This window comes from Ovis canadensis, chromosome 10 (genome assembly GCF_042477335.2).
Source record: "Ovis canadensis isolate MfBH-ARS-UI-01 breed Bighorn chromosome 10, ARS-UI_OviCan_v2, whole genome shotgun sequence".
NCBI lineage: Eukaryota > Metazoa > Chordata > Mammalia > Artiodactyla > Bovidae > Ovis > Ovis canadensis.
The window spans coordinates 39,135,853-39,207,941 of record NC_091254.1 but is presented as its reverse complement, the minus strand read 5'-3'; the positions used below and the strand labels follow the sequence as shown (position 1 = coordinate 39,207,941).

Below are 72,089 nucleotides of genomic sequence, written 5' to 3'. Positions count from 1 at the left end.
ATGAACTGGAAGCAGCCTGGGTGCCTGAGGACTTCAAGGACCAGCTCTGGACTTTCTACTCTGGAATCCCTACGTGAAACTGAAACAAGCTTCTGTTTTGTGGGTCTTTATCACTCACTGTCAAACACAGTGCTAGCAGCTACAAGCTCAGGTAATAACAAAAACAACAGCTAATATTTATTGACCTCTGACTTTGTTGGATAGTGTGCTGGGCACTTTATTTGTGTTAGCACCTTCAACCTTCACAACAACCCGATGAGGCACATACTATTTTACAGAGGAGAAAACTAGAACTTGAGAAAGATAATTAACTGACCAAGGTGATGCAGCCAGTGAGTGGTGGAAATGGGACTCAAGCCCAGGCATTTGACTCCAGCATCCATGCTTAGGGCATTAACCATGGTGGAGGCCATCTTTATAAGTATGACTCTATTTCCTCTACATAGCACATCTATCTCATTTTGAGTAATATTTATGTTTGCCTTAGTTTTTGGAACTCCCCTACTTCCAAACCCCCTACTTGTTCAACAAAAGCTTACTTTAATAGGTTACAATACTCTGTGTTATCCCAAGGTTAAGGAAGACAAGTGAAATTTATTCTGATGGAATAAATATCGGAATTTATGCACGTAACTGTCTTGTGCTCTGTAGCAAAAGACATAATTTCATTCTTCTAAATGCTCCACAATAGCGAAAAAAGAAGTGAAGGATAGAGACAATATCTTGAAGAATGATTCAGTAAGGAAGGAAGTGGTCAGAGAACAACCTGAATTCAGTACTCTTTCAGTGCAATGTTCCACAACGACGTATTTAAAGTACTTTACAGATCAGCAGCTTAAATTATTTTTTAAAAAGCAACTGTCATTATCCACAAGAGGAAAATATATTTACTCCATACTTAGGGTGGCTGGTACTTAATGTCATTTTATGCAAATGATGTTTTTGTTGATAAAGTCAAGGACAAGGAAACCCAGTTTCTATGTAAGTACTAGACTTCTTTTTCTGGACCCTGGGCTTTTAAATGTAATTATGATATTGGAATGTCCAAAGAGAAGTATACATGAAGGATGAAGGAGATTGGAATTAACCCTTTAACCTTATTCCACATGACTAGAACCTCATATCAAATGCTAGTTTCACAATTTAAGACTCAGAATTTTGAGATAGAAGGAAGTCAAGAGGCCACAGTCCAGTGCCTTAAATTACAGAGGGAAAGAGGTCCAGTAAGCACCTGGTCAAGACCACACAGGAGGAAGAATGACAAGTAGAAGTCAGAATCCTGAATCCCTAATTGAAGCTCCATCCTTTAGGCCATATGGCTCAAGAGAGACACAGAAAGCTTGGAGAACCTCGGGAAAGGCTGGAAAACAGTGTAATGAAAGGTCAGACGATCTGGGATTATTTAACTTGAAAGGAAGAGACCAAAGAAATGATTTAATAATTACTCAGTGCAAAAAAAAAAAAAAAAAGCCAAAAACAGAACAAACAAAAAACAACCAACAATCATTTTTTCTCTCCTAGTGAGACAGATAATAAAGTCTTCTTCACAGTGTTGCCCATGCCTGTCTTTCTGTTTTAAATATCGTCCTCCTTTACTCTCCACCTACCCAAATGCTGGGCACCCTTGCTGGCTCAGCAGTAAAGAATCCACCTGCAATGCAGGAGACACAGGTTCAGGCCCTGGGTCTGGAATATTCCCTGGAGAAGAAAGTGGCAACCCACTGCAGTATTCTTGCCTGGGAAACCCTGTGGGCAGAAGAGCCTGGAGGGCTACAGTCCATGGGGCCGCACAAGAGTCAGACATGACCTAACGATTAAATAGCAGTCTAAATACAACTTCATTTCAGCGTCATTAGACAAGGCCTGCTGCTGCTGCTGCTAAGTCACTTCAGTCGTCTTTCTAAACCGTCCCCAGATGAGTCCATTAACACCGAAACTTATTTTCTCAGGTTTCCTCCTTTAGCACTTATGGTTAGGACCACAGAGATTGACACATGCATTGTCATCATGACTAAATGTTTCACTGGGGTGTTTCTCCTTTGGAGAAATCTATTCTAATCCTTCAACTCATAATCTGCCTGTTGTGTAAACCTCCATGGAACTTCTATCGTGGTTAGGGTTGAGCTTAGAATAGAAACTCAATACTTAATAGAATTTAATCAATCCAGGGCACTGTAATTTATGTTAAATATAAGATATATTTTTCTAATGATGAATTAAGTAGTATTTAAGTAATCATTAAGTAATATACTAATTATACTGTAAACTTTCTTAAAACCAGATATATTATCTATCTGCAAAATTTAAGGCCTGAAGGTTCAAGGATGGACAGATGAACCACAATCCTTTCTCAAGTCTGAGCCTTATGATTCTGTCATTATCTACATTGATTTAAATAATACGCACTCTAGACCTCAAGGTTTCAGTTATCTCCAACATTGACTCAAACCACTTCAAAGTCAAACTGATGAATTAATCTATGAGATATTTGTAATAAGTTTTCTGTGGCACAAAAATAAATAGCTGATTCAATAATCATGTGATTAGAATGTCCCAATTCTATCCATATAACGAGAACCACATGCTAGAAGCCATATATACTGCTCTGATGTTACAAAAGATGAAGGATTATGGATGCACTTACCTTTTATGGATCTATTACCTCTAGTAGTTATAGAATATGATGGTTTCATAAATTTTTCTGGAGACTATTTTTTCAATTTTCTTATTTGTACTCATGCATTTAGTAAAGTAACTGATATACTAGAGAAGAGATCACTAAATAACCTTGGCAGATGAAGCGAAGAAAATCCCTTACAAGAGACCAATTTGCTGCATATTTTAAAAGATCACTTTTACAGATCTCTATGGCTGTTTTAACTGACATCACTCTAATCTCATGCTTCTGAGGGTTTTACCTTCACTATAAAACATATGCATGGGGATTTGCCCTTTTATTAGCATGTCAATCTATTAATATAATAAAAATGATATTTGAGATAACGAACTACCTGATCTCCAGTGGAGATCATTAAAATGTTGCCTCTCAAATTGCCTTCCTAAGGGGCAGACCTCTTTAAAAAATTGATGGGAGTCATGAATTGAATTTGTGAAATTTGTAGAATCTCCTTTCAGTAACAGCTATAAGTTTCCTATAGACAAAGATGGTATTTGGCTCACTCTGAGAGGCTTCCTTGTCTAATAATGTGAAATATAATACAATTTTAGAATAAGCAGGCCTTCAAAATGTCATTTTAGAATGACATTTTAAATGCTTAATGAAAAGCAAGAACCTAAGTGTCTTTGTCACTGCAATTTATTTCAAGATTCTACTTCGCCTGATTTAGGGTCACTTGAAAAACAGCCAGTGTGACAGCAGGATTTGAAAAGTGGCAGTGTCTGGAATAGACAGTCCTTCCAATGCCAGGTGGATCCACAGTGAAGTTAACAAGGCTGACCCTTTGGGGCTCTCGCTTGCCCAGGTCTATGAAGGCAAGAAGCTATGAATGTCCCAGTGTCCTAGGAGGGGCCAGCAAGCCAGGTGCTAATCAGGAAGCATTCCTATGTGTTCATTTCTGGTAAGTTGGCCTAAAGAGATCTCTGAATCTTCAAGCCTTCCATAATTTGTTGTGATTTACTTTTTTTTTTCATTTTAACTAAGATCTCTTTTATAACTATGTATTTGTTTTTTTCTTAGAGGGATCCCAAAGTCATGTGAATTTCAGGCCCTATAAAACCTAGATTGTGCTCCTGCCCAATAGCAAGAAGGATTTCATTACAAATGAAATTTGTTGCAAAGAATCTTCTTAACTGACATTTTCTAACAGAGTTCGATTAGTTACACTGAGGCCCTCAAAGTAATTTGTGTGAACGTAGCCAAATGGTCTGCATAAATCATCATTTGGATACTGGGAGTTAATGATGTGACACGGAGCCTCAGAGATAAATGAGAGCCCTAATTTAGACGTAACACCACGGACTCTTAAAACAATAGGTGGATCAGTGCAATAGAAAGGACCAAGCAGATGCTAATTCCCAACTTATTACCAAGTAGTAAACTCCTACAGAGATTGCATGAAGTTCTGACACACCTCGGGTAAAAGTTAGGGGCAAAGGCATAATCTATCCTGTATCAAACAATAATCAGTACTGAGGCTGAAAAGAAGAGCTTCATTTGGGGTCTTAAGAATTGCAATTCAGGAGACACAGATGGGTAAAACTGTTTAGAGTGGTCCCGGAGAATACAAAGTGCCTGGGGCTTATCAAGGGCTTCCCTTGTAGTTCAGTTGGTAATCAAGGCAAAAACCACAAGGTTGTTTAAAAACTATGACTGACCCTGATGCAAGAAAGGAAATATTTGTCTTTAAGGGCTAAGCTGTCACAAATTATTTTAGAGTAAGTAAGGGCTTCCCTGGTGACTCCTTTGGTAAAGAATCTGCCTGCAATGCAGGAGACCCAGCCAGGTTCAATCCCTGGGTCAGGAAGATCCCCTGGAGAAGGGAAGCAGTGAGAAAGCTATCCTTGCCTGGAGAATTCCACGGACAAAGGAAACTGGTGGGTTACAGTCCATGAGGTCACAAAGAGTCAGACACAACTGAGCAACGAACACTTTCACTTTCAAGAGTCGGATACATATCTTGAGTTTTTGGGCTGCTGTTCTGGATGCCTATGTTAAGATAAGAAGTGGTCCAAGTTCAGATTTCATCTGGGGTGAGCAGTGCTTGAGTCACACTTCTTCAGTGGCCTCTCAGCTCTATTTCAGACGGCTCTCTTGTCAGTGCTGACTGCATTTTGATTCTCCTTTTATACCTGAAACCTCTCTGCAAAAACTGAGTTCAGACAAACTGAAAAAAATTCAGCGGTCAGTGTATACCATGACAAATAATATGGTGCAGAGACTCAAGTCAGTGTGACAAAAGAAAAAAAAAGGTATCAAAGAATCACTAGTCCCCCTGAATATCATGCATTGTGCTCACAACTTGAACATGGATCCACTTCTGAGTCACTGATACTTGTCACTTATCCTGCAAGAGGTGGGCTGCTGCTGCTACTGCTGCTAAGTTGCTTCAGTCGTATCCGACTCTGTGCGACCCCATAGATGGCAGCCCATCAGGCTCCCCCGTCCCTGGGATTCTCCAGGCAAGAACACTGGAGCGGGTTGCCATTTCCTTCTCCAATGCATGAAAGTGAAAAGTGAAAGTGAAGTCGCTCTGTCGTGTCTGATTCTTCAGGACCCCATGGACTGCAGCCTACCAGGCTCCTCTATCCATGGGATTTTCCAGGCAAGAGTACTGGAGTGGGTGCCATTGCCTTCTCCTAAGAGCACGTAAATTGTCAGCACTCAATTAGGAAAAGAATATTTATCTCACTTTTAGCTTCATGTCTTACTAACATGTCCTATACTTTAGAAAATTAACCAACGTTAATAGCAAGGATATGACAGTCCTCCACTGGAGTTAAGATGGTTGTTTTAAAAATAAATTATTTTAAGGTAACTTGCATCATCTGAATGAGATAAACTTTTAATATTTAAGGCAAATCTTTTTAAAATATTCCCCACAAAACTTAGCAAGTCAGAAGACAGTCTCTCCCAAGAAAACAAGTACAGCTTCTGGGCCTAATGGGTAAAGGCAATGTTGGTGGGAGATGGCCACTGGGGAGGGGTGGAGACAGGAAGACAGAAGATCAAGATTAAAGCTTGTGAGAAGATTCACACAAGACACAAGACTTTCTCAGGAGAAATTAGTCTTTAGCCAATGCCTTAGGACAGCAGTACCCCAAATATGGGCTATCAGCCTCTGAGGGTCATTGACGTTACTTTCGAGTATAAACTTACAACTATTTTAATAATAATACTGGGACATTGTTTGTCTCTTTCATTTCGCTGTTTTGCATAGTGAAGTCGCTCAGTCATGTCTGATTCTTTGCGACCCCATGGACTGTAGACTACCGAGCTCCTCTGTCCATGGGATTTTCAGCCAATAGCACTGGAGTGGATCGCCATTTCTTTCTCCAGGGGATCTTCCCGACCCAGGGATTGAACCTGGTTCTCCTGCATTGTAGACAGATGCTTTACCATCTGAGCCACCAGGGAAGTTTTGCATAGATGGTACAAAAGCAATGATGGGTAAAGTTGTTGGTGGCGAAACCCAAATCGAGGCAATGGCTCCTAAGTGTACTGGCGTCATGTGCTGGCTTCCTGTGAAATCAGTGTGCTACCCTAATGCACATTGTACTTCACTGCCACTCACTGGCAGGAGGGGAAAAAAACCAGAGAACAGTTTCACCTTACAATGACTGTTACAAAGCAACACAAATTATTTACTTTATTAAATATCAGTCCTTAGATGTACTTGATTTTTTAGAATCTGATGAAACAGGAAGTGTTCAAAAAGTGCCCCTGCTATACACTGAAGTATGATGGTTGTCTCAAAATCAACAGTTGGACAGTTGCTTGACTTGTGAGCTGAATGAGCAACTTTTTTCAGGGACTGCCATTTTCACTTGATTCAGTGAAGAATCATGTTTATTTAGACATGAGTATTTGGCAGAAACTTTCTCAACAATGAACCAATGAGACTGTTACTTCAAGGAAAATAACTGACAGTTTTGTTGCCAAGGATAAGATTCAAGATTTGCAGTGAAAATCAGAATTTTAGAAAAATTGTATCTACCAGTGTAAGCCTGGCAGTTTTTCAATGCTCAAAGACTTTTCTGATGATTAGCAACATTAACAGATAAAATATTTTACACTGTATAATGAAATATGCCAACATTTGAGAGAGCTGAATAATTCAAAAAATCAATATTCCAAATGACCAATGCATCATGTTACAAAATATATGGGTAAAATATCGATTCAAAGCACAAAATAAACCAATAAATTTTAATGTAACAGAATTTGAAAAGTTCATGGATATGGTTTCAGAGTCTATGATGGAATTCATCTTTAAGAAACTAGCATTTGGTGTTGCATCTAAGAATAGCCACAAACTATTTAAGAAAGTTATTAAAATGCTCCCTTTTCCAAGTATTGAACTGAGATTTCTTAAAACATATCAACCAAAACAAGACATCACAACAGCTTCGTAGTGTCTTTAAAATATGTCCACAGACCCTCTGACAATCCTGTTCTCAAAAGGTATATTCTGAGGGTAAGACCTTTTTGTTATTGAAGGATAGTTGACTTACAATATTATTTTAGTTTCAGGTAGACAGCTGAACTGAGACAGCAAAGTGATTCAGTTATACATGTATGTATATCTACTCTTTTTCAAATTCATTTCCGTTATAGGTTATTACAAAATATTGAGTGTAGTTCTCTGCACTATGCAGTTAAGTCCTTGTTGGTTATCTGTTTTACATATAGTAGTGTATATATGTTGATCCCCAAAATACATGAAAATGAAAGTGTTGCTTAGTCGTATCTGACTCTTTGATCCCACAGACTGTAGTCCACCAGGCTCCTCTGTCTGGAATTCTCCAGGCAAGAACACCGGAGTAGGTTGCCATTTCCTTCTCCAGGGGATCTTCCTGACCTGAACCTAGGTCTCCTGCATTGTAGGCAGATTATTTACCATCTGAGCCACCAGGGAAGCCCATGTTAATCCCAAACTCTTATTATCTGTAGACTTTTTATGATGGCCACTCTGATTGATGTGAGGTGATACCTCCCTGTAGTTTTGATTTGCATTTCTCTAACAATTAGCGATGCTGAATGTCTCTTCATGTGCCGTTTGGCCATCTGTATTTCTTTTTTTCTGAGGGTCAGACTTAATGATTCATTTCTAGCAAACAGAATGTGACAAAAGTGACATTGTGTGACTTATAACAGTTCAGAAATGCATCGTGGTTTCCTCCTTGCTCTCTCTCAGAAAACCTGGGAGACGCCAGCTACCACTTTGTGAGGACACCAAAAGATCTGAGAATCTTGGCCCTTCAGTGACAGGAAAAAGATCAAGCCGGATGTCTGCATCTTGACTATGTGAGGCAAATATTCCCTTTAGGTAACTTCAAGACTCAACTACTGCCCAGGCTTCTTGTGGGTCATGGATAATGTATTATACTATGAGTTGGCTAAATTCAGCTCACTGTCTGCTTTTACAAATAAAGATTTATTGGAACACAGCCAGGTCTCTGTTACATATGCTTTTTGGCTGCTTACAACAGCCGAAGGTGTCACCAAAACGCCATGGCTTAAAATAGGTATTATTTGGTCACTTACAGAATGTTTCCTTACCCTTGTACTACACCAGTGTTCTTACAATTTGCCTTCTTGGTACTCATTTTCCCACTGAAATTTCAAGGTATGACTTTTTCAAGGAATCAGAACCTTTCTCTTCTCTCCCTCTTATTCTTGTCTAATCAACACCACAGATGAGTGACTGATCAGTGTGAGAGGGTGATTGGTTAATATTCCAAATGCCATTACACTGATGATTAGTTTTCAACTTATAAATTTTGAGGGGACACAAACATTCAGTCTATAACAGTAATCAAGGAATTTTAATACCATATAAATTTGGTACCCACTGTCATCCACTTAAAAATAAATAAAAGTGCTCTTAAATTGAAATTTTACATCTTCCTTTCTATCTGAATCTGTTCTTCTGGTCCACATATCTTCCCTGGCAACTAAATTTCACCATGTATTTTTTAAATCACAAGTTCTTTATTTATCACCCTCACTCAACAAACATATAGAGTTGCCCCCTGAACAGCATAGGTTTAAACTACACAGGTCTACTTACACACGGAATGTTTTCAATAGTAGATGCTACAGTACTACAGGTTCAGGTGTTGAGTGAATCCCAGGATGAAGAACCACAGACATGCAGTAACTGAGTACGGAGGGCCAACTGTAAGCTAAACTCAGTGTCTGTGGGGAGAGGCGGCACCCCAATCTTCCATTGTTCAAGGCCAACTGTATACAAACACGAAGTTTGTTTTTTTTTTTTCAAACTGAAGTTTTAATGTAAGTTTTATATTTTCTGTGAGCATAGGGCTCTAAGTGTTAAAATTTTTCTTCTAAATTAATTACTATTATAATTATTATTAATGTATAACTGATGAATAATTTTTATAGATTAAAAGTTTTACCAAAACATACATTTATTTTAACTTTTATAAATAAATATCAAACATACAAGCTAACATTTTATTGAAAGTTCTCTTCATAAGGTTAATATGTATGCTCTGACACTCTGTCATGTCCAACTCTTTGCAACCCCATGGACTGTCAGGCTCCTTTGTCCATGGGATTCCCCAGGCAAGAATACTGGAGCGGGTTACCATTTCCAATTCAAGGGGATCTTCCTGACCCAGGGACCAAACCTGTGTCTCTTGCATTCCTCTGCACTGGCATGCAGATTCTTTACCACTAGTGCCACCGGGAAGCCCAGTAAGGTAAATAAGAAGTTTTTTCTAATTATTTCATCCACAGGTGAATTTACTTCTTTCTAGATTAAGTTATAGCAAATATAGGCCATCGGTTATATTCCTATTTGCCATAGTAAGATTTGGGATCAGTGAGGTACACATCTTTCTCATAAGTAGTACGAGAAAGGGTATTACAAATGCTTGTAAATTCTCAAGGTGGTCAATTTAAGAAAAATACTTGATATAAAGTTTGAAATTTCCCTTGAAACTTTTTTTTTTTTGCACAAGTCTTTCTCTTGGGAAGTCTTCCTGTACCTTACGGGCACTGAGTTTGAAGCCCACTGGAGTAAGGACACCTGAAATCTCAGAGGGGGTAAGATGGAAGTGGGAACAAGAGCAGATGGTCAGCCGTGAAAAGCTATAGGGCCGCTGGGTGGGAGAGCTGGATGAAATTAAGTGGAAGTTCATGACGAAGTAGGTAAAGGAAAACCAAGAGGATGAGAAAATGGGAAATAAAATTTGTTTTAAGAAAAAAACTAGAGAAAGGCAGGATGGGAGTTTCTGCACACTGGGCAGGGGCCGGGGTGGTGGGGCAGACCACAGTATGTCCAGAAGGGTCTGTGTTCTCAGATATCTTCCTGATGATCATCTACTCCAGCTCAACTCTATCTTATTCCGACTGTGGGTTGCGCTGACTAACAGACCATATTTAAGAGGTTTAAACTGCAAGGCGCTATTCAGGGAAAACATTCTCTACCTATCTGCCTTGACTATCGATGCAAGAGGTGGAAATACAATTACTACCCTTATAGTTTTTATAGCACCACTTCCCAATTAGTGTCACATGTGCTTTGTACAGAAATCTCTTCTGGAGGTTTTCTAAAAGACATTTTAGCATATGAAAAATAAAGCCCTCTCTGCAATAGCAGTCCTGTTGGATCTGCGGCTCTTCCCTCCCCTCCTCCTTCAGGGTTTGCGAGAATCTTATCTTTCTTATTCTGCACACATACTACTCTGCTCATATTTATTGTGCTGAATCAAAATCCAACACTGGTTTCCTCTCTTCTTGACCTTAGAGCACATGTGCTCAAGATGCCTATTTTCCCAGGCTGCTGATTGCTGATTCGTTCTCCCCTGGATGTCTGGGGTAGTGGTGCCCACACACCAACTCTCCACTTGACAGTCAGCGCCACTCACACAGCACACAGCACACAGCACTGCCGACTGGGATTGCTCTGAGTAAAGCCGCGAAATAATGCAAAGAGCGCAGCAGATGTGTTTGGCTCAGAAACATTTCAGTAACGATTTTCTTGCAGATGGTCAACTCAAGCATTGTTAAACTATCATACGTCGGGTTTTTAACTGTTTTTCCACAACAGCAAATATATTTTCATCATCTGAAGGCTCATGCCCAAGTAGATTTTCCCAACAGTATTTGAGGGTTGGACTGAGGCATGGACAGCAAAGTTATTGGCACACCCAGGGAATTTCCAGTGCCAGATATTATGGGGTAGAATTCAGCTCAAATATTCCAGCTTCCTCCACTCACCCTCCCTCCCAAACTTATTTCTTGCTAATTCTTTTGAAATTAGCTTTTCTAGCCTAACACCCCAAAGTTGCCCTTTTGCTGTTATGAAATTGCAAACCACTTCAAGGCAAAGCCGTCTCTGAGACGTACCTGAGAGGCACATTATGAACTGCAAAGCTCCCACCGAGCAATTTAAAATGATGAATATCCTTTCCAAACATCCTTTTCAAAATTGCACATGGACTCCAGCCAGTCACAAGACAGAGATGTGGAGGATGCATCCACCTCCCTGTCTGCTTTTCACGTTGCTCATCGCTGATTTATAACTCACGGTAAGTCACTTGGCCGCACAAACAGAGCTGACGGGCAAGCACAGCCCCCAGCAGATGCAGTGTGTAGCTGAGAAAGAAAAGATGGGTCCCTGGCATTGTTTTTCTTCTCCTACCTGCACCCTGATGTGACTCACTGCTATTCTGAGAAGAGTTCTACCCACTAGTCTCAGAAGAAGAAAAACACCAAACCCTGAGGTACATTTTAGACTTTGACAAAATAAATAAACCACTATAGACATAACTTCAGACTTCTGCTTTCATTAAAACAGTTCCAATGTATCTTCTCTCCCTTGAAACACAGTAGCCTGTATAAATTCATTCCTTCCTGTGTCGTTTCATTAACAGAATCACTTTTTTTTTCTAGAATGTGTACCATTCACTGACTGCGTGAGACACACAGACACTTCCTTTTGCACAAGCCATGAGAGGGCATTGTATGTTTTGGGAGATAAAATGAAGGCTGTGGTAATGAATTCAGGAAATCCCAAGGCACAACTGATGTCATTTCTGAGCAGAATTGCAAAGCGGGCAGACAAGATGGCCATCTTATGCTGCCATGTTAGCTCAGCCTCACTTGCTACGAGAGCTGAAGGGTAACAGCAACTATGCAAGGTCACGCTCTAGAGCCGGCAGAAGGCAGATTGTGAAGAGCACGCCGGCTGCCATTCTGGCTGCGCTGCCCCCAGCACTCTCCACACTGGCTGCCCAGTAGGACTTCTCCCCATGGGGAAGTGTCCCGGGGACCTCTCACCGCCATTTTCTATCATCCCCTCCCCAACCCCACCCTTGTGTCCCATTTTTCTGCCCTATAACCAGCTCATCCCCTAACTATCAGACCTCTAAGAGTTTTGATTTAAGAACGAACTCATTTAATTTGCTCAGGTGCTAATAGCTAATGCAGAGAGAAATACCTCTGGCTCTTCTTTCCCTCCAAGGAATAGAGCACATTTTAAACAGGGGCTTCTTATAAACTATTATCTTCTGGTCCAGAGGAAGGGTACTCCTGCTGGGAAACTTCCAGGAAAATAGGAAACCAAAGGACATCTTTGGAGAGGCAGGTCAGTGACTACTGAAGTATAACACTTGACAGTTGTTTACTGGGTCCTGGGTCATAGCATCACTGTAATCTTTGGGATCCTTTGATCATATGGAAAGTCTTATTCTGGTTACCTCAAATAATAGTGGAATTGTTATAAGGGTATACATTGAAAAGAGAGCACCTGGGATTTCAAGGAACCATGAATAGCTATGGCTAATCAGTTTCATAGAAATGGAAATGTAGTTTGGAAAATGGAAAACAGTTCAAATTCAAGGGTAATCTGAAGCTTGGAGAGCAGGGGTTCATCCATTCCTTCCCCATCATGGGGACTCAGTGCCTCTGACTTCTGCTTCCTTGCAGCTGTCAGCCAACCACCTCTTCCTCCCCTCTTCATGTGCTTTGATTTCTGTTAGCTCATAACTTTTGCTTGTTCATAACTTACTCACAATTTCAGCCTACACACAGTCCCTGCTATCTCATAGCCCCTGGGTGTGTGTTTTTAGCTTCTGTTCTGGGTTCTGATTGACCCACTCACATATTTCCAATTTGAATGTCCTAGAAGGAGATGTTACCTGGATCAGTTAGCTAGCATTCTCCTTGTTGAGGCAGACTTTGTATTAGGACTCAGCCAAAGCATTCTTAGTTGCTAAGAATCAGTTTGGCTCATTTAAGAAAAGAAAAAATATATTGAAAGGATATTGGATCAGAGAGAGGTTCAGAAAATGAACAGAAACAAACGGAGGCTGAGAAGCCAGAACAGCAGCCAAGTCATACCTCCAAATCAGCTGAGGGTGGATACTCCTGCCATTGCTGAACAGAAGAAGCCATGATGTGTAACTGACCCTGGGTGCTGGAAACCAGGTCTCACTGCTTGTCCTCCTGCCCCTGCTGACTCTGGAACCTGGACACAGGTCACAATCACTTCCAGAAAGCACTCTCCTCGTCTCAGTTCTTCTGTGTGACCAAGATTCAATTCCGGGTCCAAGGGAGGTATATTTGACTGCCCAAGCCTAGGTCACATGCTCTCACCCCAGCTACACTGGTGCTGGGTGGTGATCAGAGGATGGGAAAGAGTATACAGCCTTTCAGGCTTCATCAGTGATAGATGGGCTCTGCCTCTCACAAAGTTTCAAACAGTGGCGTGATGACGGGTGGCTAAGAGAAAAAAAAAAATGTGGACATCCATCACGTGAAGACAAAACCAATAAGCTCTGCTCCAGGGGAGCAGAACAGGGCTCCCCACTCAGCGGGGGCTGTGGGCAGGTTGAGTACTTTGACTGGCCAGCCCAAGACAATCTCATGACCACAAAAGCAGAGGGGATTCTTCCACCTGCACTGTCTGAAGCCTCACAAGGCACGCTTATATTCAAGGCAGGTATTTATATGTCTGTCTGCCCGGTTGAACTGTAAGCATTTTAGAAGACTTTGGCTTTATTTTTATCTCCCTAGTGCCTGGGGCACTGCTTGGCATATAGCAGATGTTCAAAAATGTCTGTCAAATTTAATAGGACTGTGGTCCAGGAATTTTTCCACAGCATTAGATAACATAAATTTCTTCACGCTTTGGGGGAATACTATGATTTAAACAAGCAAAGAAACAAAAAGGACTATTGACACTTCATGAAAGAGCAAAAGAAGTAAGAGTTTTTATGACCCACAGTCTTCTCTGAGTTATCTTAGTTCCTTTACAGGGCACAGATCTCTGAAACTGGGGCAGATGTAAAAGGGGAACAGCTTGAAAGAAGAGAGATGGAGGCATGAGAGAGAGGACAGAGTTTGAGAAGAAATCATTAGAAGCGGGGCAGAAATGAAGGAATTAAGGAAAAGAAGCAGAGAATCTGGGAATATTAGACACAGAACATAAGATTCCTGATAACCTAGAAGGAAATCAGAGAATGGACAAAGTAATTCTGAATGCTGCTTTGATGGTAGCAAGGAAGAAAAGATGGAGCTAATATTTTTAAGCATTTACTACATGCAAGGCAGTTGCTAGGAACTCTGTGTGTATGTATATGTGTGTGTGTGTGTGTGTGTGTGTGCAAGCTCACACACACATTTAACCCTCACAGCAACATAACAATGTGAACACTATTATATTGAGGCTTAGAGAAGTTAAGTGATTGGCTTAAATCACAGAGGTAATAAATGAGAGCATCAGAATTTAATAACTCTCCATCTGATTCCAAATGCCACACTTTTTAAAAAAACCATTCATCTCTCTCTGAATAAGGCAGAAAAGGGTTGGGGGAAAGATAGGGTGATCATGCTTGCTAGAAGCTGGTACTATGTCTCTAAACTGTGCCCACAAATTCCCAGGACCTTGAATGGTGCCTAACCTACTTTTGAAGACAAATTTGATCATTAACATTTTCTAAATCATTTGTACATGAAAAATTTTAAAAATTAATATAAGAGAAGCTTTGCCTCTCATATTAGTTTTGAAATAGTTTATGGAAATTTGTTACAGCAGCCCTAGGAAGCCAAGTTCAGGAAACACCAAGAAAATCCTCACAGATTATTTATTACTGACTTTGTATTGAAATACAATTGGTTTATAACAAAGCAATGATTTCATGGATGTTACTGCTTATGAGGAGGCTAAATAGAAATCTAAGTACCTATAGAGCAAGTGGTAAGTGGATGTAGGACAATTCATGAAAGTAGCGTGTGGATGGTAAAGTTTAGGACACAAAGGCAAGTGTGTGGGGAGAGAAACATGTCTCAGAACATGCCCTCTGGATAGTGCAACTCATTCCAGCATCCTGCTTTTTAGATCCTATATGCAAAGAGTCACACAGAAAAGATGAACATATGGGCAATCTCCCTGGAGAAGGAAATGGGAGAGAGAGCGCCTTTGCTCTCTTACCAAAGCGGCCTCGGAGTTAAGCCTGCCACGCTCATTGGCCTCTACCTGGAGACCCACTGAACAGGGGTACAGCAACCATGACCCCAGGAACTGGGCGCTGGCAGGTGGCAGTATCTGGGCAAGTTTACATGGTCACTGAGGCTTGAGCAGCGTCTTTTTATATTGATTTGTGCTCCTGGCCGTCTCATCAGGGAGATGATGCCAAGGGGAATACAGCCCGGCAGGAAGAGCAGGGACCGGAGGCCACGCCAGGGACACCTCCCAGGGCTCAGCCCTTCGCAGGCCGTAGAGGCCAGAGGACCACCTGGGTTGTTGATTGTCAAAGTGGAAGAGACCTCAGACATCAAATAATCCAAGCCTCTCGCTTTCCAGTTGAAAAAACAGGAATCCAGAGTCACTGGGGGAAGGTCACAGGGCGGAGTGGTAACCGGTGTTAGGCATACCAGTTAAAGGCTCCCTGTACAGAGTTCTTTTAAGATGTGTGACTCTCTGAGCCAGTGGCCCAGTAGGGAATTTCTACGATTGCCTGTCTCCCTGTCAGTGATGGAAACTGCAATCCTATTCATCTCATGATTTGAGATCCTATTCATCTGATGATTTGCCAAAGGTCTCGGAAGGGGGAAGAGAAACGCCGGAGGAGAGAGGTCTGAGGCGAGGCCCGTCACAGGACCGGGGGATGCCCCCACCCAGCTCAGAGCTGGGCTTCCTGTAACGCACCGAGACTCGTGGTTTGGAGTGGGGGCTGCGTGGGATTCACAAAAGAGGGGAAGCATTGTCAGAAAGCAGATGCTTTTGCTTGCAGAGAAAGGTCCCTAAGTCCCCAGTCGCCTCCCTCAATGCGTACACACACACACACACACACACACACGCACAAAAGTTGAGGCCACCACATCTGCCTTCCCCAGATGGGGTTCCTTGCGCAAAAGTCTCCTCCCGCTCCAGGATTTTCCGACGCTGGCGCAAGCTCCTCCCTTGCCCGAGCCTGGCTCCAGTCCTAGCACAGAGTGCCCGCCCGAGCAGCGGCTGGGGGGCGGCGAGGAGTGGGCCCCGCTCGCCGCCATTGGCTGTGCGGCTGCCGGGCGGAGGAAAGCCTCCCGCTGCGCCCGCCGTCCGCCCGTGCGCCCCAGCCGCGCGCAGCACCGGTGCGCTCCACCATTCCCGCCGACCGCTTCTCCTGCGCAGATCGGCGAGACCCGGAGCGCCCGCGAGGAGCTCGACGCAGCCCGTCCCACCCCGAGCTCGGGAGCCGGCAGGGGACATCCGGGCGCCCCGATGCGCAGGTCAGTGAGGGGCTCCCGACGCCGCCCGCGAGCTCAGGCAGAGGAGTGGGAGCCGCGGAGGCGCGGGGCGCCGAGCGCTGGAGGGGGCTTGCCCCGTGACACCGGCAGCCCGACTCCTCTCCTGGGGTGGCCTCGGGTCCCAGAGGCTCCGCTCCCTCCCGAGCCGCCTCGGCAACTCTCCCCGGCTCCCAGCGGTTGAGCTCCTTGTTCTGGTCACCTCCGAATGTGTCCCCTTCGCGCAGGCGAGCAGCTTCCGCTGCCCGTCTCTGCCTATTCTCTGGGCGACTCCTCGGGGCTACAGTAGGACACCGTGTCCTTGGTCCCGGGATGACCCGCTTCTATCCCGGACACGGGGCGCCGGGGAGGACTGCCCTCGCGTCTGCGGCTGCAGAGATGGGCTGATTCCCCCGCTCAAGTGCAGGCACTTCTACACTTTGCGGAGTGTGTCTCTGGGTGCACGCTCGCCTTTGCGAAAAAGGTTATTCTCGCCTTTGCGGTGCCTGCGGTCACGTTTGTGTCTGTTGGGCGCCCACCTGGATTTCTAGGGTCACCCTCCCTTTCTGAGGACTCGCGGCGCGCACACTGACCGCCCGCGTTGTACCTTACCTGCCTCGCGTGCGTCTTCACTGGTCCCCGGCGGCGCTAAATCCGAGCAAGTTCTACTGGCGCGGAACAGGCTGCCGTTCCCCAACCGCGATTTTCCGAGTCTTTGTTGGAAAACGCATCAGCTTCCTCCCCGTTTTCCCTGATCTCATGAGACGCTGGAATCCCGCGTTTTCCTGACGAGGTCCGTGGACCATGGGCAGACTGTCTGATTTCTAATTGAGGAGGAAGGTGAGTCCTGCGGGGAGCATCGGACTTCTCCATTCACAGACTCGCCTCGTTGAGTCCCAGGCACCCGCTTGCTTTCCACCGCCAGACGCCTGGGGCCCCGCTGTTCCTGGGTTTGGTGTCAGACTCCAGGGATGGGGTCCGTTTCTTACTGTCTTTCATTTCCTCTGCTCATAAAATTTTCTTTGGAAAATAATGTGCAGAAGCACTTGGGTGGTTCTTTGCGGGCGAGAATGGGATCGGACGGCTGCAGGACGTCTCACAGCCTTCGCATTTAAGTCAGCCCAGACTACAGGTGCCAAGGGCGGGAAACAGGTGGCGATTAAGTCCTGAGCATTCCCGGGCCCACCTTAGGGACCACGCCCAGAAAGGCCTTTTTTTTCCCCCCCTCGAGGTGCTTTTCACTTTCGATTTTCCAGATTCACTGTCAAGACAGTTGCCTATCAACAGGAAAAGAGGCGAAATAAGTGATACCCTTTTCTTCAAAGGTTTAACCCCTAATGCATTAAGCACAATACATCCTCCTTAAAAAGACAAAAGAAGGTATATATAACTAGCTTCTGTGTTTTAGCTTATTTGTGATTTGGCTCCAAGGCATGCTTAAATATATTGGCACTGTTTTACTAAGTATAAAGGCACCCCACCCTCACCCCCCCCCCCCCGCACACACACATGCACACCCTCTATAATCCACACACAGTTGATCTGTAATGTATTGATAAATAGCCTTTTGAAGTGTTAGTGAGGCTGTCTTGCATCGACACCAGCCCCACAGAGGATGCCCCAGTCACCTTCAAATGCTGGGCATCAGGCATGGGGAACCGTTTGCCAACTTGAGAAGTAGTCTGGAAATAGTGAGTTCCAGAAAATGGGTGGAGTGTTCCATTTCTGTGTTTGGGTTGGAGGCTTATTATTTATTTGGCTTATTTATTTACTATCTTTGATTCCTCTACATAAAGGCAAAGCGCTTTGAAGAGCTCACCACACACACCTTTATGGTTCTCTTTAAAGAAGCCTCACTGAAGGTAAGATCCATTCTGTTCTCCCTGCCGCTGGTTAGTTCAATTCAACAGATTTTCCTGGATGTCTGTGATGTAAAGAGATACATAATGTGCTGGTGTACATCTGTTTATCCACTGGCCTTTTCAGGTCCAGGGTAGCAGACTACTGAGCCACATTCTAGGGCCTCAGCACCTCTGCTTCTGACTTGTGGTAGATATCTCTGTGGGATCAAGTGTTCTGCATCTCATGACACAAAATGACTCCATCAGGAGTTCCCTATGAATAGAATCCATGCTCACCTTTGGAACCAAGACACAGTCATTGTTAAGTCTACACTAAATTTTGGCAACAAAAAAATGAGGGTTCTGAATGGTCAAGTAGCCATATACAATTTAACAGTATATCTAAACATGAAATGGCACAATCTAGCCAAAACAGTGTCAGTATTTCAATCCTCTGAATTCACATCAGGAACAAGAGAGACTGTCATAAACACTTTCTGAGTTCTTAACTTTTAAATTGTCATCTATTGAGTTGTGATGGCATCACTGACTCAATGGACATGAGTTTGAGAAAGCTCCGGGAATTGGTGATGGACAGGGAGGCCTGGTGTGCTGCAGTCCATGGGGTCACAAACAGTTAGACATGACTCAGCAACAGAACTGAACTGAACTAAAGTTGTAATGGCTTCCCAGGTGGCGCTGCCACCGCTGCTGCTAAGTTGCTTCAGTCGTGTCTGACTCTGTGCGACCCCATAGATGGCAGCCCACAAGGCTCACCTGTCCCTGGGATTCTCCAGGCAAGAACACGGAATGGGTTGCCATCGCCTTCTCCAAGGTGGCGCTAGCTTGCCAATGCAGAAGACATAAGAGATGTGGGTTCGATCTCTGGGTCAGGAAGATCCCATGGGCATGGCAACCCACTCCTGTATGCTTGCCTGAGGAGCCTGGTGGGCTACAGTCCGTGGGGTTGCAGAGTCAGACACAACTGAAGTGACTTAGCATACACGCATAAGTTGTGTTAAGATGGGAGATCAGACTCTTCCCTGGCGGCTCAGACGGTAAAATGTCTGCCTACAATGCGGGAAACCCAGGTTCGATCCCTGAGTCGGGAAGATCCTCTGGAGCAGGAGATGGTAACCCACTTCAGTACTCTTGCCCGGAAAATCCCATGGACGGAGAGCGTGGTAGGCTACATCCATGGGGTCGCAAAGAGTCGGACACGACTGAGCGACTTCACTTTCTTTCACTTTTCAGTCAGTCCAGATTTATTATTTGTACAATATTACAGGCTTGATTTTGATGCTGATATTGTTATAGACAGTAGTGAACAGGTGTGGAAATTATAAGCCTATCATAGTTGTTAAAAAGGGTAACTGAAGAAGGTAACAGACCTGAATACAGTTTCTGATGGGAAACGAAAGGATAGGTGGTGGTTAAGAACCTATTTCAAACTCACATAGACAAGAAGCTGACTTAAAGCACAGCCCAAACACTAAAGATATCCATCCAAGGAACATTTAGAGGACAGACTTACCCCCTGGGGTAGCGAAGACAGCGGCTTTCCTCTGCCATGGCCATCCAGTACTCATCAGACGTGTCCGGCAATTTACCAACTATCGCCAATCATGCTGGCTTGGTTCTTACTCACTTTCGCTTTTCCCATGACCCGGATTATAGCAGAGGGACTTAATCTTCTCATTTCTTAAACAGAACATTCAGAACATTCTGTAATATGCAACTATAACAGAAAGTACAGTCACATCCTTTTGGGCAGGTTGACTTAACTGGCCTCAGCCTGAGAGTCTTAAACTTTGAAATAAAAGGTACATATGAACCACTTTAAAGGCTTGTGTTACAGAAAAGAAGGAAGGGGAGAAAGAGTTTGGGGCATAATCAGTAATATTTTACTGCGTAAGTTATTATTAAATTTTATTTCTATTTCTTAACGAAAATACCTGTATTTTCTGATTAAGATTTATTTTCTTGTACCAACATTCAAATGCAGACATGCACAAAATAGAATGTGAACATACCCATAATATCACCTGCTAACAAAATCATATGTTAGCAACCCGGTACATGACCTCTTACCTCCTTTAGTTTAGTCTGGTTTGGTTTTTGCATGTCACTAAAATTGTGTGTGTGTGTGTGTGTGTGTGCAAAGCAGCAATAGCCAGGCTGGTAATTATTTTACAAAAACAGAATCATACTATGCACAACTCTAAAGTTTACTTTTTTACTTTGCCAGACATGTACAGCGTCTTTCCATGTTAGAAAACATAATTCTTTTGATTATACCAGAATCCCCTATTTATACAATCTTGCCATCATTTGTTTAACCAATCCTAGACTCGTTGGTAGTTCCAGTGTTCAGCTACAGAGTACATCTTTGTGCGTGCACCCTTTAAATTTGTCTTATTTTTCCCCATAGGGTAAATTCTCAGAATTTATTATTCGTCTTATTGACCGATAATGCTGTGCATTTTTTCAGTAAAACATAAAGGACTCAGTAATTCATCCAACAAGTAGTAGATATTCCCCACTGTGATCCAGAATATCTTCTATATGCCCAAAATGTTTTTTGCACTTAAAAAGGTACTTTTTAATTGTTACTTAACATTCATAGTGAAAGTACACAAGTCATAAGTACATAATTTATGATTTTTTGTGTTCAATTTGAACACACCCATGCAGATGGAACCCAGGTCAAAAAATAAAGTATTTACCAATACCATCCCCTCGTGCCCCTCACATGCCTTGGCAACCAATTGATTATTCTAACAATTCCTCATGAGAAAGTCGTTGGTGAGCTTTTGACCTTAGTTTTCATGATTCAAGTGCTAGATTATGAGCACCATGCCGTTTAGATTGACAATATAATATTAATTGATGCTTTTCAGACCTTCAAAGATTCCTTGTCAACAAAGATGGCCTGGTTCAACTGAATTAGTTTCCAAAATCCTTCATTCTGTCCACATCACTTTATCATTTCTATAAAGTTTGGTCTTATATTTATCCATTGGACTGTGCCTGGCACATATTTCAATTTATATCATGAATTAACCTCTGGATAACAGAAGAAATTGATTAACTTGTTTTTCATCTGATTTCCTATTGTTGGCCACCCAGCCCAGCTGAGTTAGTTGGATTTAAAACTGGAAAAGGAGTCCTAGGCTCTCATTTTGTAGCTTCTGTCTGTTTTCTGCCTTCTTTTTCCATTAGGAGTATAATCAATAACCTTCAAAATTCACTTAACTTTCAGAGACATCAGTTTCTTGATTTTGAAGGACTTACAACTCCTTATTCTATTAAAAAAAAGTATCCTTTAATGTATAATTAAATACATATAATTTTCCTTTCATAGAGGAAAGTCAATATTGAGAGTAAACATAGGAAAGAAGGAATGCGTTAGATGCATGAAAAGTGTCTTAAGTTAGTTCAGTGAATGAGAAGAGAAAATATTTGCTTCTTTTGTGCTCCACTGTTGTCATCCCTTTTATTATTTTCTAAGAAGCGGAAGTCTGGATCAGTTTCCTAACACAATACTGCTGGGGAGGTCACTGCCCACATTACCATGGCTGCAATTGAGATGAAGTGCTACTCAAAGTACAGTTCACGCACCAGCACTTGAACTGTTAATTACTCATTCACCAGGAGAGATGGGAACTTGAGCCAGAATATAAATCAAATAAGGCATGAAAGCACACTTTTTAGTTTGGATGATTTTTTGGTAGTAAAACCTTCTTGATGAAGGAAGCAGTGCTTTGAAGTTCCTCTTCTCACAAGGACTCGTAACCCACCTATTCCTGAGGGAGTCAAGTGGCTATTCGAATAGTAGCACTGATCTCTAAGGTGGGCTTTGTAGTTAAATTGAGAAATTTTGTAAAAATGTAAACATTTTCTCTTCCTGTACTCATTTTCTATTGAAATTGCTTTCTTTTTTTTTTTTTTTTTGAGGGGAAGGTGTATTTAACTTTGAGATAGAGTGACTAATAGCACGATAAAACATGGTGTTCCTGTATGCACTAGTTATAATACCCTTCCCTACAGTGATCAGCGTATTGCCCTTGACCCTTTTTACTTCCACAGATGAGCAGAGAGACAAGGACTGTGATTGTATGAGACTTTGTAATTTTCAAAGAATGGGATTATCATAGACTTTAACTTTACATTTTAAAAAAACAATGCATCCTGTTTCCATGTCCAGTCACATCTTCACTGATTCACTATGGTAAACTCCCTTTTGATTTTTATTGTGCTCTTCAGAATACATTCATTCCAGCCACTCAACTACGTTCATGACAATATATTCCAGTGTTGACAGCAGATTCCTCCATTATCCTGGTGGACAGGAAACTCAATAAAATCTTTGTTGAATATTGTTGAGAGACACAATTGCTTGATAAAAGTATGGTCCAAGTTTTGTCTGGAGCATGAACTATTCATTTTATTGCCCTAACTAAAATATTTATAAATTTAGGTCATGTTCATCATTTTTTTTTTTACTATTGAATAGCTACCCTTTGCCTAATCAGTATGATTTAATATAAGATCGTTTATTCCTTCATTCAATAAATATTATTGTGAATCCAAAAGTAGAATAGATAGAAACTACCTCTCCAAGAAGCTTCAAGTTTCTCATTTCTTTCATCCTTTGATTCCTTCATTCCTTCAAATACTTATTGAGCATCTTTATAATAGAGATTGCTGATTCATAGATAGAAAGATTAGTCCTCTGTTCTAAGAGTACATAGTCTATCAAAGCAGAACAGTGGGTCAACAAATATAACAAGTATAATAAAATGTGAGAAATGCTATTGTAGAATGGTATAGAAAGTATCCTGAGAATACAGAAGGAGGAGCTAGAAATTTGCTTAGAGAAAAATAGGTAGGGATTTATATTATGAGTGAATTATCAGATGAGGCAGAGGCAGGAAGGTTTGCAGAGTCTTAAAGGATGAACAAATTGCATTTGGGGTGGAGTTGGGAGAAGACATACAAATATAAGAATTAAATATAAGAATTCAAAATATGTGGGGAATCTATAATAGTTTGATATGCCTGGAACACCATTCTCAGGGACAAGAGAAAAATGAGACTGGAAAAGTAGCATGTGGCTATGTAACAAGGGACATATAAAGTGGGTAATATAAGAAAGGTTTTTTAGAATTTTTAATCAAGATGGTCACTATAAAAATATGCATGTGCATTAAGACTCATGCACATATAGTAATATTTTATCACCTTACCTTACATAGAACATGGTTAACAAGTTGCTGAGTGAATCATTGATTATATCAAAGAATAGTTTTCTTAACCAAAGTCACTACCACTATCCCATTATTTGTATAATGAATTGTTTAATCCATTAGGGGTCTTGAGTTAGTCTTCATGTCTTTATTGTCTCTCCCCTAGTCCCTCTTGAGGGCTTCCCTCTTAGCTCAGTTGGTAAAGAATCTGCCTGCAATGCAGGAGACTCTGTTCAATTCCTGGGTCCAGAAGATCCGCTGGAGAAGGGATAGGCTACCCACTCCAGTATTCTTGGGCTTCCCTGGTGGCTCAGCTGGTAAAGAATCCGCCTGCAATGCAGGAGACCTGGGTTTGATCCCTGGGTTGGGAAGATCCCCTGGAGAAGGGAAAGGCTACCACTCCAGTATTCTGGCCTGGAGAATTCCATGGACTATACAGTCTATGGAGTCGCAAAGAGTTGGACATGACTGAGTGACTTTCACTTTCACTTTAGTCCCTCTTGAAACCATTTGTTCAGGTTAAAGTGACAGCTGAGCAGGACTGTCCATATACAATAGCACCTCTTCATGCACCCTAAAGGAAATCAGTCCTGAATATTCATTGAAAGGACTGATGCTGAAGCTGAAACTCCCAATACTTTGGCCACCTGATGTGAAGAACTGACTCATTGGAAAAGACCCTGATGCTGGGAAAGATTGAAGACAGGAGGGGAAGGGGACAACAGAGGATGAGATGGTTGGATGGCATCACTGACTCGATGGACATGTTTGAGTAAACTCCAGGAATTGGTGATGGACAGGGAAGCCTGGTGTGCTGCTATCCATGGGGTCGCAAAGAGTCAGACATGACTGGGCAACTGAACTGAACTGAACTGAATGCTCCAGCTTGTCAGGGAATGTGTGTAGCTGTATCAGTAGCTCACTCTCATTCCTTTAAACCTCACTCTTGTCTGAAATTAAAGCTAACCAAAAACATGCTTTACAACCTTCTTTCTTAGCAGTGCCTAAAGAGTTTTAATATAATATATAGTAATTCATGCAGCTCTCCATTATTCAGAATTTGACTGCTTTAAAGTCAGTTTCTTATATACCATCATAACCTCTGCTGTCACAGTGAGTTAGTCAGTAGAAGGTAGATTATGCTACAGTACAAAATAAGCGAGTAATCTCAGCGGCTTAAAACAACAGAAGTCTATTGTTCACACTAAGTGCTCACACAACCAGCAAGGGGTAAATGCACTGGCTTTGGTCACCCAGGAACCCAGATTGGCAGAAGCTGGCCCAAACCCACAGTTATTGCAGCAGAGGGAAGGTGTGTGGCAAATCTCACATATGAAAGAGAGGTGAAAGTGAAAGTTCCTCAGCTGTGTCCAACACTTTGTGACCCCATGGACTATACAGTCCATGGAATTCTCCAGGCCAGAATACTGGAGTGGGTGGCCCTTCCCTTCTCCAGAGGATCTTCCCAACCCAGGGATCAAACCCAGGTCTCCTGCATTGCAGGCAGAGTCGTTATCAGCTAAGCCACAAGAGAAGCAAATTCACACAGTTATTGGAGCAGAGGGAAGGCATGTGGCAAATCTCACGTGTAGTCTTACATTTTATACCCACAAGTGACACAAAATTTTCCGCAAATTTTACTGATCCAAACAAGTCATGTGGCCACCCTAGTTTCAGAAGGGGTGGAAACATGCAGCCTTACAACATGCCTGGACAGAGGAAAGGACAGCAGAAACACGTGAGGATCACTGATGACCACGGGTCTCAAATTTATTCCTCCTTTATCTTCAGTCTCCCTGGAGAGAAGAAATGGAATGAACATAAAATTTGGAGACATGGGGATATGGATTTGAATTCCAGTCTGGCCTCTTAAGTGGCTGGGTAACCTTGGGCAAGCTTTTGAATTCTCTGATCCTTAATTTTCTCATTAGTTAAAGCAGGCTAAGGGATAATAATAACTACAGTACAGAGTTGTGAAGATTAAAGAAAATACCCTTGTACCACACACACACACACACACACACACACAGGCCTGGTGGGCTGCCGTCTATGGGGTCGCACAGAGTCGGACGCAGAGTCGGACACAACTGAAGTGCCTTAGCAGCAGCAGCAGCAGCAGTATATGCTTTTTATTAAATACACATCAGCTGCTGTCATTCACTGTGTTACTGTTTTTCCAAACTTGTTTGACTAGACATCCTTTCTCCTACACAAGCATGTCAGATGCAGCTTCCTCTGCCTGTCACTCTGAAGACCTCCTTTCATTCCACAATGACTTGGGGATCCTTGCACCACCCCCTGCTACTTGTCACCACTCTTCTGGCACGACGTTGCCTCTACATCCAGTGCACATACACTGCAATAAAAAAGCACTTAGATAGAGAAATGAGTGCTGTATGAATGCATGCTTCTGATTAAGGGTATTCCTACGACCTTAATAAAAGAACACAAAGCACACAACCTTAAAGGGTGAAGTGGAGAGCTCAAACTTCATAAAGGACAAAGCCAAAGTCTGTTAAATCTTGTATAAAAGATACTCGTAATTTTCATGAGTAAAGCCATATTTATTTGTACTTTTAAAAGAATGTATAAGTCTTTTATATAGGCCATCAGTGTGGTAGTCTGTTTTCTACAAATAATGACTAATTATTTTTCGATTTGACCTCTTCCCATTTTTAAAAATGAAATACATTCTGGGAGCATTTGAGCCTACATTTGTTTATTGCTTGTATACTGCCTTTGACAAATTCTGGTCCTGGGTTGTTATCTCAAATAACAGGCTGCCAGGGACTTGATTTCCTCTACATTTGATAGTCTGCCATATCATGGTGCTGCATGGTACAAGGAACACATAGACATTCCTTTTGTTAGCCAGACTTTTGAGTATACTGTGCTGCCTGAGAGAGAGAGAGGAAGGATGAATGAGAGAATATCAAGGCAAGCTCTGCCACTCTGTTTACACAAAGGATTAGCAGGACCATGGGAAGTTTCTTGAGGGAACATGCTTTCCTGATGAAGGACACACTGTCCTCATTTCTGTCTCCTGCCTTCCCTGGTGAACTTGGGAATCCTGGTAGAAGAGTAATTTCAGAGCCATGAGAGGGCACTTTGTCTCCTTATACGGTTGGTGTTTTATGTAACCTCTGCCTAAAATCTGACTCATCTGGTACTCATCAATTTAGGGTACCTACCTGGAGCCTCAGTCATATGATTGCTTATGACTGAAGAAAAGCACTATTAATATCAATGCTCCATATTAAAAAAAAAATTTGCAGCTGCATTTCTTAATGACTAGTTTTATTCTTCGGAGAAGGCAATGGCACCCCACTCCAGTACTCTTGCCTGGAAAATCCCATGGCTGGAGGAGACTGGTAGGCTACAGTCCGTGGGGTCGCTAAGAGTTGGACACAACTGAGTGACTTCACTTTCACTTTTCACTTTCATGCATTGGAGAAGGAAATGGCAACCCACTCCAGTGTTCTTGCCTGGAGAATCCTAGGGATGGGGGATCCTGATGGGCTGCCATCTATGGGGTCACAAAGAGTCGGACACGACTGAAGCAGCTTAGCAGCAACAGCAGAAGCAGCAGTTTCATTCTTTAAAAATTGTTTATTGGCTCCTATTTCAAAACATGCAGACCCTGAACTGTAAGAGAGTTCACATATTTGGGTTTATTCCTCTTGCCACAATAGAGGACTCACCCAAACCAGAGCGATTAGGGAGGTGGCTGCTAGATTTGAGTTGCAGGAAGCATGAGTTCTTTGATCTGCTGAACTTGGAGTTTGAAGACCAATGCTTGATGCCTAAATCAAGTCTCCCACTTTTGCTAAGTTTATTTGCTTCTGTGTTTCCTGTGGGCCCTGTGTGGAACCTGGACCTCATTGGCTATTGGGAGTCTCAGTGACCTTCCCCAGAGCCTGCCAACACACTAGCCCTCAATAGAAAATGACTCTCTCTTGGATCTTGAGGGCATTATACTAAGTGAAACAAGTCAGACCAAAAAACAAATTCACACAATCTCACTTATATGTAGAATCTAAAGAACACAAAAGCAAGCTCATAGAACAAGTTGGTTGGCGGGAGGTGTGTGAAATGTGTGAAGGTGGTCAAAAGGTACAGACTTCCAGTTATAAAATAAGTAAGTCATGGGGATATAACATTTGTCATGTTGACTGTAGTTAATACTACTGCATTGTATATTTAAAGTTGCTAATATCTTAAAAGTTCTCATCATAAGAAAAAATTACACCTGTGGGTGGTGACATATATTATCTTCTTGTAGTGATCCTTTTGCAATATACAAATATCTAACCATTGTTGTACACCCAAAAACTAATACCATGTTATATGTCAGTTACTGCTGCTATACTAAAGAGTAATACATGCTCAGTTGCCCAGTCGTGTCTGACTCTTTGCGACCCCATAAACTATAGCCCACCAGGCTCCTTTGTTCATGGGATTTCCCAGGCAAGAATACTGGAAGGGGTTGTCATTTCCTCCTCCAGTGGATCTTCCCCTCCCAAGGATCAAACCTGAGTCTCCTACATTGGCAGGCAGATTCTTTACCAATGAACTACCTGGGAAGCTATACGTCAATTATATCTCAATTATTTTAAAAAAGAAAACTACTCTTTCTTGAATCAGGATACCTACAAAGCCCTCCCTTTGACTGGGTATTTAAAGTGCAGGAAAGATATCCTGGGCTGCCTCTGAGGATGACTGATGATGTAAGATGAACATCGAGCATCTTACGTTCATCTGGAGGTCCAGACAGAGATTCAGACCAGTGAGTGGTGGTGGAGTGAAGTCATGAGCAAGGCTGGCTGGCCAGTCACCATTCCTGGTGTTCAGGCAGCCTGTCCTGCCACTATAGATCTAGTTCCCTAGGAGGATTAAACCTCCTCTCTCTCAGTCTCTGAGACTTTACTTCTTGTACCTCTGGGCATCATAAGCTGATGGTGCAGCAAATATTTGAACTTCTCCAAAGCCCACTGAAAAGTCAGGCTTAATCACTGTATTTATTTAGAAGCTTCTAACATTTTTACTGACTTACTGCATATTATACCAAATATATTTTCTTAATACCCTTGGGGATAAACCATGTAACTTCTATGTTAAAGATCACCAATCCTACTGAAAAACTATGAGAATAATAACAATGGACACCTACATATCCTTTAACTAATCAGTTGCTAATATTTTAACATATTTGTTTCATCATCTTTTCTTTCTGTATGGGTGTGTGTACTTATTTTTTTTTTATTTTGGCTGACCATTTGAAGGTCAGTTGCTGCTACTGTGATATTTTACTTTGTACATGTATTTCCTAATAACCAGAACATTGTCCTATATCACACTTAGGAAATTTAATATTTCTACAATGCAGTTATCCAATGTAGAGTCTATGCCCAAATTTCCCCAGTTGTCATAATAATGTCCTTTATAACAAAGCTATTTTTTCTTTTAATGGGTCCAAGGATCTTTCATTGCATTAGAGGATAAATCTCGACATCTGCATCCTACTTTTTCTTCTCTAAGTATTCAGCTGAATACTAAATAATGTAATACAGCCAAAACTGGTTGTAGCCAAAACTTAGCCTGCCTAAGCTGCCAATTACCAAGCATTATTATTTTTAAATACCCGTTCTGTGGAAAGCATCATCATACGTTGACTCTCAGCCATGGAGGACTGGAATAATGAGAGAATGTATTTAGTAGAATCCATATGTATGAATTATGCTAAGCCCTGGGCTAATATCCAGGAGGGTTGGGCAATGTACACACTATGTAATCAACTGAGGTTCTATTTGTAGTTGTATTATGAGGGGCGATGGTTTATTAATTCAAGTAAATGCTTTGTTGAAAATGTCATCAGATGGAAGACTCTGTGAGCTTGAGTCCTTGCTGGGAAATGCAGGACTTAAAACACACATACTTGTCATATTCTAGTCCATTTCTAAGAAGAGGCTATAAAGCATCTTAGTTTAAACAAATACATGACTATAGTTGTCAACAGAGAAATATAAATAAATCATGGCCTGTTTAATTAACTTGCTGATACTGAAGTTCTTTTCAAACAACCTATATCATCACTTTTTTTTTCTCAAATTGTACCTGTACATGTGATTTTTATAGATAAGAGAATGGTTTGTTAGGTTTTGGCATATTCTTAGGTGCAAATTTTAGAAGTGGATATATTAGATAATTTATCTTTCTGTCTTCCATATGCCTCAATTACCAAGATATTTTAATGGAAGATTAAGCTTGGGGTTTAATTTATGAAGTGAATAAAACATTTACTGTATATCCATTCTTATAAGCTGAAAACTTACAAGACAGATGAAAAATTACAAGATAACGTATACACAAAACAGTAATTGACATATACAGAAGCATATTCCATCAGAAAAGTTTTCATTGAACACATTAGCCTAGATACCTATGGGAGATGGAAGGAAATGTAGAGAAAGAGGGATCAGGTTAGTCACAAACAGAAGAAAGTGTATTTAAAAAGGAAAATAACAATGGGAACAAGAGAATAAAGAGTGGCACTGGTCAGGAGCTGTACAAGCTCACTCACTTTCTTCTTATGCTGCATGGTCCCAGGGGCCCATAGCTGCCTACGTCAGAGGAATCTGCTTAAATTTAGGGTGGACTTTATCAAAGCTTATAGAAATCCCATATTTCCAAGCTCTTCCCTGTCTCCTTAGAGTAGTTTTAGGGGCACTCGAAGGCCCCTCAGGCCTGAGAGAGTCGACCGGGAATACCTTGTGGTCTCCTATAAAGGTTTAAAAAAGTGATTTATGGCAATTGCAAAATTAAGTTTACAAGAACAAAATCTTTCCAAATATCATACTCCATAAGAAGACTGTTAGGAGCATTTCCTGACTGGACAAAAACTAAACTTAATACAAGTTATTTTAATTGTGGAGATAGAATAAAAGGCAATGGGAAAGGAGGAAATGCCATTCTCCAATCAGAGCATGGTTGAAAAATTTTTAAAACATGTCTCATCTTATTAAAAATAAGCAAGCAGGTTCCCCTGGTTGTCCAGTGGTTAAGAATCCACCCTGCAATGCAGGGGACACAAGTTTGATCCCTGGCCTGGGAGGATTCCACATGCCCCAGAGCAACTAAGCCCACGCGCTGCAGCTGCTGAGCCTGTATTCTACAGCCTGCTCACCACAGCTAGAGAACGCCTTCACACAACAACTAGACAAAGTCCTCGGGCAGCAAAAATAAAATTTAAATTTAAAAAAAAAAGGAACCTTTTTTGTATACTAGTTGCTCCAAGAATTAAAAAAATATATTTTTTTCTTAATATTCTTCTAAAAAACTGGAAATGATCAGAGCTGAGTGGAGGAAGGGAGTTGCACCCCAAAGTTCCCATTAAAAATTCTGTAACATCTTGAAAGGTCAATCTTGCTTCTTACCATCTTTCTTCACACTGATTCATTTCAACCTTGCCTGTGATCTTCAAGTCATTATTTCTCCGACTGTTTGCTTTTTCTTTAAATCAAGTGTTCAGCCAATAACCTTTTTTTCCTGCTCCCTGAAAGTGACTATCATGTTCTGCTACTTCTGAACCAGTTCCTGCTTCCTTCAGCCTTTAAGTTGCCACTTTTCTCATTTTGACTTGATTCATTGTGTTAACAACATAGATAGGTCCAATCTTCCCAGAGTGCAGGGTAGACCCCTTCTTGGTCTTTTCTAAACATCATTAAAAAATCACAAAAATACTATGCCTAAAACTGGTTTTATATTTGACCTTTTTAATCCAGAAAATGGGGGCTTCTCAGGTGGCACAGTAGTAAAGAATACGCCTGCCAACGCAGGAGGTGAAAGAAACTTGGGTTTGATCCCTGGGTCAGGAAGAGCCCCTGGAGGAGGAAATGACAACCCACTCCAGTATTCTTGCCTGGAAAATTCCATTGACAAAGGAGCCTGGCAGCCTATAGTCCATAGGGTCGCAAAGAGTGAGACACGACTGAGAATGCATGCATCATGCATCACTGTCCAGAAAATTATCCACTTAAATTCTCTTTTTCCTAAGGGAGTATCATTTTAAAATAGATTATTCTTACTAAGGCAGAAATTTTGGCATAAAATTGTTCACAAGAATGTAGCCAATCTTTATTACAAATAATAGTTTGATTTCCCCAGGAAAACAGTGCTATAGATGCAAGGGAACTCATATCTATGATTGCTTTTGAGGCTGTACAAGATAGATGGTCAAAACATTTAGTTTCCTGTCTCCTTTTGAAATAGTTTCTTGTGTTTTTATTTTTATTTTTTAATTTCATTCAATCTATACAGTTTTGCATATCAAGAAAGGTATATTCTGAATATTCTGTGAATTATACCTTATGTGGATAACTAATTTTTAAAGAATCTGCACAAAATAACTAGCCTAACATAGAAGTATTCTGGAAATAATTTAATTATTTTGCTGAGGAAATATTTTACTGAGCCGGAGGCTAATCCAGAGAGATAAAAGCCATCACCGAGGTAAAGAGAGATAATAAGGAATTGGACTGAATCCAAAGCCACCTAATGACCCACCCTAGAAACTAGTTTTGAAAATAAATCACAGATACTAAGCTGTTACGCCAACATTTCTTTAATTTTCACCAGAGTACTATGAAAAAGTTCTGATTACATTTTCTCATCATTCTTTTGAACTACAGACAAAGAGGGCTGTTCCTTTTCATTTTCTGGCTGCCATTATCCAGTCCAGGGGAGCTTCCCAGGTGTTGCTAGTGGTAAAGAACCCGCCTGCCAATGCAGGAGACAGAAGAGATGCAGGTTCCATCCCTGGGCTGGGAAGATCCCCTGGAGGAGGGCGTAGCAACCCACTTTAGTATTCTTGCCTGGAGAATTCCATGGACAGAGGGGCCTGGGAGGTTACAGTCCCTAGGGTCGCAAAGAGTCGGACGCGACTGAAGGGACTTAGCACACGTGCATCCAGACCAGACCATGAATTCCAGGACGTTATTCAGAAACTTCATCTCTCCACATTTCTTTTCATGAAATGGCTCTCTAACTCCACATTGAATAGCAGATAGACTCAGTTTTTTTCTTCACTTGGTTTTATTTTTTATTGTGCTGACACAGGGAATCATAATGAGATTCCACTAATTTTCACACAAAATTCTTCTCCCAAAGCACTATACTGACTAAGCAGGAGCAGTTCTCAAATAAGCAAATATATGGGCGTCCCTGGTGGCTCAGAGGTTAAAGCGTCTGCCTCCAATGCGGGAGACCTGGGTTCGATCCCTGGGTTGGGAAGATCCCCTGGAGAAGGAAATGGCAATCCACTCCAGTATTCTTGCCTGGAGAATCCCATGGATGGAGAAGCCTAGTAGGTTACAGTCCACAGGGTTGCAAAGAGTCGGACACGACTGAGCGACTTCACCTTATGTATGGACGGAGGAGCCTGGTGGGCTACAGTCCGTGAGGTTACAAAGTCAGACAATTGCAGTGACTTAGCATGCCTGCAAGGATGGGCTTAATCAGCTTTGAATAAGGTTAGTAGTAATATAATGAACTTTATTTTCATTATTGCAAGCCCAGGGGTAAGTGTTTGCCATTGACTGCAAGTGAAGATTTACATTTAAATCTTTACTTGTAGTGGGTGGCAAGTATGTATTGTCAGCACCTACCTTCTCTTACCTAGCATGACCTAAATGGGCACTAGGTGAAGAAAAAGCATTAAGAGAAAAGAAAATCATGCAAATTGTAAAGGAAAATTCAAGGTCCTATATAAAACATGTTCTTTTCTAAGTAGAACTAAAAACAACTGTGCTAAGACATAAGTTCCCCTCCAGATTCTGGAAATGGTAGTTTCTACATGTCCTACAAAGAAAGAGATCAAATATATCATCTAAAACTATTCATTACATTATACGATTACAGTTTACATTTGTAGACCTGGAAAGAGCCTTTACCATGCATGTTAATACTGTAGCAAATTGTTGCTAATGGTTTGGGAGGCCCACCTTTTGGAGAATGACACAGCAGTGAACTGTTGATTCAACGTCCTAACTGCTAGGGCACTCTGAATAATGTCCACAAGGGAACAAAGCAGCTTGTCCCAGTTTTCCACGACAACAACAACAACAACACCTTTCACAGAGTTGCTATTCACATAGAAATGTATTTAAATAAAGGTCAGAAACTCAGAGACTGCTGTGCCAGATTGGAGGCTGACGGTAGGCTGGGTTTAATCCACCACTATATTGTACAAGTCAAGACCCTGGCAGAGGCCCCTCCCACAAGCTGGCTGCCCAGGGGTCTTGCAGTGCATCCAGGAGAGCACTCAGAGAGGAGGGCTTATCGAATCTTCTTCCTTTCACCAAGCAGGAAGGTACACACACCAGAGAGTATGCTCTGTTCCTGCAGAGCTTCACAGTCCTCATAATCAGCCCATGGGAAGGAAAGCTTCTGTTCTTTCCGAGGAGTCACAGAGGCTGGGCCCTAAGTGACAGGCAACAAAGGCCCGCCCCCCCTCCACCAGGTCTGCCTTAGCTGTGCGGTTCCTCTGACTCCCCACCCCACTGGACTCACGGTGAGATTACACACCCATCCTTCCTCGCTTCAGGAGGTGACTGCCATTTGTAGACTTCTTCCCAGCACTTTTTTTTATTCCAAGAGACAAAAGGGATAGCTGGCTGATCATGAACTGAAACATCTCCCTAGATGTTCATTTGCAATGCGATCTGTCTCCTCTTACTTTCTCAAAAAAAAACAAAAAACAAAAAACAAAAAAAAAAACAAAACCAAAAACAAACAAAAAAAACCCCCACAACTTTCTGAGAACGGGTCAGAGAAAAAAAAAGCATCGCAATCCTCACATGGATTTAGGTGCTACGTGAAAGGATAGTCTGCTCTCGCTGCCCCTGGATGGGTCGAGGCTATGCATTTCAGATGAAATCGCTTTCTTTTTTCCTTTGAACCTAATCTGTTTGGGAGAAACAGCCCAAGAAGCAGCATCTTGAAACACACTTGTTTGATTTTGTTTCCACAGTACCACCTACAGCCTCATTCACACTGCTCAGTGACTGAACACATACACTCTGGGTCATCCTCAGCATTACACAGACTCAAAATATTCACCAGAGAGAAAGAGGAGTTATCCATTTTTAAGACGTCTATAAGAAAATGAGAAGTGATGTCATCAAGTTAAAATGATTCTAACAGTGTGTACACTCTATTGTTTCTGAGTAGAAGAGTGAAATGAAGTTTGTAGATCTGTCATTTTAAATTAGGTAGTATTCTGAAAGTAATAGTAAATCTAAAATATTGGGGGAAGGATATTTAGAGAAGATATTTAATTGTGAAATGTTGAATGAGGATGCAAGTTGTCATCTGTTCATTTCTACCATTACCTCCCAAGGTCACTTGGAAGGTCAGACATTTTCCCCAAATATTCTCAGCCTCAGTTGCCATAAACTCTTCCACAGACATTTGAGGCTCACAATGGGCTTTTGCCTCAAAGAAGGTGATCTTCAGGAGGTGAAAAGTACTCTTGGAATATTTACATTGTAAATAGATACCTTGGATTTAGCAACTGGTCTAGCAGCCAGTTGTGAGCTCTATCATTGAATTGCCAGTGACTGATTTGGTGCCTCCAAACCCACCTCCAGAAAATGATACAGAGCTGAGTAGCAAAGGTGGTTTTAGAAAACTCAGTCAATTTCAGCTGAATGTATGACCTGTACGTGTCAGAATTATTGGACTAGCAGAGACCTGGAATTCCCTCTAGTTCTTCGAGGGATTGAGAAAGACGTGTATCTACTGGTCTTTTACTTGGATGGCCTTTTTTTATTTTCAAAGCATGATTTTGGACACAGTGTCACATCCTAACTTAGGAGCTTGTGGAGAGATAGAAAAGGTATCATTGGACAGATGGGAAAACAAATATCAAGACTGAACTGTGAACTTGTCCAAAGTGGCAGGTAGGAATTAACTGAGTGTCATCATTTTCTCTTCCTACCACAGTTGAGGAAAAGTTAAGAACACAGTTCAGGCATGGGTTCCTCTCTGTCCTCTGTTACTGACTAGCTGTGAACCCTGAGTAAATCACAGTTTCTTTGTTGATCAGTTTCCTCATCTGCAAAATGGGAATAATAATTCCTGCTCTGCCTCTCCTACAAACTAGTTTGTGTGAACACAAAATGCACAGCCCCTACCTTCTTACCGATGCCAGAAAAAGAAGGCATAAAATCATTACTACCAAAGGATAGGTAAATTGAGACTGGATGGTATAAAAGGTGGAAGTCCTCACTTATCTTCTAATTAGATACATTTATTTTTGTCATATCGATGCAAGGCAGCATCTTTGTCCTTAGTTTCCTCAGCTAGACTTAGGAGGTCTTATCAGAACATCTTGAATATTTCTTTCCATTCAGTTCACACGATTCTTTCCTATGCACCATGCTGCCTGGGAGTGAAAGTCGCTCAGTCATGTCTGACTGTTTGTGACCCCATGGACTATACAGTCCATGGAATTCTCCAGGCCAGAATACTGGAGTGGGCAGCCGTTCCCTTCTCCAGGATGCTGTCTCTGAGATGCTGCTATTTTCCCTACAGATGAATGGCTAGGGCACTTTTCTGCTGTATAAGGCATGGTATTACTACCAGATCAGTGGAACCCGTTTGCATTCCCACTGTGATTCTGTCTTTTTTTTTTTTTCCAAAGGATCCTTAGGAGCCTATAGCAGCCTAATGGAATTAAAATCACCAAAGTGTAATGAGGAGTGGGAGTCTCATTATTTTAGGAAATACTAAGAGCTTGTCCCATGGCCTCCTCTGAGGAGTCACTGAGATTGTTAGCTGGCTTGACTGCCGCCAGGGCAGCCCTCTCAGAGGGTCCCTCCTTCTTGGGGATCATTAGTGCCGCTCAGCCATAGCCACAGCGGCCACTGTTAGCCCCTCAAGGAATCAGTCACTTAATTAGATTTGAGGAATGGAAGGAAAGGCAAGTTGTCAAGGTAAAATGCAGGCAGAGGTTAGGGAAAGGGAAAGTCAGGGTACAGAGGATGTTTTTTGCATCAGCATTTTACTACCTCTGATGCCAGGAAATCTGGAAATTTACAACCAAATGGTCCAATGCCATAAAGAGCTAGGAAGAGCATCTTTGCCGGATTTGAGGAAAGAGAGTCATCCATCAGAGGGACCGTTCTCCCTCAGGCTGCTTCCCTCGCCCCCACACGGACTAGGCAGAAGCTGGCTGGGACTTCTCCAGTCACGGACGCGAGGGCGGTAGAGACACACCACACCCACACACACACCCACGCCTGGAGCCTGCAGAATCACACACCTTCCCTCCCAGGATGCCTGCCTGGCTCCGTCCACTTTGTTTCTGGCGTTCCTCACAGGGACCACATAAGGAGGGGGAACATGGCCAAGAGCATTTCTTTCCCTGCACGCATTCACACACATCACACATATACACACGCACCTCCCCCCTCACACACCACACATACACACACACACACACACACACACACACACCACACTACACCCATACCCCCCTTATATACCCCACATCCCACACACACCATACCATACAAACATACACACATACCACACGTACACCCACACACACACCCATACACATCACACCCCTCACCCCACACACACACCACATATACCCACACACACACATACCCCACACACACAACACATACACATAAACCCCACACACAGATGAACCTCCCCCCACCATGCACACACACACTGAGCTCATTTTGGCCCAATTTTAACAATTCACAGAGTGCTTCCCTGTCTATTACCTTGATCCCTGCATAACACAGTGTGCAGTGGGGGCAGTACTATACTATTTTACAGATGAGAAAAATGAAGCTCAGAAGCTAGGCAATTTAAGATAAAGGAGAATTCAGGCCTCAAACTTACGGCTCTTAAGAGCAAACCCAATACTCTTTCTATTATTAAAAGGAAATCCAGCTTTTATCAATCTGAAGGTTTTCTATTTGTTGCCTAAAATATGCAGAACAGAGCACAGAGGTAGACCTAAAAGGAACAAATATACAGGAATGGCACCAATCCCAGAGAGACACGCTTTTATAAACAAGTCAGCAAATATGAAAGGCAAGCTTACACATGCAGTGATTCTCCAAAGCATGCTAGAAGGAAATACTGGTCAAAAAAAGTTGTGCTAGTGGGCTGGACAGTGCAGGGAATTCATTTTCTGGAGGAGGAAGGTTTGCAGCTAACTTTTGGGGTCCTATTCTCAGAGCAGGCTTGGAGCATCTGTTGAAATCTCAGCAGATGGAACATACCAGAAATGTACTTTCCTTTTTATTTTGGAGAAACCTGGCACCTAGGGTACTATGAGATCAAATAAAAGTGCATTTTTATATCATCATTTGTAACATAAAGTCAGGAACATTACTTGTTCCTGGGAAAGTGATTTCATTTTTACCCCTCCCTGATGGATTTTATAAGTAAGCCATGCTGAAATGAAAACTGGAAATGAGAGTCAGTGTGACTTCTTTCTGAATAACGCACTCAGTTGTCTGGGGTTTTTTGTCTTTGTTTTTGCAGTGTCAATGGACACCTGGTACCTGCTGCCTTTGCTTGGAAACTGAGAAGCTCTGCTGTGCCTCAGTGCTTGCTGATGCTATCACAGCAGAAGGAATGCTGGTTCTGTCCCTTTTAAGCCCTGTGTGAAACTGACTTTTCATCCACTGCATTCTGTGACCTTCCGTAACGATGTCTGCACCTGACTCCCCCTCTGCATTCTCGGGGAGTGTGGAGAACGGGACTTTCCTCCAGCTGTTTCCCACATCCCTGTCCACATCGGTGGACCCGTCCTCGGGCCACCTGTCAAATGTCTACATCTATGTGTCCATATTCCTCAGCCTGTTAGCCTTCCTGCTCCTGCTTTTAATCATCGCCCTCCAGAGGCTCAAAAATATCATCTCCTCCAGTTCCTCCTACCCGGAGTATCCAAGCGACGCTGGGAGTTCTTTCACCAACTTGGAAGTCTGCAGTATTTCCTCGCAAAGGTCCACTTTTTCGAACCTTTCCTCCTGAAGAAAATGGAAGAATCTTTCAGTGCCGTGGCTGCTGAAGCTTTCCCTCAGGGGAAGTATCACAGGAAGCAGGCACCTCAGGAAAGAAATGCCCATTTTGTTCCTTTTCACCAATTAGACCTGGTTCTCCTCCTCCTTCAGCCCTGATTTCTTTTTCTGTTCGTGATGCTTTTTGTTGTGAATGTAGGAGTTGATGCTGACAGAAATGCTTACATGGTGAGGAATTTCACCCAGACCACTTGATGAACCTGCAGCTGGCTTCTTGGTGGGGCAGGCCACCCTGCTGGACACCTGAGGCTGAACTCACCTGAGGCGGCCTCGCAGAGGAAGCTGGGTCAGGGCTCTGCACTTCTGTTTCTCTTACAAAACCATGAAACCAACGGAGCCAGCAGTAGAAGATATTTTACATATTTAAAAGATAAAGTGGAAAACACCAAGTTTAAAAAAAAAATCAGTTTGGATTTCATGTATAACATCTCTACAGCCAGAGGCAAAAATATGCTGTGTTTTATTTCATTTCACTTTAACCAATGAAAATCACATTTATTGATGAATTAAGGTATATATGGAGAAGTTCTGGAAGACTTTAACTTTTAATAGCAAGACAAATATGTGTTATGATGCCGTTTGTAACATTTCTGCTTTTGGGGTTTTTTTTTCCTACTTATGTTATAGTCTTAATGACTCTATGTTTGTGGAATTCTTTGTGATAATTGCTGTTGCTATTCCTAAGACAGGCACCAGAACAGACACTGGAAATTTTTATTTTGTATCCATAATTTCCATCTGGGAATCATACATACGGAAAATAATCATTTAGTTGTATTTTGCACAGTAATAACTCCTTGTGGTTGTGAAAGTATGTTCTTTTATTCAGTATCACAGTCTTCAGTGCAGAATTATATTAACTCCCAAGATGTTAGATGTCTGTTCACTCACATTAGGTTGCAAAACTTAGAAGACTCCATTGCTAAATAGTTATGTTGTTATATACTCTGTGAATGTTACATGTCTCTGATAATTCATTGTTGTATATTAGCATAATACTCTACGTTAGGACTCCAGGATGTGGATTTATGTTTAAAATTGTAAACACTCACATTGGGTAGGGGGCTGCTATCCTGTGGTCAGCCAAGCACACTTGAACTCGGGGGCTTTGTGCATGAAAGGAGGCACTCTCGAGAGCATAGACATGGAATATGGAGGGACTCAGGTTGCCCCCAAAGAACTAACAAAGCAAGCAAAGAGTAGCTTTGCTACTTTGCAGCTTCTTAAGAGTAAGAATTTTAATATAATTTTTGAAATCAGTGGTCCACGGTGTAAACACTGAATGTATTCATTCTGCAAAGCCCCTGCATCAGCCTGGCCCCAGCTGCCCAGGGCAACTGGACACTTCTTATCCAAAATATTTAATAATCTGAAGTGGTGGGGCCTTCAAGCCATCCTTTGGTTTGGTTGCGTGGCATCTCTATCCAGAACTGGAGTGGGGTAAAGAATGCACCATTTTTACAGGGCATACCTTTGTCATTATAAAATTCTGAGAGAGATGCAAATTCACATTGAGGATCAAGTTTTTTGTTTTTTTTTTTAATCCATAAGCCTCACTGAAATCTGACCATATCGGAAGGTTTATGTATCAAAAATCTCCCCAAACACAGAGTTGCACAGAGTTGCAGCCCTAAAATGTATAATGAGTGAAAATTTCTCCTCTGCTGTCATTTAAAGCACAGCAGTGTGTTACAATGTTATTATATAGTATAAATGCTGGACTGGAAAAACTGCTATTTTAGACCATTATTAGCATTCTGTGTGTGTGTGTGTGTGTGTGTGTGTGTACACAACATAGAATATATAATATATACATATATATATTCACACCCTTCCCAATTAAGAGTTGTGTGAAAGCTGCACAGGATTACAGAGGCATCTATATCATCACTTTTGCTCTTTGATCAATCTTGTGCTATTTTGGTTACCAAGGTAAAAAGGACTCGGATGAACTGATTTTAAAAAATAAAGGAGCAAATTTGCCACATGACCGTATAATTGCGAATGATCTGTTCTAAGGGGGTAACTTTACACTCTTTCCTTCTGGAAGAGATCTAAAGGCTTCTAGGACTAAAACTTTTTTTTTTTTAATTTTCATGCACACCCCTCCCTTCCCAACCCCCCTCCATGATGGTGCCAGCTCTCAAGGCTGGTGTTTGGGAGCAACATTCAAAGACATAAAATAGGGTCTGTCACTCCCAACTTGTCAGGATAACAGACTCTACAACCTGAGATGAATTTAAGAAGTTCAGGAAGGTTGGAAGACTGGTTTATAAATAAAGAAATCAAGCCCACTGGAAGGAAGCCTGGCTCTTTCATTGTTTGTTCTCAGTGAGGCAGTCCACAAGCTTCTCTCCCGGGAAGGCTTTTCCTTCAAGTCCTCGCTGAAGCAGGATCAATAAAGAGTGGTCAAAATGCCAGCCTCCCCCCACCCCTGAAGGATCCCCTCCCTCTGGGGCAGTGAGTTCCAAAAGTCCCTGATCAGAAGAATCACCTGGATGATTGGGAACTATTCAGGAAATATTCCCAGGCCACAGTCCAGATCTCAGGAGGGAGCCAGAGAACCGGTATTTTTAACAAGGACCCTGGGTGATGCTCATGGTCAATGAGATACACTGTGGCAGAGGAAAGTCAAAGTGTTAGTCGCTCAGCTGTGTCAAATGCTTTGAGACCCCACGGAGTATAGCCTGCCAGGCTCCTCTGTCCATGGGATTCTCCAGGCAAGAATCCTGGAGTGCATAGCCATGCTCTTGTCCAGGGGATCTTCCTGACCCAGGGATTGAACATGGGTCTCCTGCATTGCAGGCAAATTCTTTACCATCTGAGCCACCACGGAAGCTCAGGGTCACACATATTGCCTGAGCATATTTGTGGAGACCAGCCAGGGAGGTCTTCCCTCTGGACTACTGCCTAAGTAGCAGCTGTTTCTCTGAGAGAAGTGTCCCCTTCCCCACACACACAGCTCACAGTCCCACCCATGAGGGAGCGGCTGAACTCCAGGCCACCCTCCCCGGTGGAAAACTGCTGTCATCACATTGGGCTCTCGGGAAGAGGGATGTGAGAAAAGCACCTGTTTCACAAGTTTGTGTACCTATAACAGACTAGGTTAGAGAATGGGGGTCACCGACGAGATTTATCAAATGACAGAAAATGTTTTTCACGGTATTCTAACTAGATTATTCCCACAATCCAAAAGAAAACAATAGCATATGAATGAACCAGTGAATGAAAATCAAACATTCTCCAAGAAAAATGCCAGTGTTTAGACGTGCTGCCTCTGGAGAAGGAAATGGCAACCCACTCCAGTGTTCTTGCCTGGAGAATCCCAGGGACGGGGGAGCCTGGTGGGCTGCCGTCTATGGGGTTGCACAGAGTCGGACACGACTGAAGCAACTTAGCAGCAGCAGCAGACGTGCTGCCTAAGGTCTGCCGTTCCCCAACCCAAGGCTGCCACTTCAAACCAACACCAGGTCCCCTGTCCTTCAGGAAACCCTCTAAGATCCCTCCTACCTGGCAGAGCATACAGAACTCACACTTCAGCACTGCATTTCCCAGGGCCTGAGTAACTCAGGACAGAACAGGGTGCGTGGAGGGGACGGAGGGTGGTTCCAGGGGATGGGTGGGGGAGGCTGAAGGGGAAGAGTCCGACGGGAGCTCTGGGGCTCCCAGGGCTCTCTTCAGGCTGCCCCCTGAGAGGACAGCTGTGCTCTTTCTTCCTGGTCACCAGTGGGCAGCTCTTAGAACCCTCTGTGTGTGTATGTGTGTGTGTGTGTAGCATACACTCACACACAAATCTCCCGGGAACAAACAACAATTCTCAGTGTTCAAAGTCTACACATCATTTTTCAGTCTGCTGACTGCACTACAACCCTGCCCTCAATGGCAAGCAGAGCACACTAGTTTTTCCTTATTCATTCTTTGACTTCAAAGCCGTGCCTAAACATCTCTAGTTTGTACGAGACGATTTCTAGTACCACTCCTTTTATTGCAACAGAGCTCACTGACCCCTGTATTCACTCCACATCTGACTATTCAGAGACCTCATCAAACCACTGCCAAGTACTGACTGCCTTTCTTTATCTTGTCTGTGTGTGCTCACTTGTGTCTGACTCTTCATGACCCCATGGACAGTAGCCTCCCCAGGCTCCTCTGTCCATGAAATTTTCCATGCAAGAATACTGGAGTGAGTTGCCACTTCCTCCTGCAGGGGATCTTTCTGACCCAGGGATTGAACCTGCGACTCCTGCAATGGCAGGCAGATTCTTTACCGCTACAGCTTAGATCTGATCCATTCTGAGGGATGGTGTGTGCCACCCTGAACACTGCAGGGAGACATCATTGTCATCAGGTATTTATTAAATAAACAAGACCACTGGCAGCAGGTATAGCAAAGAGATATAGTTTCTTCCTTCAGGAGCCTAAAAATTTAGTGAAGAAGATACAGAAACAAAAAAACAGTATGTATAATCACAATTACTATTAGCACTATGAAGAGAATGAAATGGTGAAATGATAGACAAGAAGGGAAACTCACTTAAGATATGGCAGTCAGGGAGAGCCTTTGTGATGAGATCACATATGAGCACTGAAGCATGCTGGGAAGAGTATTTTTTCAAAGGGAGCAGTGTGTGCAAAGGCCCTGTGGCAGGAAAAGTCTCAGCTCCTATGACGTTGGAGTGGTGGGCAGGGGCAGATTATGCAGGCCTAGAAGGTTATAGGGGCTTCCCAGATGGCACTAGTGGTAAAGAACTGGACTCTCAATGCAGGAGACTAAGAGCCATGGGTTTGATTCCTGGGTTGGGAAGATCCCCTGGAGGAGAGCATAGCAATCCACTCCAGTATTCTTGCCTGGGGAATCCCAAGGACAGAGGAGTCTGACAGGCTACAGTCCATGGGGTCTCAAAGATTTGGACATGACAGAAGCGATTTAGCAAGCACACACAGAAGGTTATAGTAGAAATTTGGGTTTTATTCAGAGAGCAGGGGGAATCCATTGAAGGGTGTTAAGCTGAAAAGTTAAATCATTCAATTTATGTTTAAGAAAGATTACTCTAGCTGCTTTGTGGAAAACAGACCAAAGATGGACAAAAAGTTCTATTCAGATCCTCCCTGAGTGGGGTATGGGAGTGGGTGGAGAGTAGTTCTTCATGCTACAAATATCTGTTCATCTTCTAGCCATGGAAACGGTCTTAGCTTAGAATGAGTGTTGCCACACAACTCCCTTCCTCCTCCACACTCTCACCTCTCCTCCTCTCTCCCTCTCCTTCTCCCCCCGACTTCCCCACTTTCTCAGATTACCTTCCTCCCCACCCTTTCCCTCCAATCCTCTCCTCTTTTGTCTCCATTTGACCCTTGTCTAAAGTCTTTGAATCATTTTCAGTCCATGTAATATTTTTAACATCATGTGTGACTAATGTTCCAATAAAACTAATACCACAGTAAAGCTGAAGTATGTAAAATTTTGCTCCTTTTAAAATTCTATTGATGAAAGAGTTGTCATGCTTCATCTACCCTCTGGAGAACAGTTAACATTTCTGGATAGTTTATCCTCAGTTATCTACTTGCCCTGTTTAAATCACTTTATGTGGCATGGAACACAGGCATGTGTAGATTCAGGTAGAGGTGGTTCAAATCCCTGAGCCTTAAATATTACCTCTGTGACTTAAAGCAACCTCTCTGAGCCTCCAAGACCTTAATGACATAAAGAGAACAGTAACTTCACTGGTGGCTCAGACAGTAAAGAATTTGCCTGCAATGCAGGAGACCTGGGTTCAATCCCTGGGTCAGGAAGATCCCCTGGAGAAGGAAATGGCTACCCATTCCAGTATTTCAGCCTGGAGAATTTCATGGACAGGGCAGCCTGGCAGGCTATAGTCCATGGGGTTGCAAAGAGTTGGACATGACTGAGCAACTAACACTTATATCACACTTACAGAATGTAAAAATTAAGTAGAAATGGTATATAAATCATCTAACATCATATTGCTTAATATGTGGTGATTACTACTGTACAGGCAAATATCAGGCAAATATTGTGTAGAACTTTTGGCTCCTAAAAGTTCAAATTTTTCCATTTGTTTCTGCCTACTATCTGCTCTCCCTACCTTCGTGAATTTAATTCCACTTCCACTTTTTTTTTTTTCATTTATTTGTCCTGTGCTGTTGTGATCTTCTTCCCCCACTCCCTCTCTAAGCTCCCACGGCCTCAGCGAAGACACGTGAGGGGGAGAACTCGTGCTGCTGTTTCCCTGAACAGCCCTGTTGACTAACTCCAGCCCATCCCCTTCCCAAGGTCTGCGGGCTCTGGGGTCCTGTATCAGAATATGAGTGATAATGGTGGAGAGACAGGTCGAGGATGAAGCCTGCTGGTGATCAGGAATTTGGGGTTATAGTCAAACTTGCAGTCATCCTAGGAATGTCAGGGTGGGATGAGATGGTACCTGGAGATGTCAGGCAACCTGGAGGCCCCTGCATATTTGCCCAGATCATCCAGGGCTGCCCGGTGAACCAGCATCTCTGGACTCCCAGTATGCTCTGTTTAGCTGCACAGAGTATCACTGGTTCCCAGACTATCCTTATATTTTTGAGGAGTCTTTGCACTACTTCTCCCTGGCAGTCAAGAATATAAACTTACTGAAGAGTTTTTGCATATTGTGACTTCCAGATTATCATATTTCAAAAAAAGTAGTTTATAGTTTCTTTATAACAAAATCCACTCAACCCCAAAGCTATAGTAACTTCAATAATTCAGAAGCTAATTCAAGATCTCCCAGTGAGCAGAATGATCATCATGAACATTCTTTTTTTGCTCTGTAGGTATAAATGCCAGTCTAGGGCAGTCCTGGTTAATAAAATGCCAGATTCATTTGCATACTACAATATCATTGTAATAATATTGAGTATCTAAACATGCTTACTACTGCCAATAAAAGTAAATTTATTTAGCTCAAGACCATTCTTCAAGCAGGAATAATAATAATGACAAATAATGTTAATTGCCAACACACAGTCACTATTGTTATACATGTCACTTTTTTTTTTTTTTTGCCACACTGTTAACTATTTATTGAATGAGGCAGTAATAGACAGAATGGAAAACGACACAGAATCCATGCTCTGCTACTGGGGTTCTGCTTTTCTTTTTCTTCTTGGCAATTTCTCAAACTATCAGGAGGGTATTTCACCACAAAGGAACACGGACTTTAAAGCCCCTGGACAGTTTCACAACGATGATAAAAAATGATAATTAAAAAAATAACAAATTGTAGAACTAGGACTGTTTTATGTAAATTTCCCTTCCCTCCCCCCATTACGTACAGGAAAAAAAAAATACAAAGAACACTGGATAGTTTTATATAAAACAAGCAAATACAAGAATCTGAAACTTTTCTCAAAGGCTGAGCAAGATGTGAAGAATCTTTTTAATGTTTCGTTAAAAAAAAAAACATTAAATACACAGTCACACACGGGAGTGGCAGGGGTGGGGGGGGGGTGCCCAGGAGGAGCGAGGAAGAGTCGTCCCTGTATTCAAGGAGCAGAGATTTGGCCTGTCAAAAAGTCAGGTGAATTTAACCCCTGGAGACTCAGGGCTTGTGGCTGAGAAATCACAGAATTTTGTTACAAAGAACACCCAGACCAATTAACAGCCGTGAGAAGGAAGCTGTGGGGCCTGGGCCTAGCACAATGCACCTTGGGACAGCTGCAAGGTCCATTCTGAGATCGGGCCTGATCTCTCCAACTTTAGGAAGCACCCTCAGCCCTTCTCTCTCCAATGCTCCTCAGTCTGGCGGCTAGCCTTCTCACACCAGGAGCCCCTGTCAGTTCTCGTCTCCTCTGTTAAGCTACAGGAAGTCACAGGAAGGGAAAAAGTTGCTCCCATCGGTGCACCCTGGTCTTTAAAAGATTTTTCTCTCCCTCCTTCCTTTCCCCTTCCAACTCCTCTCACCCCCTCATTCTCTCTCCACAATGCACACACCCACAAGCACACGCACACACTCCTCAAACCTTTAATACTTCTGTCACCTTCAGTTCATATACATGACCAATTGAGGACTGACCTTAAAACCAAAGCGACGGGTTAATAGTCGTGAGATCGAGAAGGTTTCCTGGGGAGGGGAGGAGATGGGAGGCTGAAGAAAACCCTCTCGGTCCTGCCTGGGAGCTTTAAAGACATTTCATTTGCCTGTGGCAAGGTCAGCATCTGGGCCAGCCCGAGGAGCGTCTCAGCTGCCAGACCACGTGGCCCCTTGATCTTGCAAGCATAGTTTCTGGACCTCACCCCAATCCGGAACCTCCATTCTCAGGTGAGTCCAGCAGGGAGAGTTCTGGGTGGCCACTGGGAGGCAGCTTTGGTGAAGGGCGTGGTCACCTCTGCCTGAGTTTGTCAGTAGCTCAACGCATGACCCTGGTATGAACAAAACCAGGTGGCTGTCTGGCCACGTACCCTACACCCACTAAACTGGGTGAATTATTTTTCCACAGCTCACCTTGATTTCATACAGATAATTCCATGCGGGTTTCTTTTATATATATATATATATACACACATATATATATATACTTTATATATATATGTAAATGTGTATATCCATATGTACACATATACATATATTCACACTCACACATACACACACCGAAGTATACACACGTTTCCGCAGAAAGAAGTCCTGCCACAATTTGGCTTTTTCGGGACCGTGAAGTTGACAACGCAGTATCTGTTTCCACCAATCCCAGGAAATCAAGAGTGGTGCTTTTTAAAAAATGCAATTCCAAAATCCACTGCCTTTCTTCCTTTTTAAAAAAAAGGTTAACAAAACTTTTCTTCCAAAGTCGAGAGACTTAATTCCATTTGATTGCACCTCTGCAAACGTGTAAAAAATTTTGAAGTAGACTAGAAAATGATGCCATGGCATGGCTGCATGTCACTGTTCCAACGTCACCACCTCCACAGCCTGGCCGTCCATGGTGACTGCGCTGTCCGATATCCTGGTGGTCACAGGGGCCATGGCCACCTGCACCGGCCCGTTACCATGTACCAGACTGTGGTGACCAGCCTCGCCCAGGGTACATGTCACTTTTAAAAGCATCCTATGTATTCACTCCAAACAGTCCTTGCAGTAGATTCTATCATTATTCCCATTCTACAGATGAGGAAACTGACAAAGTTCACAAAACTAGTGAGTGCAGAATCAGGACTTCAATCCTAAAAAAATCAGTCTCTAAGTTCTGCAACTACTGCTCTTTACTTCTCTTGTCCTTTCATTCAGAAATTGTCATTTTTAATGGATATATTTGGGAAAACATTTACTCACAGAGGTAGCTAAGGGATAACTATAGATCCAAATATTATACTTCACAATATGCTGCAGGCAAGTATAAATGTGAACCTGCTGAAAATGGAGAGAAGATCACAGGCTATTACTCTCTATTCATAAACATAGGTCCCACACAGGCTCCTTTCTCATGGACATGCCCAAGCTGGAGCCAGGAATGCTGAGCAAGGACCCTGCTACAGAGTGTGGACACAAAGATGTCTCAGCTCCACAGCAGCTGGGAGTGGGGGACACACACACAAGACACACACAGGGCCCCTCCATAGGGCAGACTCGTTTCTGATGGAAAGAAGAAGTGTTCATGCCTTCAGCAAATAGTTATTGCTTACCTACTATATGCCAGCATTGCTCTTTGCTCTTAGGGTTTCAGTTCAGTTCAGTTCAGTCGCTCAGTCGTGTGCGACTCTTTGTGACCCCATGAATCGCAGCACGCCAGGCCTCCCTGTCCATCACCAACTCCCGGAGTTCACTCAGACTCACGTCCATTGAGTCAGTGATGCCATCCAGCCATCTCATCCTCTGTCGTCCCCTTCTCCTCCTGCCTCCAATCCCTCCCAGCATTGGAGTCTTTTCCAATGAGTCAACTCTTCGCATGAGGTGGCCAAAGTACTGGAGTTTCAGCTTTAGCATCATTCCTTCCAAAGAACACCCAGGACTGATCTCCTTCAGAATGGACTGGTTGGATCTCCTTGCAGTCCCAGGGACTCTCAAGAGTCTTCTCCAACACCACAGTTCAAAAGCATCAATTCTTCGGTGCTCAGCCTTCTTCACAGTCCAACCCTCACATCCATACATGACCACAGGAAAAACCATAGCCTTGACTACACGGACCTTTGTTGGCAAAGTAATGTCTCTGCTTTTTAATTTGGGTTGGTCATAACTTTCTTCCAAGGAGTAAGTGTTGTTTAATTTCATGGCTGCAATCACCATCTGCAGTGATTTTGGAGCCCCAGAAAATAAAGTCTGACACTGTTTCCACTGTTTCCCCATCTATTATCTGCCATGAAGTGATGGGACCAGATGCCATGATCTTCGTTTTCTGAATGTTGAGCTTTAAGCCAACTTTTTCACTCTCCTCTTTCACTTTCATCAAGAGGCTTTTGAGTTCCTCTTCACTTTCTGCCTTAAGAGTGGTGTCATCTGCATATCTGAGGTGATTGATATTTCTCCTGGCAATCTTGATTCCAGCTTGTGCTTCTTCCAGCCCAGTGTTTCTCATGATGTACTCTGCATAGAAGTTAAATAAGCAGGGTGACAATATACAGCCTTGACGTACTCCTTTTTCTATTTGGAGCCAGTCTGTTGTTCCATGTCCAGTTCTAACTGTTGCTTCCTGACCTGCATATAGGTTTCTCAAGAGGCAGGTCAGGTGGTCTGGTATTCCCATCTCTTTCAGAATTTTCCAGTTTCTTGTGATCCACACAGTCAAAGGCTTTGGCATAGTCAATAAAGCAGAAATAGATGTTTTTCTGGAACTCTTGCTTTTTCCATGATCCAGCAGATGTTGGCAATTTGATCTCTGGTTCCTCTGCCTTTTCTGAAACCAGCTTGAACATCAGGAAGTTCACGGTTCATGTATTGCTGAAGCCTGGCTTGGAGAATTTTGAGCATTACTTTATTAGCATGTGAGATGAGTGCAATTGTGCGGTAGTTTGAGCATTCTTTGGCATTGCCTTTCTTTGGGATTGGAATGAAAACTGACCTTTTCCAGTCCTGTGGCCACTGCTGAGTTTTCCAAATTTGCTGACATATTGAGTGCAGCACTTTCATAGCATCATCTTTCAGGATTTGAAATAGCTCCACTGGAATTCCATCATCTCCACTAGCTTTGTTCATAGTGATGGTTTCTAAGGCCCACTTGACTTCACATTCCAGGATGTCTGGCTCTAGGTGAGTGATCACACCATCGTGATTATCTTGGTCGTGAAGATCTTTCTTAGGGTTTAACAGTAATCAAAATAGACCAAAACTCTTCAAGGCATTTGTATTCTAGTGGAGAAGACAGACAATAGCATAATAAATAAGTAAAATACATTGTAGGCCAGATAATTTAAGTGCACAGGAGAAAAAATAAAGTAGGAGAAGCAGATAGAAACAATCGGGTGTAATTGAAAGTAATTGAAAGGTAGAAAGGGAGACCTTTGTGAGATGTGATTTGAGTTGCATAGAGCATCTTTTTGGGCTCTCTTTGCCCTAAAATGAAATTGCATCCCAAAGGATGATCATCTGAAGATTACAGTGTAAAAACAGTTATTGAATCTCTATCATTTCAGTCACTCAGAGTCAGAAAACATAAAACCACAAGTCAAAACAGAATTTTCACAGATTTACCTGGGAAAGAAAAGAAACAGAAAAAAATGATCCCTCACACATTGAGTTGACCTTGTTTTCCTCTGTCTTCCATCTATTGATTGGGTCTACATGCTCTGCTTATTCACCCAAAGGATACATGAACCAAGATGACTGGTTGGAACATTAAAAATGACATTAACCATTTGCTTTTGCTTCCCAGTTCCAAAGGTTTGGTCTTTTTTTTTTTTTTTTTCCACTTCATAGACTTTGGTGTCTATGCACACTTTGGTGTCATGCACACTTGGCTGTCATGCCAACCCAGACTCAGCTAAATGGTCAGGGGCAGGAACAAATTGCCTTTAGAATTTACAAAGCTCTACTGGAAGCAAGTACAATGTACAGCAGACACAGAGGAAGAAGCCTGTTGCAAGTTGAGGACGCCTGAGCCAGCTCTTGGCCATATGGATGGGCACAGAAGGTGACATTCCTGCAGCAGCAACAAGGTCAAAGGCCTGGTGGTCAAGAGGGCTTAGTATGTGTGAGGAATCACACAGCCTTCCTTGCTGCTGGCCGACACTGTACCCGCGAGAATGCAGATCAGCACAGGACCAGCTTCCAAGGTGTTTAGGTCCTCCCCCATGGACTGTATAACCCATGGGGTTGCAAAGAGGCGGACAAGACTGAGTGACTTTCCTGCTGGTGCAGCATCTTAATTCCTTGTGTCCTGTGACTGGGTAGCACCTGAAGCTCAACAACTTCCGCAGCACTTTTACAGGGTGGAGAGAAAGTGAAACTGTGAAAATGTTAGTCACTCAATTCTGTCTGAGCCACCAGGGGAGCTCCATGGGTGAAGAGAGGGAATCTGAGATACAAGATGAAGGACAAGTGGCCTTGCATGAGGATGCCATTTCCCCGCCACCTTCCCCTGTACACCCCAGCCTCTGAGCATTTGAGGGTGGGCTTTCCCTCTGGACCCCATGACAACAAAATTGCTAGTTTCGGCTTTATGGGGCAGTGGTGAGAGATGGTCCCTGCCAGTCAGCATGGAAACCATCATCAGGCCTCATCTGCCACGGGAGTCTGGGGCATCCTCCAGTGGCTGGTGGCCTGCTGCAGACCCCTCATAAGCACAAGCAGGGGAATGACACGACCATGCCCTTTCTGAGTTTTTTGAAAGTTGGAATAATAACATATATGAAAGTGCTTTGCAAACCTTAAAGTCTTTTGTTATCCCCCAGCCATAGATGGCTTAGTAATGTTTGCAGCATGAACAAGGGAAAGAAAGACAGACCAACCATGAAGGAATAAATTCCCTGTGCTCCCAGAAGGGCAGAATGAGAACCCTGAAACCCATGAGAAGAACTGATCACAATGATTTCATGGGCACCATCCAAAAAAAATCAATGGAAATGACCTGAATCAGAGACTCTCTAAGCATCTTTCTGTGTGTCTATTTTATCCTGGAAGCTCTAACAAATAATTTTTTGCTTAGAAAAGCCAGCAGAAAGAAATCAGGCTGGGAGATATGTAACCACAGTTCAGCTCACTGAGTTTTTGAATTGAGAAGTTTAATAAAGCAGGGAATACCATATGCTGTGAAAATGTTCATGAGGACGTGAGGAAAGAAGCAATAAGCCAAAGAACCCAATAAACTGCTGAACAGGAAAAAGCATCTTATTCGGTTCAGTAAACCTGGCATCTTTGAGACTTTAAACTTCTTTTTTCTTCTGCTTGTGCTAGGGCAGTTTTCAATCAGCTGTTCCATATAAATATCAGAGTCTTTCAAGCTTATTTGTACTCTTTGCTTCAGTGATCCTGCAGACAATTTATCCTACACTGTTTATAAGGCTAAGTGAAATCCCCAGTTCTACCTGAATTCTTTTTCCCCCTCTAGAGATTTTACTGCCTCCAGGTTTGGGTTGCCTTCAACTTGTGAGAATAGTGTATTCCACTGCATCCTTGAGAGTCCCTTGGACAGCAAGGAGATCAAACCAGTCAATCCTAAAGGAAATCAGTCCTGAATATTCATTGGAAGGACTGATGCTGAAGCTGAAACTTCAATACTTTGGCCACCTGATGTGAAGAATGGACTCATTGGAAAAGACCCTGATGCTGGGCAAGATTGAAGGCAGAAGGAGAAGCGGACGACAGAGGATGAGACGGTTGGATGGCATCACCGACTCGATGGACAGGAGTTTGAGCAAGCTGTGGAAGCTGGTGATGGACAGGGAAGTCTGGTGTGCTGCAGTCCATGGGGTGGCAAAGAGTCGGACATGGCTGAGCGACTGAACTGAACTAAACTGAATCCTTTCTCCCCTTTCCTTTGGATGCTGTCCTTCATTAACCACAAAGGTTTCTCTTCTCCAGTGATTCCACTGGCTTCTTCAACTTCCTCTCAGGAACAAGCAAGCTCTCACTCAGGGACGTGTCTGCCATGTACTCAGAATCAGCAACACCTTCTGGCTTGTTCTTCTGCAGGCTGGGCTACTTCAAATTGTCTAACTATAATCCCAGCAAAGCCAGTGTCCTAGAGACATTCATCAGTTCAGTTTAGTTCAGTTTTGGAGAAGAGAATGGTAAATCACTTCAGTATTGTTGCCTTGAGAACCCTATGAACAGTATGAAGAGACATTCATACTCTAGTCGATAAAAGTTTCTCCACAGGGTCTGACTTTTGATTATACTGCCATGAGAACGTATTGGAGGAGGAAATTGATTTATGACATCAATATGCATGGTGCAGTCATTTGTGATAGAACTCACTACCTGATATATGAAAAACATTTAGAATGATCAGCTTTGTTATAGTGGTGGAACGGCTTTTTCTTACTCTTGGTACTACTTCTGTTCCAAAATATGACTAAATTATATCTGCATGCTAAGTCACTTCAGTCATGTCTGATTCTTTGGGACCCCATGGACTGTAGCCTGCCAGGCACTTCTGTCCGCAGGATTCTCCAGGCAAGAATACTGGAGTGGGTTGCCATTTCCTTCTCTGGGGGGTCTTCCCAACCCAGGAATTGAATCCAGGTCTCTTACACCTCCTGCATTGGCAGACAGGTTCTTTACCACCAGCGCCACCTGGGAAACATATCTAGAAATAGTTAACTCTACTCTTGATACCACTCTTTCCTTCTACATTAATGTCATGTTCAGCATATAAAATTTGACACAATAATTTAGGCCAAGAAATGTCATCATATATTAGGAGTAGCATTTTTTAAGGCTGTCCTGACATTGGAAGGACTGATGCTGAAGCTCCAATACTTTGGCCACCTGATGTGAAGAGCCAACTCATTGGAAAAGACCCAGATGCTGGGAAAGATTGAGGGCAGGAGAAAGGGACAACAGAGGATGAGATGGTTGGATGGCATCATCGACTCAATGGACATGAGTTTGAGCAAACTCCGGGACATAGTGAAGGACAGGGAAGCCTGGTGTGCTGTAGTCCATGGGGTCTTGAAGAGTTAGACACGACTTAGCGACTGAACTTCTCCTTAAAATACATTCTCTTATTTCCTGATCCTAACTTAAGTTAGGAGGAAGAGAGAAAATCGGAAGATTGTCAAGACCTTGATGTAAAAGATCATATACATCTTTTAGCTTTTCACTTAGATGTCAGCTCCTCCGTGGTCTTCTGTGACCCTCCCAGGCCAGGTGCGGTATCTCTTGTGGGTTTCATACTGTGCCCTGTTAGTAAACACATAGCACACATCACTGTATTAATTCATCTGTCTCCCCTCACACAAGATACTCTGAGTTTGCAAGTTACCCTCACAGCCCACAGTGGCAGATGAGGTCCCTCCATAAAGAGTCCATAAATAGCTAAGTGTCATCTAAGAAAAACAGAATTCAATTTCCCTCATGCTCATCAGTATTTTCATATAGAATTTATTTAAAGTAACAAACCAAATAAAGTTCATTTTAAAGTGTTTGCTTATGAGCTACACAACAACTCATAAAATAAGTGAAAATGGGAGAAAAACCTTAAATGGTTTCCCCAGTCACTTAACTGCATAAAGGCCAGGTTAGCCTCTTTCCAGTTTTTGCATTTCTCAATCTGCAGGCTCCCCAAGGCTTTGGATCTGTTCCTTCTAGCTTCTTTGGAGGCCAGAGGAGGAGTACACACTCCACTCCATGCCCTCGCTATGTACTGTGTGCCCCAGCTTCACTGATTCTCTTGAGGGTCCACTTTCTCTTTGTCAAAGGAAACTCTGTGACTCAGCAGTTTATAGTCTGCCTTCTTAAACAAGTAGTCCTTTTTGCTCAAAGCAAACACGATTAACCACTACCTACTACACAACAATTAACTTAGAAAAACACTGAACAGATCTCTGTATAATCAGGAAATAGCTGCCTATAATTCATACATAGCTAGAATTAAAATTTTTTTTCAGAGTGAGATGGCAATTCAGCCACACTTGGCCATGTTTTCATAGTGAATGCTAAACTATAACAAAGAATTCCTCATAAAGGAAGTGTGCTACTCTGATTTCTTTCTCACAGGATAAAGATGCTATTTTACCAAAAATAATTTGTACCTTGGCATCTGGTACATGCAAATTGATGAAAATATAAGACTCCATTAAAAATAAGGACATGAAAGCCTCTGGTTCACACAATATGCAGACTGAGAACTTTGGTGGATTTTAGAAACGTGGGCTTCAGGCTGTGTTCTGAATGCATGGCGATAGGTTTTATAGTTGGTCTGTTCCTAACAGGTGTGAAAAACACACCCCGTGTAAACCCCCTTGTCGTTTACTGCAATCACGGTATAGAGTTTATACTAAAGTTGTACCTCTTTGTACTTCCTCACAGTAGGAACACAGAAATCTGAAAGACTGGTAGCACTGATGATTGTTAAATACAGACTTAGAAGGTCTGCATATTTTAGGTCCCTGTTACATAGGTTCTGTGATTCATTAAACAATTCTTCCTCATAGAAAGTAAAGAAGATGCAGACCCTGTCCTCAGGTGGCTCGCAGTCTGGTGGGGGTGGGCATGAGGGGAAGGAAAAAGGATAAAGAAGAAACAAACACGAGCTGAGTGTCTGCTGTGGGTCAGGCACTGTGTCCAATGTTATACATAATTTCACTTCATCGTCACAGTAACTCCATGTGGTTTCGATGACTAGCTCTGTTTGTCAGAGTAAGAAAGAGAGGCTCAGAGAGATCTGTGCCTTAAGATTACCATCCTGGTGGTGGCTGGCTGCAGAGCAAGGTGATAAGAGCTATAGGAGTCAGAGAAGGAGGCGGGCCCAGGTATCTGAGTGGTGATAATATCCTCAAGTTGGATAAGAAAACGGAAGGTGGGAAGAAGGTTTGCAAGGTTGGATATAATGAATCTATAAGATCCCGATTTTGATGTCTCTGTAGACGAGATCCTTGAGACGTTGAAAATACGGGTCTGGAGTTGACGGGAATGCCAGGCTGAAGGCATGAATGAGATCCCTAGGGGTTCTGGACAAATGGAGAATAGAGGAGGCTAACGACTGAACTTTGGGGTTAAAAGGCAAATAAAAGGTAATGAATCCACCACGAAGATAAAGCCGGAGTTGTGAGAAACACAAGGAACATGGTGCTGTGGAATAAAAGCTGTAGAGTAGAAGCAGGTGACCAAAGAGGGCTGCCTCAACTTTGACTTTCAGGATGAAAGGGCTTGGCTGTGTTATAGGGACCGCAAGAGTCTGATGGAGTGGAGAGGCAGAAGATGGACCAGAAAGGGGACAGTCTTCTCACACTGAATGGCAATATCCATCTAACATGGTTTGTCTTTTCATTCCTTCACCTCCAGACTCAGCAACAGGTTGTGTAAAGTGTCTCAGAAATGTTTGTTGAATGGCTGAATGAATGATTTAAATAATTAATGCTTAAAAGATCCCAGAGAAGACGGGAGGAAATGAAATGCAGAGTGCAGATGGTAGGGATCAACCCTGGTCAAGAGGGAGGGTCACCTCTTTCTTTCAAACTGGAATCACTAGCACTGGGCATGCTGCTGGAATAAAGAGACACTCAAATGTCTGTGGATGAAATGAAAGGAATTATATTAAGTGTGCTATCAAAACATAGCTTATCAGAGTTCCTTAATTTCACAGTTAGAAAATTCCATTAAAAATAAGTCTACTAAACTAAATTGAACTTTGATCATCAACAATGATTTTGTAGTGGATGTGCCATTAATGGGGCTTCCCTAATAGCTCAGCTGGTAAACAATCCGCCTGCATGGCAGGATCTGGTTTGATTCCCGGTTCAGGAAGATCCACTGGAGAAGGGATAGGCTACCCACTCCAGTATTCTTGAGCTTCCCTTGTGGCTCAGCTGGTAAAGAATCTGCCTGCAATGTGGGAGACCTGGGTTCGATCCCTGGGTTGGGAAGATCCCCTGGAGAAGAGAAAGGCTACCCATTGCAGTATTCTGGCCTGGAGAATTCCATGGACTGTCCACGGGGTCGCAAAGAGTCGTACATGGCTGAATGACTTTCACTTTCATATTCATGCCATTAATAAAAGGACCTTCTCTTGATTTTTCACCAAGAATGGAAGAAGCCTTCCTTGGTTGATGGTTTAACATTATGCTTGAAAGAGGAAACTGATGATTGAACATTGTAGAAATTATTTTCAAATATAAAGAAGATTCTCATGCTGCTGTAACATAGTCTTGCATTCATGGATACATTAAAGATGAGATGCTTAAAAATAAGAATGAAATGTGGAAATCTGCTCTTCTAACTTGGTGTTAATCCAAAGGATGAGGATAGAGGCCCCAGGAAGAAAAGAGAGAGAATGTTAAGAAATTCTTTTAAAAATATAATCGTACAGGCCTAGAATCCCATTACTACGTCAAAGGAATATAAACATGTAGCGAATTCAGAAATTTCTTTGGAGGCCTTACCTTTTCCATTTGTGTCCTCCAAGTGCCATCCAAGGCGACCAGGTAATCCTGCCCCTCCCCCAGATAAGAGCTCATGCTGCATCACACAGCTCTCTGTCACAGAAACACCAGCCCTCACAGCTCCCTTTGGATCTGAGTTCTCTTCTGCTGGAGAAGGGATAGGCTACCCACTCCAGTGTTCTTGGGCTTCCCTTGTGGCTCAGCTGGTAAAGAATTTGCCTGCAATGTGGGGGACCTGGGTTCAATCCCTGGGTTGGGAAGATCCCCTGGAGAAGGGATAGGCTACCCATCCCAGTATTCTTGAGCTTCCCTTGTGGCTCACTGGTAAAGAATCTGCCTGCAAAAATATGGGAGACCTGGGTTCGATCCCTGGGTTGGGAAGATCCCCTGGAGAAGGGAAAGGTTACCTTCTCCGGTATTCTGGCCTGGAGAATTCCATGGACTGTATAGTCCATGGGGCTGCAGAGAGTCAGACATAACTGAGCGACTTTCACTACTACTACTCTCTGATTTGGGAAGTCTGCATTTCCACACACACTGGCTTCTATATTCTACATGAAATAGCATTTCTATTTCTTGGCCAGGATTCCACTGACAGGAATGCAAAGCCAGCCATTTTCAAATGATGTGGCTATTCCCACAGGTTACAGAACACTGGAGAATTGTCACATGGTCCCAAATCATTCAGTGAATAAACTTGTTTTGCTCTGTTTCCAGTTTCCCAGTCAAGCAGCCATCTTTTCCCACTCCACTCCCGTCCCAACCAACATTTGGAAAATGTGTGTGTGTGCTTGGTCACTTCAGTTGTGTCCAACTCTTTGGAGCTTATGGACTGTAGCCCACTACGCTCCTCTGTGGGATTCTCCAGGTAAGAATACCGGAGTGGGTTGCCATGCCCTCCTCCAGAGGATCTTCCTGACCTGGGGAGTGAACCAGCATCTCCTGTGTCTTCTGCATTGAAGGAGAATTCTTTACCACTGAGTTACTGGGGAAGCCCAACTTGGATAATAAGAGATGAAAAAAGAATTTCCCGTCCTTCCATTCCCATTGTCCCTATGTGATCAACCAGAATTTGATAATTGCAATAACTTAGGAAACTACTGTTTTCTTCCATGTCTGATCCAGTCTGCGTTACACTGACAGAGAAATCTCCCAAATATATATTTTATTTATCACTTTGAAGCCTTGCTCAAGAATCTACAAGGGCTCCTGCTGCCTTCTGTATCAAGTCTTAATTCCTTTGTGCACCTTTGAGACCCTAAGAGTTTGAATCCATTCCAGTTCCAGTTCAGTCGCTCAGTTGTGTCCGACTCTTTGCGACCCCACGAACCACAGCACGCCAGGCCTTCCTGTCCACCATCAACTCCCGGAGTCTATCCAAACCCATGTCCATTGAGTTGGTAATGCCATCCAACCATCTCATCCTCTGTCATCCCCTTCTCCTCCTGCCCTCAATCTTTCCCAGCATCAGGGTCTTTTCAAATGAGTCAGCTCTTCCCATCAAGTGGCCAAAGTATTGGAGTTTCAGCTTCAACATCAGTCCTTCCAATGAACATCCAAGACTGATCTCCTTTAGGATGGACTGGTTGGATCTCCTTGCAGTCCAAGGGACTCTCAAGAGTCTTCTCCAACACCACAGTTCAAAAGCATCAATTCTTCGGTGCTCAGCTTTCTTTATAGTCCAACTCTCACATCCATACATGACCACTGGAAAAACCATAGCCTTGACTAGACAGACCTTTGTTGGCAAAGTAATGTCTCTGCTTTTCAATATGCTGTCTAGGTTGGTCATAACTTTCCTTCCAAGAAATAAGTGTCTTAATTTCATGACTGCAATCACCATCTGCAGTGATTTTGGAGCCCAGAAAAATAAAGTCAGCCACTGCTTCCACTCTTTCCCCATCTATTTGCCATGAAATGATGGGACTGGATGCCATGATCTTAGTTTTATGAATGTTGAGCTTTAAACCAATTTTTTCACTCTCTTTCACTTTCATTAAGAGTCTCTTTAGTTCTTCTTCACTTTCTGCCATAAGGGTGGTGTCATCTGCATATCTGAGGTTATTGATATTTCTCCCGGAAATCTTGATTCCAGCTTGTGTTTGCCAGTTGTTTATATTTCTGTCCTCCCAGGGCCCCATCCTCAAGAACAGAACCATTTTCCTCTCTGCTATTGGAAGCCTGCTGCTGCTGCTGCTAAGTCACTTCAGTCGTGTCCAACTCTGTGTGACCCCATAGACGGCAGCCTACCAGGCTCCCCCGTCCCTGGGATTCTCCAGGCAAGAACACTGGAGCGGGTTGCCATTTCCTTCTCCAATGCATGAAAGTGAAAAGTGAAAATGAAGTCACTCAGTCATGTCTGACTCCTAGCGACCCCATGAACTGCAGCCTGCCAGGCTCCTCTGTCCATGGGATTTGCCATGCAGGAGTACTGGAGTAGGTTGCCATTGCCTTCTCCGTGTTGGAAGCCTAGCCTGTCCTGTCTCCACTCGCCTAACAGTTGATACGACAGAGGGGATGACAGAGGATCTGTCCATCTCCAACCCCTCAACTCTTTCTGTATCCCCCCTCAGGACCAAGTTAAGCTCTGTGTCTTGCAGGGTTGTCCAACTCTTTCAGTCTTCCAGGAAAACTGATGGGCAGTCTTCCTGCCAGGAGCAGACAAAGTCAAGCTAGGCAATCCTGGGAAGGAGGTAGGTACTTAACAGTGCTTTGTTAGGAAATACGTCTTAAGTTCCTTTCTGTGTTTCCTACATAACTGAGCGAAGAGCAAGGCAAGTAGTCAACGTACACACTTACTCAGCTCTTGACTGCACAGTGTGCACCTGTCCTTCAGTTCCCATGGTGCTTTGAATGTCAGCAGCTGGAGAACCAGTTGCTACATTTTTATTACAAACCCAGCTGTCCCATTACATCTTTAGCAAATGCAGATCTATGACTGGTTGAGTCAGATAAACTTCTATATTCAGTGCTAACTACAATTTAATGTTTGCCTCTGACAGGTTTCACTGTTTTCTCAGATTGGTGCATTTGGGGTGGAATCTGCGTTCTATTTTATTTTATTTTATTATTATTATTTTTTAGCTTTTTATTTTTTTAAATTTTAATATCTTTAATTCTTACATGCATTCCCAAACATGAACCCCCCTCCCACCTCCCTCCCCATAACATCTCTCTGGGTCATCCCCATGCACCAGCCCCAAGCATGCTGCATCCTGCGTCAGACATAGATTGGCGATTCAATTCTTACATGATAGTATACATGTTAGAATGTCATTCTCCCAAATCATCCCACCCTCTCCCTCTCCCTCTGAGTCCAAAGGTCCGTTATACACATCTGTGTCTCTTTCCCTGTCTTGCATACAGGGTCGTCATTGCCATCTTCCTAAATTCCATATATATGTGTTAGTATACTGTATTGGTGTTTTTCTTTCTGGCTTACTTCACTCTGTATAATTGGCTCCAGTTTCATCCATCTCATCAGAACTGATTCAAATGAATTCTTTTTTACGGCTGAGTAATACTCCATTGTGTATATGTACCACAGCTTTCTTAACCATTCATCTGCTGATGGACATATAGGTTGTTTCCATGTCCTGGCTATTATAAAGAGTGCTGCAATGAACATTGGGGTACATGTGTCTCTTTCAATTCTGGTTTCCTCGGTGTGTATGCCCAGCAGTTCTATTTTATTTATTTTTCTTTTTTAATTTCTAAATTTTATATTGGGGGATAGTTGATTTATAATGTGTTTCAGGTGTACAGAAAGGTGATTCAGTTATACGTATACATATATCCATTCTTTTTAAGGTTCTTTTTTCCATATGGGTTATTACAGAATATGGAGTAGAGTTTCCTAAATGTGATAAAAAGCTAATGAGAAGTAATGATGGGGGAGCTAAGGCTGTGGAAACATTAAGCTTTGGTCATCCCCACCTCCTTTCTGTCATCTGCGACCTGGGCTAAATTCATGTCCTCAGGTTGCCTCAGTCTTTCTATGACTTCGTTTAGTGCCTGTTTAACTCTTCAGACTCATTTAGGAGAGACACAACTGACGTGGAAAGAATTGGGACACCAGACTCTTTGTTTAACTTTCAAGTTACATATCTTCCTTCCTCAGATGCTTACAGAAGTTCCAGGCCTTTCGTAGATTCTCCTCAGTCTGTTTCTTCAATCATTTCAAATATTAGAATTAGCTTCCCCATGGGTTTTTATTCTAAATGTTAATGATACATTAACAGAAGAACCAGAGATAAATAACATTTATATTTTTGGTTTTCTGTGATTATTTATGTCTCTGCCTTCAGAATGAAATCATTTCCTTCCTGCATCATTAGAAGGCTGAATTTAGGTAACTGAGTATGGCTGTGGACCTAAGCAAGATTTCAAAACAGAAAAAGGATCTCACAGCTGACCATGCCTGTCTCCACAGTCATTACAAGTCTGTCTTCATTGAATGCTAGCCCTGTGCACCCAGGAAACTGTATATGCCTCCTTCAAAACCCAGTTCAAATGTCTTTCTGTGAAGTCTCCTCTAGCTTAAGCAGACAGAGCCGGGCCTCTCTTCTTCACTTTCCAAGTATTTATTGAGCGCCTACTCTCCATTACTCAGCCCTTTACACTCTTGCCATAATGCACACCCCAGAGTCTGTCAGTCGGTCTCCTCTCAGTCGTCTTGCACAAGGGTGAGCAGTATTATGTACTTACTTTCATACACACCTGCACGATGCCTAGCACAGCTCTGTGGCACACTTTACACCATAAACTGTCAGAGGCAATGGTTCCAGAGCAGCTGCTCGAGTTACACCAAAGATGGATGGACGGATTGATTTGTCTGGGCTGAGGTTTTGAAGTGGAAGATTCTGTTTGGGCTTCTGCCCACTAGCAACAGAGCGATGGAGGGGAAATGGGGCTGAGGGCCTGAGAGTTTGCACCATCAACAGAGACTATCTAAATAGCTCCTCAATTTGTCTTCTATCGCCTTTCAATTACCAAGCCTTTGACTTCTTCAGGCTTTCTCCTGTCTTGCCTGAATTTACTACTAATGAGCTTTAAATTGGTCTCCCTAACTCTATTATAGGATTCTTTTCCTTCCTAGTCTCCTCTAATCCATCTATAACATGACTATGAGCCTAATCTTTCTAAAAACTAATCCAATATTTTTTGCTTAAAATCCTTTTAGCACTTAAAATCTTTCAGTGATATTACACACACACACACACACACACACACAGACACACATGCGCATGCACACATATATGGCCTTCAGTCTGAAATCCAGATTCCTTGCTGTGATGTTCAAGTCCATCCACGATCCAGCCCTTCTTTTCTTGTCACCATTACCCCTCCACACACACCCTGCTCTCAGTAGCTCTAAGCTAATGGAAGTTCTCTGGAATTTCCAAACTACCACAACTTTATACCTTGTCATATGATGTCCCTTCTTCGTGGAACAAAGCCCACTGAATAAATCTTATTCAACTTACTTTAATTCAACTTTCAGGTTGCAGCTAAGGTGGCACCTTATTGGAGATGCTTTTGTTAACCATCCCCTGCTGTCTGGCTGAGTTAGGCACCCAACGCACGAGCTGCCACACCACCCGTGCGCTCCTCCAGCTTGGCATGTCTCACATGACATTGCACTTGTTTGACTTCACGACACCGAATTCCTTGAAGACAGGCATTCTTTCTTCTCTGCATCTATACTGCTTCTGTGCGTCCTTCTCAGGTTATCTCACTTATTAATAAAAGAACAGTCACTTATTTGTGAACGCACATGCACTATTTTCCCTACTCCGATTCTGTGCTTTTTGTTTCTCTCCATAACGTCCATCACTTTCTAATATGCTATATAATCTACCAACTTTTATCATCTATTTCACTTGAGGTAAACTGCAGGATAGCAAGGATTTGAAAGCTTGTATCTTTCTGAATTATCTTCAATTTCCCTGGTCTCATGATTTTTCCATTCTACCTGCTCTAATGTTAAGTTCCTAAGAAATAACCACTCGCACCTTTCTGGGGAGAACTGCTGGGGTCTTTTTGCTCTTGCAGGTGACTATGCATATCATCAATATTCTGTTTTGCTAAAATTTGAACACCACGATGCTCGAAACTTTGTTCTGGTTTCTGTTGTCAGAATTTCCAGTACCTATTCTCACAAGACTGACTCCTTCTCACAAGGCTATAGAATCCTGTCTCTGACTCATCATTATGAAGCAGCTGCTTTAGAGGTTGTCTTACCTGCTGATCAACAAGTTAATAAAGAGAAACATTTTATTCCTCTATTTGTTTTTTCTTTGTTTGGATTTTCTGCTTGTTTCAACATATCTTGTCTGTTTCCTCCACTGTTGGATTCTGAGCGTATAAGACAGTGCCTGATGGAAAGCATGTGTCTATGAAATATTTGCTGATTAACTGAATTTGTATCTTCAGCATTTACTATGACACCTGGCACATAATAAACCCTCCATACATGCTAACTGAATAAACTAACAAAGTATTAGAAGAAACAGGCATGCAGAATTACATCAAGAATTTCATCAAGGACGTAAAAGAAAATGCCTTTCTAAATTCCTTCTTTCTCATATTCGACGTCTAATCAGTCACCAAGTGGTCAGTTCACTTCTTAAAAAACCTTCCTAGTATTTCTTTCCTTCCCTGCCACTTCCACTACTTAATTTATGTCCCACCATCTCCACCTCCTGAAATATTAGTCCCATGCCTTCAGTCTTGGTCATCTCCAATCCAGCCTCCTGTTAATGACACTGCTAAAATGTGTCTAGGTAGGAGTACCACTCCCCTGACTTGCAAATCCCACTGTCTGAGGGATGGAGTTTAGATTCCTTTGCCAGAACAAGGCTCCTCCTGACCTGCTCTCCTCCTGCTCTGCTTCCACGCACCCCACAGACGCTCTGCCCTCCTGTCATTTTCAAACTACTACAGTTCTTCATGAAGTTCTCTTTTGTGTTTGCATCTATGTCTCTGTTCTCTTTGCTTGAAACAGCCCTCATTTACTTTGAGGGCTGAGGAACTGTTCCTCATTTACCTGAGGAACTGTTGTTTCTCTGCCAAAATTTAGCTTGAATGTCACTTTTTCTTTGACCCAAGTAAAATCTGTCGCTCCTTTCTATGCCTGTCAAAGCCCTCATCACCCTGTACAGTGTCATCATCTGCTCATATGTCTGTCTGCCTCCCTCCCAGGATGATGTCCTCTGCATCTTTGTGTATCTGGAGCTCAAGTCTATGGTTGACATACAGTAAGGGGCTAAGAATATTTTTTATCACAAAGACTTACACACTAAGCCAAATAAATCAAAGCCCTGCTTTGTTAATCAGTTAATTTTGAAATCAGTTAATTTTGCATCTTTCTGAAACACATCTGGTGTATTTCAAATTCTAATGACAATGATGGATTCTTAGTTGAACCTGCCTTTGTGGGTTTCATGGCAAAGGTCAATGCTTTTAAAGGATTTTCTTGGGTTAAATTTTATGTTTTTATACTGAAAGTGAAAGCCGCTCAGTTATGTCCGACTTTGCGACCCCATGGACTATAGTCCACGGAATTCTCCAGGCCAGAATACTGGAGTGGGTAGCCTTTCCCTTCTTCAGGGGATTTTCCCAACCCAGGGATCAAACCCACGTCTCCCACATTGCAGGTGGATTCTTTACTAGTTGAGCCACAAGAGAAGCCTAATACTGAAGTAGGCAGCCTATCCTTTCTCCAGTGGATCTTCCTGACCCAGGAATCAAACTGGGGTCTCCTGCATTGCAGGCAGATTCTTTACCAACTGAGCTACCAGGGAAGCCCATGTTTTTATTCTAAAAGGCCCTTTTCAAGGCAAAGTTTCCCACCTACATTATATAACTTATAGAAAGCCAGGTTTGTTTTTTGCTGCTGCTTCTTTTTTTTCCCCTCTCTGGCAATTCTCCTGAGTTGTCATTGGGACTGGGCAACTGCTATCCTAAAGGTAAAGGTGAGAATTTGAGTGTGGGCTTTTTCTAGATTATAAGAAGGTAGGCTTAGGGATTTTTATAAGCCTCTCAGAGGTGAATGAACCTAGAACCTATTATACAAAGTGAAGTGAGTCGGAAAGAAAAAGATAAGTATCGTATTCTAATGCATATATATGGAATCTAGAAAAATGGTTCTGAAGAATTTATTTACAGGGCAGCAATGGAGGAACAGACATAGAGAACAGACTTATGGACATGGGGAAAGGGGAGGAGAGGGTGAAATGTATGGAAAGAGTAACATGGAAACTTACATTACCATATGTAAAATAGATAGCCAACGGAAATTTGCTGTATGGCTCGGGAAACTCAAACAGGGGCTCTGTATCAACCTCGGGTGGTGGGGTGGGGAGGGACATGGGAGGGAGGCTCAAAAGGGAGGAGATGTATGTATACATATGGCTGATTCATGTTGAGGTTTGACAACAAAATTTTGTAACGCAATTATTCTTCAATAAAAAGTAAATTTTAAAAAAAGCTGACATTGAGTCATGGGGCGGCCGCCCAGAGCCGCCGCGGGGGCGGCGGGGCTCGGGGCTCGGGGGTCCGGCTGAGCCGGCCGCGGATAGCGAGCCTGCCGCGAAGGCGACGGAGGCGGACGCGGGGCGACCCCGGCGGCAGCGGCGGCGGGGGGAGCGGGAGCCGCCTGGGATGTTCAAACCCTTGGAGCAGCAAGACATAAAGGGGAAGAGCTCAGACCCAGCAGCCAGGTGACCCAAGCACCCCTCTTGGCACTGTGGACCCCACGGCACCTGTCTGACTTCTGTGAGCCTCAACTTTCTCATCTGAGGAATGTTCCCTACCCTATGGGTCAAGAAACGGGTCCGCACGGAGCAGATCCAGATGGCCGTGTCCTGCTACCTCAAACGCCGGCAGTACGGGGACGCGGACGGCCCACTGAAGCAAGGCCTGCGGCTGTCGCAGAGCACCGAGGAGATGGCTGCCAGCCTCACAGTCCAATCTGAATCTGGTTGTACCAACATAGTGTCCGCAGCCCCTTGCCAGGCAGAGCCCCAGCAATATGAAGTACAGTTCGGACGGCTGCGGAATTTTCTCACTGGTGTGAGACACTTAGGGATGAGCAATGTCGTCTTAGCACTGGGACATGTCGACCAGGAGTCTGTACATATTCTGACTCCCAGCACAGCCATGAAGTGATGCCTCTCCTCTACCCTCTCTTTGTCTACCTCCACCTCAACCTGATCCAGAATAGTCCGAAGAGCACAGTGGAAAGCTTTTACAGCCGCTTCCATGGAATGTTTCTGCAGAACGCCAGCCAGAAGGATGTCATCGAGCAGCTCCAGACCACTCAGACCATCCAGGACATCCTAACTTCCGGCTGCGAGCCTTCCTGGACAACAAGTACGTGGTTCGTCTGCAGGAAGACAGCTACAACTACCTTCTCCGCTACCTCCAGAGTGACAACAACGCCGCGCTGTGCAGGATCCTCGCCTGGCACATCCATCTGGATGTGCAGCCCGCCAAGAGGACGGACTACCAGCTCTACGCCAGTGGTGGCTCCTCCCGCGGCGAGGGTGGTGGCCTGGAGCCCGCCGACATGCCAGCGCCCATCCTGCAGAATGAGGCTGCGCTGGAGCTCCTGCAGGAGAGCATCAAGCGCGTCAAGGACGGTCCCCCTTCCCTCACCACCATCTACTTCTACGCCTTCTACAACACAGAGCAGCTGCTGAACACTGCAGAGGTCTCCCCAGATAGCAAGCTGCTCGCAGCAGGCTTTGACAACTCCTGTATAAAACTGTGGAGTCTGCGTTCTAAGAAGTTAAAGTCCGAACCCCATCACGTAAATGTGTCCCGCATCCACTTGGCTTGTGATTTCCTAGAGGAGGAGGATGACGAGGACGACAATGCAGGCACGGAGATGAAGGTCCTGCGGGGACACTGCGGGCCAGTGTACAGCACCAGGTTCCTCGAGGACAGCTCGGGGCTGCTCTCCTGCTCTGAGGACATGTCCATCAGGTACTGGGACCTGGGCAGCTTCACCAACACCGTGCTGTACCAGGGCCATGCCTACCCTGTGTGGGACCTGGACATCAGCCCGCAGAGCCTGTACTTCGCCAGCGGGTCCCATGACCGCACGGCCCGGCTGTGGTCATTTGATCGGACGTACCCACTGCGAATCTATGCTGGGCACCTGGCAGACGTGGACTGCGTCAAGTTCCACCCCAATTCAAACTACTTAGCCACGGGCTCAACCGACAAAACGGTGCGGCTGTGGAGCACTCAGCAGGGGAACTCAGTGAGACTCTTCACTGGCCACCGCGGCCCTGTGCTCTCCCTGGCTTTTTCCCCCAACGGTAAGTACCTGGCATCAGCGGGTGAGGACCAGAGGCTGAAGCTGTGGGACTTGGCGTCCGGGACCCTCTACAAAGAGCTGCGGGGCCACACGGACAACATCACCAGCCTGACCTTCAGCCCAGACAGCAGTCTGGTCGCATCCGCGTCCATGGACAACTCCGTGCGTGTCTGGGACATCTGAAGCGCGCACTGTAGCACACCCGCCGACGGCTCGTCCAGCGAGCTCGTGGGCGTCTACACCGGCCAGATGAGTAATGTGCTGAGTGTGCAGTTCATGGCCTGCAACCTCCTGCTGGTGACTGGAATCACACAGGAAAATCAGGAACATTGATTTGGATCTTTGATATGACAGACTGGGGCGTGCGAAGGGCTCCATATGGCAAGTCTTAGGACAGACGGAATCACTGACTGACTGTGAAAGACTCCCCGTGTCCCCCCTTGCCCTGCAGATGTCCTGAAACCACCACTCTCCACTTAGCCCCGAAGTGTGGAAGGATAGGGGCAGGAAGGGTGGTGATGGGGAGCAAACGTGAGATAGGAATCACGGAGATCCCACTGTGTCCTCGTGTGGCCTCTCCCTATCTCTGGCGCCAAGGTGCCCTTGCCTCGCTGGGGCTGCACTTGACCTGAGGATGTTTGCCAGGCACCCTCCCCGGGAGCAGTGCCACAGGGTCACTGGGTGGGAGGGACTCTATACAGGTAGGAAAGTGGGAGTGAGAATTAGGAAAGGGGGCAGGGTCATCCTGGCAAACGTCTTTCCTTTTCTGTGATTACAAAGAACCAGGATTTTTTATTATTGTTATTATAATTATTATTGAGAAGAGGAAACCTAGCACTGGCAGAGGGGGCCTTCTCTGCTCTCATCTTTCAGGTTTTACTCCTGGCACTGGCTGTGATACTTGGAATTTTGAGGTTCAGGGAATTCAGAGAACTTGGTCGCACAGTGTATTGGGAGAAAGGGAAAATTCCTGGGGGGCAGTTGGGTCACTCCAGCTGACATGCTTCTAGAAGTGGGTGGGCAGATTTGACTGAGAAAGTCTTGGGCTCTTACAGCAATGGTGGGAAAGAAAGAGTCTTTTTGTGGCTGCACTTCTGTTAACAATTTTCTTCCCCGAAAGGACGGATTGTGGTAAAGAAATGAAAATAATTAGAAGTGAAAAGTCAAAAGAAAGAATTAAAAAATGTTGAATTTCCCAATGATTCCGAGGTGTGGCTTTTCCAGCATCTTTTCCTCCTGAGATCATCCCTCCCACCTGCTTTGCAATAGCAGTTTAACGAACAGTCTGTGAAACAAATCTTAAGTACGAACACACACATCGAAAACTATGCTCTGAGGATGAAGCGACTTCTAATTTGTGGGAAAAGGATTAAATATTTCTGTTTTCTGAAAAGAGTTATTTTGTATTTTGTTTTCTATTAAAATGTGTTTAGTTTCCAAAAAAAAAAAAAAAAAAAGCTGACATTAACATGAAGAGTTATTGTCCCCATCCCTCATGCTAGTTTATAGCATAAATTATACTTTTGGAAGTCTCTGCAACTGTTATTGCCTCTTCTTCCTGCTTAAAAAGCAAAATAGAAAATATAACAATGAAAAATGCAATTAGCTTAAAGATAATTTAGCAACAAAGAGTTGATAATATTAAGAAAACAAGGTCAAATTAGACTGAGTTTTGTCCCAAGAGTTCTCTGTGAATGCAGTCAAGTAAAAAGATAAAGTTATATTCAGGAGGGAAATGAGATTGAAATACAAACAAGACTGAAATGCAGAAGGGAGAGGATTGGGTGCTGGAGTGAAAGGGCAAGACAGGGACGCTGATGGGTAGCGATGATGGTGGCTTGAAGCTCAAGAAAATAAAGCAGAGCAGAGTCAGCGAGACTTGGTTACTTAGGAAAATAAGCCACGACCAGTCCACACTGCAGGTTCAGAAACATGTCACACATCATGCCTTATTCTCAACTAATGGCACAGTGATTCCAGAGCAAATACCAAAACATCTGACATTGAAATATAGTTGATACAGCCCCTGAATTATATTTCTGAAATGGAATCACATTATCAATAACAGATTTCAGCACGACTGCAAAACTTTGAAAGCACAACTATTCTGAGTCCTAAAAACCTGACTATGCAGAGACAACATGAAAATGCTCTTCAACTCAAGACATTTAAGAAGGTAATGCTTTGTGGGTTAAGGACTACTTGAGCAGAAATAAGAATCCTTGGCTGAAGGAGCTTCAACATTGTCTGAATAGAAACTGTGAGTTTCGACTGAGCACTTTCATTAGTGAAGTACTCAACCCTGTCTGCTGTGGAAATTCTCTGGAGTGGGCGGGCTTTCTCACCCCATGCACGCGCTTCCTAGGTTTGGGCACTACAGGCCACCATCGCCATCTGCGAGAAAGCTGAATTGGAAGATGGTGACTCTAATTTACTCATGTGGCAGTTTGCCTGGAGGTTTCTGCTCCAAATGGTCTACCAGTTTCTCTTCCAGGAAGAAACAAAAGCAGCTAATCCACCACTCCTGGACTTGACTGGAATCTCAGAATCTATGGGCATGCTGGGAGTTTACTTTCAAGGAATAAGAGTGTGGTTTCAGAAATGTGAATATTTTAGGAGCACCAGAACAGATATCTAAGGATGTTTTCTTTGCCTGGTGAAACATGCAACTTCCTATGAAAAATATCTCAGGCCCAAGCCTTCCACTTTCTCACACAAGGACATCTGGCTTTTTGAGAAGTTGTGTCACTCTTTAACAGAAGAATCTATGGCATAAAGAGCCCAGTACTCTCTGAGGAGTTTTTCATTCTGAGAACACATGCAGAACTGTCCAGTTCTCTCCCCCCACAAATACTTAAAACTGTGCCGTCCAGTGGAGTGGCCACAAGCCCCTGAAATAGGCTGATCTGAAATGAGATATGCTGGAAATGTACAATACATCCCAGATTTCTGTGGCTTAGTACCAAAAGATGTAAAATATCTCATTAATAATTTCTTACATCAATTACTTGTTAATGGTAATATCATATATTAGATCAAATGAAAAATTGCTAAAATTGGTTTTACCCACTTCTTTTTTTTAACCTGCCTACTAGAAAACTGGCTTCCCAGTTGGTGCTAGTGGTAAAAAATCTGCCTGCCAATGCAGGAGATGCAAGAAATTCAAGTTTGATCTCTAGGTTGGGAAGATCCCCTGGAACAGGAAGTGGCAACCCACTCCAGTATTCTTGCTTGGAAAATTCCGTGGGCAGAGGAGCCTGGTGGGTTACAGTCCATGGGGTCGTAAAGAGTCAGACAAGACTAATCGATTGAGCCCACATAATAGAAAATTAAAACTATGTATGTGTTACGCATTATATTCCTACCAGTGGTAAAGAAACTGCCTGCTGATGCAGGAGACTTAAGAGATGCAGGTCTGATCCCTGGGTCGGGAAGATCCCCTGGAGCAGGGCATGGCAACCTACTCCAGGATTCCTGTCTGGAGAATCCCATGGACAGAGGAGGCTGGTGGGCTGCAGTCCACGGGGTCGCAAAGAGTCGGACACGACTGAGTCGACAGCACACAGGTTTCCACAGGTGTTTCGGGGGGAAGGTCTGGTTCTACAACCGTGGCCCTCGGACCAGCAGCATCAGCATCCCCTTGGAACCTGTGAGACTTGCTCATCTCAGGTCCCATCTCTGACCTACTGAATGAGACACTTTGAGGGTGGGACCCAGTAATCTCTGTTTTAACAGTCCCTCCAGCATGATTCTGATGCACTCTTGGTTTTGTGCTGCATGCTCAGTTGCGTCTGACTGTTTGCAACCTCACAGACTGTAGCCTGCCAGGCTCCTCTACCCATGGAGTTTTCCAGGAAAGAAATTCAGAGTGGGTTGCCATTTCCTACTCCAGGGGATCTTTCCATCCCAGGGACTGAACCCACATCTCCTGTGTCTCCTGCATTGGCAAGCGGATTCTTTACCATTGTGCCAACTGGGAATGTTGTAGCCACACGTTCCGGGAAACAAACTCACTCAGAAGGACAATGCAGATAGGGGAGTGCAGTTTATTACACCAGCGGGCCCAAGGCAGAGTCTCCTCTTAGCCAAGGACCCCGACCAGCATTTGTGAAAATCTTTTATACCCCATGTGTATGTGTCTGAACCCACCACTCCAAATTCCTTGAGACTTACATAATCCAAGGAAAATACAATCCCAATAACCCCATCATTCACGTGCTATGTGCTCAACCAGTCAAACAATTAACCAATAATCAATAAACCCGAGGTTACACTCTGATAGATACAGAAAAATGTATGGCCTGTCTGGAGGAAGGGGTGATTAGCGTATGTTTTCTCTTAGGCGATGAGTAACCTAGATACGATCTTCAAGGTTCCCCTGTCTGGAGGGGGTCTTATCCTTCTGTTGTTGTTTTCACAGGCACTAAACACAGAGCTCAGAGTCCATTGGAAAGGTGGCCGAGCATGATCAGCATGAACAGGCCTAAGATGGAGTCCAGGCCCTATGAATTCCTTCTTCAGGAAACCCACATTCTCGATGTTAGAATTAATATCTCATTTAACATTTGCCTGTTCTGTGCCTTGCAATTAGTTATCCCTCTCATTAGCAAGTGGAGAAACTACGTATTAAAGAA

At 43.2% G+C, this 72,089-nt stretch overlaps 3 protein-coding genes across 3 annotated transcripts; all 3 read left to right on the top strand.

Annotated features, from left to right (window-relative positions):
- Positions 1-11,794: 11,794 nt before the first annotated feature.
- LOC138446991 (uncharacterized) lies at positions 11,795-40,914 on the top strand. The gene is made up of 4 exons (XM_069602488.1): positions 11,795-11,946; positions 16,147-16,423; positions 18,214-18,279; positions 38,076-40,914. Exons 1-4 carry the CDS (start codon positions 11,795-11,797, stop codon positions 38,199-38,201), a joined length of 621 nt encoding a protein of 206 aa, XP_069458589.1. The 3' UTR covers positions 38,202-40,914.
- SERTM1 (serine rich and transmembrane domain containing 1) lies at positions 38,244-38,567 on the top strand. Its single transcript, XM_069601552.1, has one exon. The coding sequence runs from the start codon at positions 38,244-38,246 to the stop codon at positions 38,565-38,567; it is 324 nt and encodes a 107-aa protein (XP_069457653.1).
- Positions 40,915-65,829: 24,915 nt separating the features above from the next.
- LOC138446864 (TAF5-like RNA polymerase II p300/CBP-associated factor-associated factor 65 kDa subunit 5L) lies at positions 65,830-68,657 on the top strand. The gene is given in 3 exon segments (XM_069602234.1): positions 65,830-66,201; positions 66,270-66,467; positions 66,470-68,657. Coding segments are annotated over 3 exon segments (1,785 nt in total). The 5' UTR covers positions 65,830-65,933; the 3' UTR covers positions 67,789-68,657.
- Positions 68,658-72,089: the final 3,432 nt, after the last annotated feature.

Excerpts from the sequence above, each read along its gene's own strand:
- LOC138446991 (XM_069602488.1), top strand. The coding sequence starts at position 11,795 with ATGTTAGCTCAGCCTCACTTGCTACGAGAGCTGAAGGGTAACAGCAAC. Across the intron at positions 11,947-16,146 it reads CTCTCCACACTGGCTGCCCA|AGTGCCCGCCCGAGCAGCGG; the intron begins GTAGGACTTCTC and ends GTCCTAGCACAG. Across the intron at positions 16,424-18,213 it reads CCGGGCGCCCCGATGCGCAG|GCAAAGCGCTTTGAAGAGCT; the intron begins GTCAGTGAGGGG and ends CTCTACATAAAG.
- SERTM1 (XM_069601552.1), top strand. The coding sequence starts at position 38,244 with ATGTCTGCACCTGACTCCCCCTCTGCATTCTCGGGGAGTGTGGAGAAC.